This window comes from Vulpes vulpes, chromosome 10 (genome assembly GCF_048418805.1).
Source record: "Vulpes vulpes isolate BD-2025 chromosome 10, VulVul3, whole genome shotgun sequence".
NCBI lineage: Eukaryota > Metazoa > Chordata > Mammalia > Carnivora > Canidae > Vulpes > Vulpes vulpes.
In genome coordinates this window covers 79,394,847-79,466,935 of record NC_132789.1, presented here as the reverse complement: position 1 = coordinate 79,466,935, position 72,089 = coordinate 79,394,847, and the positions used below count along the sequence as shown (strand labels likewise).

General features: G+C 40.1%; 1 long non-coding RNA gene across 1 annotated transcript; it reads left to right on the top strand.

The window, feature by feature from the left end:
• The first annotated feature begins 20,075 nt into the window (after positions 1 to 20,075).
• Positions 20,076 to 28,499, top strand: LOC140594234 (uncharacterized). The gene is made up of 3 exons (XR_011994958.1): positions 20,076 to 20,198; positions 20,363 to 20,432; positions 22,410 to 28,499. It is a non-coding gene; the product is annotated as an uncharacterized lncRNA (long non-coding RNA).
• Positions 28,500 to 72,089: the final 43,590 nt, after the last annotated feature.

Genomic DNA, 72,089 nt, shown 5'->3' with positions numbered 1-72,089 from the left:
TCAAACACGTGGAGGTTAGGGACCATCCTGCTAAAAGATGAAAGGGTCAACCAGGAAATTAAGGAAGAATTAAAAAGATTCACGGAAACTAATGAGAATGAAGATACAACCATTCAAAATCTTTGGGATGCAGCAAAAGCAGTCCTGAGGGGGAAATACATCACAATACAAGCATCCATTCAAAAACTGGAAAGAACTCAAATACAAAGCTAACCTTACACCTAAAGGAGCTAGAGAAAAAACAGCAAATAGATCCTACTCCCAGCAGAAGAAGAGAGTTAATAAAGATTCGAGCAGAACTCAACAAAATCGAGACCAGAAGAACTGTGGAACAGATCAACAAAACCAGGAGTTGGTTCTTTGAAAGAATTAATACGGTAGATAAACCATTAGCCAGCCTTATTAAAAAGAAGAGAGAGAAGACTCAAATTAATAAAATCATGAATGAGAAAGGAGAGATCACTACCAACACCAAGGAAACACAAACGATTTTAAAAACATATTATGAGCAGCTATACGCCAATAAATTAGGCAATCTAGAAGAAATGGACGTATTTCTGGAAAGCCACAAACTACCAAAACTGGAACAGGAAGAAATAGAAAACCTGAACAGGCCAATAACCAGGGAGGAAATAGAAGCAGTCATCAAAAACCTCCCAAGATACAAAAGTCCAGGGCCAGATGACTTCCCAGGGGAATTCTATCAAACGTTTAAATAAGAAACCATACCTATTCTACTAAAGCTGTTTGGAAAGATAGAAAGAGATGGAGTACTTCCAAATTCATTCTATGAGGCCAGCATCACCTTAAGTCCAAAACCAGACAAAGACCCCACCAAAAAGGAGAATTATAGACCAATATCCCTGATGAACATGGATGCAAAAATTCTCAACAAGATACTAGCCAATAGGATCCAACAGTACATTAAGAAAATTATTCACCATGACCAAGTAGGATTTATTCCCGGGACACAAGGCTGGTTCAACACTCGTAAAAAAAGTATAAAGAGATCTTTGGTATAATCTGATATGTCTACAAATGAAAGGTAGTTTCATGAAGAAGGTCTTAAATATTTTTTTATTTATTATTTTGTTTCATCCATCTTAAGAGTAATCTTTACTAGCCTGAAAAAGGGAAAAGCTCTGACATGGATTTCTTTAAAGAATATGCATAATAGCGTGGTGGATGTTTACTGGTGACACAGCTGAGGCAGCTGGTTGAGAATGTAGGTGTGGAATTTCAGAGCCAAAAAAGTTTTGCCTTTGTTAGAAATATCTTTAGTATAGTATGTGGAAGGAGGACTGAGGAGTTGGGGTGATCTGGTTATGCCCCAGATATGCCACTGCCAATTGTAAGGTCTTAGACAAGTCATAGAAGGACCCTAGGCCACATTTCCCCCACTGGGGAATGAGGCAGTAGATAGGTGGTCCCTAACTCCTTCCAGGTTTAGGGGTATGTAATTATTGACTCATTCTGTTATTCATTCATTTTAGTAGCATTTTTCTTTCCATGGCCCTTTGTGGATGGAGATACTTAGTGAAATTTTAGTTCAGGTCAACAACTGATATTGATACCTCTGGGTCATGCACTGTGCTGAGCACCACAGGGTGTGTGTGTGTGTGTGTGTGTGTGTGTGTGTGTGTGTGTGTGAGAGAGAGAGAGAGAGAGAGAGAGAGAGAGAATGAGAATGGGTGGGGCAGATACTATGGTAAGTCTCCTGGTTCCTAGTCTCAAGGAGTCTGCCATTTTCACCTCTTTTGCTGGCTTACTTTTCAAATTTCCTATTAATAAGATCCTCTGAATAATAAGGTCCTTAGGTTTAGTAATTAAAAATACAAGATGCCCAGTTAAATGTAAAATTTAGGGCATCCTGGGTGGCTCAGTGATTTAGCGCCACCTTGAGCCCAGGGCCTGATCCTGGAGACCCAAGATTGAGTCCCATGTCAGGCTCCCTACATAGAGCCTGCTTCTCCCTCTGCCTGTCTCTGCCTCTCTCTCTCTCTCTCTCTCTCTCTGTGTCTCTCATGAATAAATAAATAAAATCTTTAAAGAAACATAAAATTTAGATAAGTGACAAGTAATAATTATGCAATATTTAGGACAAACTTAGGCTAAAACATTATTTGTTGCTTACTTGAGATTCCCATTTGTCTGGGCATCCCATGTATGTATTACCTGGCTGCCCTAAATGAAGTCATCCCAGAGCTCTTCCCTCAGATGTCATGGAAATTCTGCTCTTACCAGAATTTTTGAGCCTTGAGTAAACGAGTCTGAGAGAAAATTAGAGATGTATACCTTTTACCTGATAGGATTGGTTTGTTCGTGCATTTAATGAAATATCTTGAGGACCTACTATGTGCTAGGAATTAGGCAAGGTCTTGGGGATACAAGTGGAAGAAGAAACTATATCGTATGATGTTATGAAGGTTATGGTCTTCCGGGAGGGAAACAGACATTTAAAAATTCATTACATTTAATAAGTACTTAATTCCAATTGTCATAATACTCATAAAGGAAAATATAAGGTACATGAGATGTTTAACAGAGGTGCCTAACCTCATCTTGGAGGTTGGAGCAGGAATCTTCAAGGGAGTAATATTTAACCCAAGACAACTGGGTTCTGGAGAAGAGTGTTCTAGACAGAGGAGCCACTAAGGATTTTTTGTCGTACCCATTGTGGGAGGTAAGTTCAAATCCAAGGAAAATTGAAATAACAGTGGGTAGTTTGTTGTTGTTTTGTTTAGTGTAAGTGCAAGAGCAGCTATTACCTCAGAAAGAATCATGTTTCTAGAATCAAGTATCAGTGTTGCCAAAGCCGAGGTAGAAAATGCTCAGATCGGAAGGAAGGAGAGAAAATAGAGAAAATTGTTTTAGTTTCTTTGTCAGGATGCCAGTGCATCTATGCTTGTCACCAAGAACCCATGATCTATGAACTTAAACCCACCTGGGAGAAGTCTCTCATCAAGAGGGCAATTCAACACGATTTTTATCACTTTGGTATGGTGGGTGGTATAGTTGTTTGCTAGGGCTGCCATAACCAGACTAAGTGGTTTAATCAAACAACAGAAATTTATTTCAATTCTAGAGGCTGGAAGTCCAAGATAAAGATGTTGGCAGGGTTGGTTTCTCCTCAGGTCTCTCTCTTGGCTGGTAATTGGCTGTCTTTTTCTGTATTTTACATGACCCTTCCTCGAAGTGTATGCGTGTCTGTGTCTAAATTTCCTCTTCTTATAAGACACCAATCAGATTAGATTAGGGACCTCCCTAAGGACACCATTTAACTTAATCATCTCTTTAAAGACCTTATATACAAATATAGTTACATTCTGAGGTCCTGGAGGTTAGGACTTCGACATGATTTTGGAATGGGACACAATTCATTCCATAACAGGTGGCATGGAAAAGCAATCTTTGCCATGACCTGCCTCAGGGAGCTGGAGGGGGCACTCAGCTAGGCCAATGGGCTAGCTTGCTCTCTGTGCCATCAGCCCTCAAAATCCAAGCCTTTGGGCATGACCTGAAGGGCACTGAGTCCTACAGACACTCTTATCCAGGATTATTGCTTTTTGTGGGCAGTGCTTGGACAGAGAGAGATGAAAAGAGAATGGATCCTCAGGGATTACAGCCTTTGAATTAATCAGTGGCTGTCACTCATCCATTAAGCTACTCATTTCTTCTCCATGGAGAGGAAAAGGTAAGAAAGGGAGTAAGAGGCCAAGAGTGTTACTCTTGTGGGGTCCATCCATGCAGGAAAAAACCTGAGAAATGGTTGGTTAATACCAGTACCAGTATCATTGGTATTGGAACTGGTAGATAGTATCAGTATTTGTACTAGTATTAGTATCAATATTATTATCAGTCTTGGTGTCAGTATTCATTAGCATTAAAATTGGTATTAGTGTTAGTATTAATATAATGAAACATCTAGAACGATGTTTTGGCACAAATAGGGGCTCATGAAAGGTTTATTTTTTTCCACTTCATGCTTCCCTTCACTGAAATTTCTCCTTTTGTTTTAGGGAAAGATGGATTCTTTCTCTTCTTCACAATAAATATTTATTGAGAATCATTTTACTGAGTCAAATGAACTTCCAGGACAGGGTATTGATCTTGGGGTGTAGAAAAGACTTTTGGTTGAAAAGAACTTTGAACTTTGTTCCCCAAGTCATTCTTGGGGAACATGGGGGAGCCCCCATTAGAGAAGGAACAGAACTCCTCCCCAGGGTCCAGCCTTGCAGAGACACAACAGGAAGAGTGAACAAACATTTCAGGGGAGGCAGTGAGAGCAAGGGCCTTGGGGGTTTCAGGGGTGTCCCTTAATGACGACAGATGTTCCTACACAATAAACAAAGGTAGGGGGGATGTTTCATCTTAAGATGTCTTTCCTGAGGACAAGAGGACAATCTGCTCTCCTGGAGGTTTGATTCTGATGTTTTTACATCAGCAATCTTATTACTCAAAATACATTTTTTGAGTAACAGCTTGTTGGCCTACTTTGTTAAATATAGAACATCGCATGCTAGATAAACCGGACCTATGTGTGTAGGGGACGAGTTGAACTGTTAGTGCTGAAATGGAGCAGGACATAGTGGAAGCAGCATTTGTCAGTATTTTGGAGAGGGAGAGGTTTAGATCATTGTTACAGGCATGATTTCTTCCCTGCAAAGTCAGGTGTCATTCAACAAGTCTTCAGGAAGCACCTAAAATATCCCCTAAGTCATCACTACAAAAAAAAAAAAAAAAAAAAAAGGAAACCACAGAGTTATACCAATAGACTATATAATGTGGTTCTTTTATTTATATTCTGTGATCTCAAGGAGAACTAATATTCTAAAATCTAAGCATCTAGTCATAGCAACTCAGGTTCAATTATTCAGAGTAAAATAGTCCCCCCTTATCTGTGGGGGCGTATGTTCCAAGACCCCCAATGGATGATGGATGTCGGATGCCTGAAACTATGGGTTGTGCTAAACTTAACCTATCTATCTATATACATAGTATATATACATATATATTTATATATTTATTTATTTATTTAATTTTATTTATTGATGAGAGACACACAGGAAGAGGCAGAGATGGAGGCAGAGGGAGAAGCAGGCTCCCTGCAGGGAACCTGATGCAGGACTCAATTCCAGGATCCTGGGATCACATCGTGAGCCCAAGGAGGACACTCAACCACTGAGTCACCCAGGTGCCCCATATATTGTTTTTTCCTATACATACATACATACATACCTATAATAAATTTTAATTTATAAATTAAGCATAGTAAGAGATTAATAATTAATAATAAAATAAATAATAATAGTTGGTAATTAATAATGGATAATAAAATAGAACAATTATAACAAAATACTTTAATGAAAGTTACGTGAATGTGCTCTCTCTCTCTCTCAAAATATCTTATTGTACTGTATTCATCACTCCTGTGATGGTGTGAGATGACAAAATGTCTACGTAAGGAGATGGAGCGAGGTGAATGCTGCAAAAGATCTCTCTCCCCGCACTGAGGCACCAAGAAAGGGGCGTGTTTACACACAGCCACAGGGCAGCCTTCTGCAAGTCAGGATGAAAACCCTCGCCAGACTGACCCACCTTAATCTCGGGCTTCCAGCCTGTAGAACTTTGGGGAAGCAAACTTCTGTTGTTTAAGTCACTCCATCTATGGTGTTTTGTCACGACAGCCACGGATGACTATGGCACATACCACCACCTCTGCCATGCGCTATTGCTTTCACAGACCAACCTTGACTCAATGTAGGAAGCGATTACACAAGGAAGCTGAGAACACTGGAAGCTGACTTGGAGGCTGACTGCCATAGCTTATCTCCAAAATATAAAAATAACTGTTTAAAACAAATAAGATGAATGCCCCAATAAAAAATGGGCAAAAATTTTAAACATTCACAAAAGAAGATATATGGGTGTGCCAATGGGCACACGAGAACATGCTCAGTCACCAGGAAAACATGAAATTAAAAGTACAATAAGAGATGCCGTATACTCATTAGAATGTTTGGAGTAAGGAGATAGACCATACTAAGTATTGATGAAAAACCACACTGTCATGTATTGCCGGTAAGGATACATCATGCTATAGGTGTTTTTGAAGGAGTTTACCAATTTTCTAGTACAGTTAAATGTGTTCTTTCCACATAATCTGACTCTCTTTTTCTTTAATATTATCAAAGAGAAATGAAGGCCTATGTCCATACAAAGACTGTATGCAAATATTCGTAACATTACTCATAGAAGCAAAACCCTGCAAACAAGCAAATGTGTCCAGTAACTGGTAAAAGAATAAATAAACTCTGGTATATTCATACTATGAAGCACTTTCCAGTAGAAAACACTACACTGCTAATGCACCCAACTGCATGGATGAATCTCAAAACAGCATGTGAAAATAAAAATAAAAAATAAAAAAAAAGAAAGAAAAAAGAAAAAAATCAAACACGAAAGACTATCTATTGCACGACACCACTGACACACAATTCTAGAAAAGGTAAAACTATAAACTATAGTTACAGAAAGCAGATTTCTTGGGCGAAAAGCTGAAGGAGCGGATTGTCCACAAAGAATGTGAAGGATTCTTTGAGGGTGATGGAAACGTTCTTTATTGTAATTATGGTAGAGTTTACGCAAATGTGGGTAACTATCAAAATGCAACCAGCTGAATACTAAAAGTGGATGAATTTTATCCTATAGAAATTATGCCTCAACGGAGCTATTAACAAAGAGTGAAAAAGACGAAAGAGTGAAAGGTAAGAAGTATTCATTTTACACATTCACACTACTCGCATTCCACCTGCAAGAGAGGCTAGGAATCATAGCCTGAGTGTGGAGGGCATCTTAGTTTGCTAGATATGTTCAGATGGACAAAACCTACCCCCTACTCATATAGCTTTTTGTGTGCCTTTCTTTACGACTAGGGGGTGAGTCACTGCATTATGGGTATGTAAGCAGTGGTAGAGGAAGCATGGAATTCATGAAATGGACAGCGCACAGCAAAGAGAGACAGGGACTTCTCAGACCATGGCGATCAGAAATCTCAGGATGGTGATTCTGCAGGTTACAAGGGGAAGCAGTTTTGTTGAGAAGTGGATGTGGGAGAAAATCTAAGTATCTGATTGTGCAGAAAGGAATATTGGGAAGGCATCTGTAGTTTAGGTGGTGAGTTTGGGAAGCATCACAGATTCAGAAATACAGAAAATTATAAAACTGGAAAATGAGGTTGTTGACTCAAAGTAGAAGTTGGGCAGGGGGAGAAAGATAATTAAAGTTCATGCCTTAACTCAGCAAAGAAGCATCACAGATTCAGAAATACAGAAAATTGTAAAAATGGAAAATGAGGTTGTTGACTCAAAGAAGAAGTTGGGCAAGGGGAGAAAGTTAATTAAAGTTCATGCCTTAACTCAGCAAAGTATTCGCCTAGACATAATAATGTGAACATTTGATATTGGCTTAACCAAAAATTGTAGTATAACAATAATTTGGAATAACAGGAGAGGAGAGACAGGTGGTGAAAGTGAGAGATTGGGGATCCCTTGGTGGCTCAGCGGTTTGGCGCCTGCCTTAGGCCCAGGGCGTGGCCCTGGGGTCCCGGGATTGAGTCCTGCATCGGGCTCCCTTCGTGGAGCCTCCTTCTCCCTCTGCCTGTGTCTCTGCCTCCCTCCCTCCCTCCCTCCCTCTCTCTCTCTCTCTATCTCTGTGTGTGTGTGTGTGTGGTGTGTGTGTGTGTGTCTCATGAATAAATACATAAAATCTTAAAAAAAAAAACAGAAAGTGAGTGATGGTCATCTTTTGAATTAGGAAGACAATAGATGATGTCTAAAATTAGAGGCATGTCGCTTGAAAGAAATTGCCGAGAGACCAGGAAGGGGTGGCTTTTACATAGTGGGGCAGGATTCTGCTGGGGTTTTGAAGCACACCTGTTCAATTTTTCTCATTAAACGTGGGTAGGTATGTATGCTGTGCTTGGTGAAAGCAAAATTTCATCTCTTTGGGAAAGAAATTTTTTGGAGGACTCACACCAAAAATCAAAAACAGAGAAAACACTTCTTTCCATCTGCATCTGGGAGTGTGACTACCGAAAGGGTGAAACCCAGCCCTGCAGGGATGCCTGGCCACGCAAGACAAGGCGGAGCCACGGAGCCACGCCAAGGGATCATGGGGACCAGGAAAAGGCGGAGCCTCTCTAATCCGCTGGAGGGTGATTTTAGGAATGAGAGTTTCTCTTAAGATTGCCCTCTGAGACCTCTGCTTTGAAAAATGGTCCCAATTCTGTGACTCATGGCTGGCTGCTCTGTGGGTATGAGTCAGATTGGGGGGCATTTTAAGAATGGATGACATTAGTAGAATTTTATTGGCTTGCAAATCATCTTTTATTAACTCCTTGTCCTAAGGACTGCATGACATAAGCTGACGCATGGAGTCCAGAGAAGGACACCTTACTGGAGAGGCGAGGACACACATGACTTTCTAAAATGAATTATATATACTCTGACTAACAAAGCAGGAGTCTGTTTTGTCCTCTGCTAAGTCTCCTAGACCAGGTTACAATGAAGACACATAATGGATATGTGTCATTCCACCCAGTGGAACCAATAATTTGCCAACTATTGACATTTTAAGGAATTTTTGTATTTCTGAGTGAGGTAAATAAACTGCCTAGTAAATAGATCTTGCGACAGGTAGCTGAAGATGGATCATTCCATAAAATAGTTGTATTGAGTACTTTTTGAAGAAAGTTCCTTTTTGAACATTTCGACATTCTGTCAAGTTGCATTAATGATCCTCAGATGTCATCATTTTATTCTTTTTACTCTGCCTTTTACCAAACTTGAGGGTGGAAAAAAGTGCTGCGGGAAGGAAATGGGAAGGAACAGCAGATGGAATTAGCTGGAACCATGAACAGGCAACTAGGACTCAGATAAAAAAGAATTTCACTTTGTTTCTATGAGAATGAGGAGATTAGAAAAAAGGGACAAACTCTGTCCATGAGGCTACCCTCACTCCAAGGGCTGAGGGCTTTTCTAATGTGGAGCCAGTGCTAAGCCCGTTTCACATCGCCCAGAACCCAGCATTGCCACCTGCTTCAGGGGAGAGCACACTGAGTACAAACAAACTCGGATGTGAGTTATTACCTTGTGAAGGCCCCACTCACAGCTTCACGTGAGAAACTGAACACAGGTTTTCTTTTGCAAAAACATGGGTGAAGAATGCCGTTACTGTTGCTCTGAATGTGTCCCTAAGTCAAGTCTGACCGGAGTCCAATAGAAATATGCCTAAGATAAGGCCAGAAAGTTACTTTTCTTTGGTAAAAATTGTGTTAATTCCCTTCATCCTAATTTAATATCTTCCTCTGACCCTTACATGCTTCTCTAGTCAACAATGTAAAAACACACTTACTGTGGGATCTGGAAATGGTTTTCTTCGTGGGGCATAAAAACGCTTCATGGTTTATATAAATATAATAATTCTCGAGATTACCATTTCACGGTACACTGCACACCAAAGAAAGCAACCTGTGTCTTTCTCGAAAATGTGCGGGTGGGTGTGGGGAGCCCCCAGCCCCAGAATGTAATCAGATAAAGCTGGTGGCGTGGTATTAGTGTGTCAGCTTTGCCTAAGTCCCAGCATCTTCAATGGGCCAGCCCTCTCCTCATTTGTCACCCCAGCGCACCTTTTGTGCACATAATTTCCCATTGGTATTACCGAGAGCTTGGAGTCGATAGCCAACTAGCCTCTTTGCTTGTACCATTATTTCCAGCAAGCTTGCTGCATCTGCAATAAATCCTGGAGGATTTGTGGGTGGACTGAGAAGGATGAGTGACAGAAGGAGGTGATAAGGCCTGGATGCAGTGGAAACAAAAGCCTTTCCAAGCTGGCCTGATGTGACCGAGCTGCAGCCTCACAAGGTTCTGTGTGATCAAGTTTTGCCAGCTGTCTCGCAGAGTCCAAGCAAGCTAAAAATGGAACCCGTGAGCATTTCTTTCAACCTCTATTAAGCTTGCCCAACAGGACCAGGGATGAAAATCTCTCTTTTCTTAGCCGTTTCATGTTGTGGTACTGCGGTGAACGCTGGATACTCAGGAAGATGTGTCAGCTGGGCCCAGCAACTGCTTTAAGTGACAGACCCAGATGGAAAGGCAGCTATGGCTCTGTGTGGCAGTCACAGACCGTTTTCAGGTGTGGGAGCAAAAAAGGCAGGTTAATGGAAATCTCTCAGCTGGCTGGCAGAGGGGCTATGACAAGCTCTTCAAAGCAAGGTCGTTTTTAAGTAAGATCAAATTGTGGCTGCCATTTTATATAATTTTTTTTCTTGGGTTTTATTCTTCTTATTTTTATCTGGGAAATCTCAACTTAGAAGCAGTGTCTGTTTATCAGCAATGGCACATTAAGTCTTCGTATGTGTGTGCAATTCAACATGTACATGAAGGGAGGGACTGCAGCTTCTGGAAAGCATATTGCATGAGAATCTGCACCATTGCTGAGGTCTTCTTATGTGGTGCTTGGGATTTTTGGGTCCCTTGCTAGTTCTGTGTATCGGTCAGAATAGTCTGAGTTATGTCTCGATAACAAATATCCCTAAAATTGCAATGGTTTACAGTGAGTTGTTGTCCATGCCAAGGGTTTGCAATGGACTGAATAGTCCCTGCCTTCCAGTCCATATATTGACATCCTAATCCCCACAGTGATGGTATGTGGAAGTGGGCCTTGGGAGGGTAATTACATTTAGGTGAAGTTGTGAGGGTTGAACAGTCATGATGGAATTGATGACCTTAGAAGGGAGTGAAGACACCAGGGCTCACTCTCTCGGTGTCTCTCTGTCTCTCTCTCTCTCTCTGTCATGCAAGGATATCATCAGAAGGCAGCTGTCCGCAGATAGGGAAGAGCACTTTCACTAGACGCTGAATATGTCAGCACCCTGGTCTTGGACTTCCCAGCCTGCGGAACTGTGAGAAATAAATGTTCGTTGTTTCCTCCACACAGCCTATCATGTGGGGGAACTTGTTGTGACAGCTCAAGCTGGTGAAGACAGTGTCCACTGTGGTTCAGCTGTGGCCTGTGCTGGGACCGGGTGGATGGAGCAGCCTCTGTCTGGGACATTGCTCGTGTCAGAGCAGAGAATGATGAGTCATGAGATGGCACTTAAAACCTCTGCTTACAGGAGACATGCATCACTCGTACTCACATTTCCTAGCTGGGCTTGCAGGGCAAAGAGTAGCATTCCACATGAAGGGAACAGACCCACTCAGAGGCACATTAGTACAGTCATTAGCAGCCCTCAGAGTTCCTCTATGTAATGTAAGGGAAGTGGAGGTCTCTGATTCCATTCAGTGGCACTGTGAGGCCGTACTTCTGGCTACAGAAACCTGTTGGAAAGAAGCTCCAGAACCATCATAATATGGCTGATGAATGTGAAGTTCCAAGTTGGTTGACTGAAAGATATATATGTGTCACAGCCAAAGAATAGTTGTGGAAAGGAGGAAGCACCAAAAGAGAAACTGTTTTCAAACATTACACTTGTATTAGAAATAATTTTGTTCCTCTATCCATGAGGAATAAAAGTGTTTTTTTTAATCCGTTTTTGTGTGTGTGTGTGTGTGTGTGTGTGTGTGTGTGAAATAGGATGATTGTAAAAAAGATCTGAAAAGATGGAAGTGTAGCTTAATGACTTTTTATAGACAGAGCATATATATGCAATTACCACCTGGTTCTTTTTTTTTTTTTTTACTTCTTTTTTTTTTAATTTTTATTTATTTATGATAGTAACACACACAGAGAGAGAGAGGCAGAGACACAGGCAGAGGGAGAAGCAGGCTCCATGCACCGGGAGCCTGACGTGGGATTCGATCCCGGGTCTCCAGGATCGCACCCTGGGCCAAAGGCAGGAGCCAAACTGCTGCGCCACCCAGGGATCCCTACCACTTGGTTCTAATAAGAGCACATTGCCTGTATTCTGGAAGCCCCAGAGTGTCCCTTTCCAGTAATGGCTCCCTTCACTTGCTTTTTCTCAAATAAAATTGGTAAAGACTCTTTCAGAATTTCCTGAAAAAAAGCTCTCAGATAGAAAGTTCCAAGCAGAAGTTTTACTGGGGATGTTCTTGGGAGATGCACCTGTAAGAAAATCAGGAAGGTAAGGTGAGCAAAGGGAGAAGGAAGTTGGTTCACAGTCTGGTCATCAGTCCTGCAGGAGTCTCCGAGTTGTCCTAAACAGAGGCAAGTTTGTCCTAAACAGTGGGCTTTCTTATTCCCACATGAGCCAGTCATTACACATAAGTCAACCCCAAAGGAGGGAGGGTGGGTGACCTTGGGTGTACAGTCTCCTGTGACCCAATGAGAGGGACTTAGCTGTGAATCATCAAGAGAGAACATTCTTAGCTGCTCAAGTGGGTGCAGGGCTCCTGAAGAGGGGATCCCGTGGAGCAACACATCTGCAGCTCTAGCTCTTAGGGCAACCTCTTCCTTACATACTTATCAATTTTAACATTTAAGCATGCCACATGCATCTTTTAATATCTGGTTTGTTTTACCCAACATGACATGTTTAAGATTCACCATTGTTCTCTGTGAGCGTAATTTGTTCATTTCCATGAAAATACTGTATTCTGTTTTATTAAATCCCATTTTGTTCATCCATTCTGCTGCGGAGGGACACTTGGGCGGTCTTCCATCTTTGGCTATATATACACCATACCACAGGAATATCATGTATAAATGGCTCCTGGTGCATATTTTTACGTGTATGTCTAGACTGGGGAACTAGGAGTCACACCACTGGGATGGGAGCTATACAGACTTTCACCTTTCTAGGGAATGCCAAACAGCTTACTTTCCCAACAACTGCATCTGTATTTCCATGGTTCCACATCCTCCTCAGAACTTCATATTTTTATTTTTGTGGTTGATGTTGTTTGTTTTGAATGCAGCCACCTGCATGTATCAAGCCATGTGTCATCACTGTTTTATTTGCCATTTCTTTGATGACTAATCAATTTGAGCAACTTTTCACTCTCTCTTTTTTTTAATCTGTGCTGGTTTTCTTCTTTTGTGAGGAGAGTCTGGTTATGTCCATTTTTTTAGTTCTCTTTTTCTTAGCAAGTTAAATAAGATCTTTACATATTTTGGATGTATAAAATATTACAAACTAGATAAATATTGCAAATGCCTTGTCACTCTACAGTTTCCTTTCTTAATGAAGTCTCAGAAGTTCTTAATTTTAAAATAACCAAAATTTATCAATTTTTTATCCTTTCAGTTAGTGCTTTTTTCATGTCTTATGAAGTATGTTTACCTTACACTCGGAAAAATCATTTAGATGCAGATACCTTGTGAAGTATGCTGTTTCATTTAGTTCTGAGATGAGAATGTATCCTGTACTGTTCTTTCCTTTAAAAAGGCATTTTGAGTACCTGGAAAGAGAAACCATTTTCTTTGCAAAGAGATCAATTTGCCTTCATTTTAGCCTCAAGTTCTTTTAGCTCTGGCCATTGAATCCATAAGGAAATGATACTAGTTATTTAAACAGAGAAAAAGAAATCACCTTGCAAAAAACCTACAAATACCATTCCAATTCAGCTGACTTTTTAAAGTTGAAATCTCTTTTCAAGAGACATGATCATTGGGATAGTTAAAAGGAAAAAAAAATTAACTCTTAGCAGGAGGTGGCAAAGAAAATCTGTCAGATGTAGTCTGGAAAAATGAACAGATCCAATAGGGTTTAGATAAGTTCATGGACTGATGGTTTTATAATGGGATTATTTAAGGAAGCTGAGAGTTTTAAGGTCTATCTATAGCCTTTTAAAAAAGAGCTATGTCACTCAGGGCAGTGACTCCCAGCAGTGCTGTAGAGCCATCTCATTGGACATTAGTAAGATCGTTGACCCTGACATATTCCAAAGTGCTAATTCCCCTCTCCCCTATGCATTTCTCAGGCACAAGAATGTAGGCATGAATTTAAGATGGCAGAGGCTAATGCTGTGCCTTCAAGTTGGAGCTGGACCTGTGCATCTAATTGGTTTTACCAGCTGAAGGAGTGACTTCACTGTCATTGTTGTTGTAGTTTACTGGCAGAAGGTGAGCTGATCCTGAGAGGGGGCATTCCCCCAGCTATGCCCTTCCTACCAAAAACAAGTTCCTGCTCTTGCCCACCACCTCTTTGCCCTTCTCTGCCCTGAAAGATTGGGTGCCCATCTTTCCTAGAGACACATCTCAATTTTCTGTAGACAGTAGTTACTCTTACCTATGCTGTACCCCCAAGATTGAGAGTCACTGACATCAGGCAACTGTGCCCTTCCTCTTGCAACTATCTCATACACTTCAGCATGGGAGTTGCCATGCTCTTATGTTTGGAAAATGTATCATTGTGTTGCTGTGTTGCCATTGGTGATTTCTCATTTATGTGCCCTTGCCCCAGGAAGGGGTTCCATCTGAAAAGACAAACTTCCATTTCAGTTTCAAGAAAAGATGTGAGCAAATCATGGCTTCCAATCAATCCAACTGGACAGAAGTTCTTCAAAAAGTAGTTATGAGCTTTAACTGCCCACATTTCCACAAGTTTTGGTTAAGATGAATCTGCTTAGCCTCAATCACAACTAAAAGTCAACATTTCCTTAGTAGCCCTTTCAGGGGCCCAATAAATATTCTTTTCACTGTCTAGGTTCTGAACCACCATGAGAAATTAAAGAAATTGAGAACTAAAGGACCTATAATAAAAATCCTGTTATAGCATACCTTGTGATCATGCAGGATTAGAGATTGGGGTCAGTTCTCCATCCAGCTCTCTTTCTCAAGTTTCAAGGGGAGGGGGAATATGGAAAGGAAGTCAAACACAAGTAAGGTAACTTGGGGTAACCCCATCTAGAAAAATGGGGAGGTGAGGGAGGGGTCGGTCTCCATATCTCCAGGATTCTCCTGGTCCCATATACTTGAATCAGTATGAAAAAGCAGGTGTCAAATAGCTGGGAGAGTCTGGAGCTGCTGCCACCATCCAAACTGGTGACAAACTTTTGAATCAATCATTCTCAATACAGTGGTGTCAGGATAGATTTTGGTCACAAATTGGAACACCAGAACTCTCCGCCAGCTAGCTACTCAAGCTCACCAATTAATTCCTCAGTTTCCTAATTGGCTATCCTATCACTGAATTCTTTAGTTTCCACTTACTACACTAAGGCAAGGATTTTACCTTCTGTCCTTTATTACAAATGAAGGCTAAGTTGAGGAAATAGTTTAGTTTGTGATAAATAAACCTGCTTTTTGAACCCTGGGAGTCTGCAGGTTTATCCACCAGATATAAGCAATGCTACCCAAATTAGAGTTACAGATGAGTAATCTGAATAAGACTGATAGCATAGTAAGGCAAAGAACTTTCTGTGAGCAGCCCTCTCTGAGGAGGAAAAATGGAAAAGCTGAGTGAATCATATGCAGTTTATTCTTTCCAGATTTTCCAGTTAGATTCTACTGCTAAAACCTAAGGGTCTTCTTTAGACCAGACATGTGCTAAATACCCTCTAGATATTTTCAGGATGCATGATCTCAAATCCTTTGTCCCTATATGCTTAAAAATTGTGGAAAGATCAATATTTGTAGGGACATATCTAAATAATTTTTCCAGGTCACTAGTTCTTAAAAGAATTTTGTTCATTTGTTCAAAGTCTCTCTACTTAAAATCTCTCTCTTTTTAAGTGAGGCATGTAAACAGATCGAAGCAAAGACTAGTTAAAGATTGGCTGGGGGACACACAGATCCTTTTTCACTTATCTCTGATTCTTGGGAGCTTCAGAGAAGGCTCCGGTCCTCATTGGGACTGCCCCAGGCTCTACAGGAAATCATGACTCCAGAGAATTAGAAACATTTCCCTGGATTAATTCAGGACTACAGAAAGCTAGATTTTAGACCCTGGTAGAGTTATTTTTACTAAATAATATTTGGTTGTGATGTCTTCAGCATACATTAAGGGATGTTATAAAAATGCGAGCAGGCACACAAAACTAATTTTATTTATTATAAGGGTATTATTGAAGATATTGTTTACCTTGTTAAATTATGTTCTCTTTATGAGGACCCAGGGGAGAGATTTTTCTTAGTATGTTGTTTCTAAGAATAGTTGTTCTTTTTCTAAGCATCTGGCTTGTTTTAATTTATAGACTCTATGAAACCTGAAAGCAACTCTCTTACTTCATTCAGGTGGCTATAACAAAATATTGTAGAGTGGATGGCTTATAAACAACAAATATATTTCTCACAGTTTGAAAAGCTGGGATGTCTAATATCAAGGCACCAGTAGGTTTGGTATCTGGTGAGGGCCTGTCCTGGTTCACAGTGTCTGTCTTCTTGCTGTGTCTTCACAGGTGGAAGAGTAAAGAGAGCTGTCCAGGATATCTTTTAATTTTTATAAGGGCACAAATCCCACTCATGAGGTCTCTGCCCTCATGACCTAATTACTTCCCAAGGGCCATACCTCCAAATAGTATCACATTAGGGATAGGACTTCAACATATGAATATGAGGGGAGCACATTCAGTATACAGCAATAGCTGTTCATATTTCTACTTTTGCATTGACTGCTAAAAAGGTCAGACCAAAACTGGCAACCTACCTGAGCAAGTGGATGCATTTCATGTATTAACTCCAGCCTTGCCTTTATCTTACATTTCTTACTCTGTCCTTTGATCTATGTATTAATTAGGAGTCTTCCTGGCAACTGGCAGCAAATCCAACTCAACCTATTTGAACATGAAGAAGAGAGTGATTCCATGCAAGACATATTTATGTATACAAGAGATGGATTTCCAAAGGAAGTTCAGGACAATCTTACCAGAAGGAGAAAAATGGAGAGAAACTATGGCAGCAAAATGGCTGCTGTGGCTCTAAATCTCGCATCAAATCACTCCCAAGTCAAGTGAAAGAAAGGATGATTTGTCCTTCCCCCAAAACTTTGGGGGGAATGTCTATTTTTTTCTCACTGGATGAGTTGGGGTTAAGTGTCTATCCTTGAACCGATTCAGTGGAAACACTGTGTGCCTTAAGAAACCCTCAGCCAATATACCTAATGCTATCACATGGGTAGGAAATGGGTAATGTACCGTCCTCTTGGCCTATTAGCATTCCTGATTTGCCCCTTCCCCATGCCATTTTCTTTGGAATTTATCTATTTCATATCTGTTCCTTTGCAGTTTTGCCTTAAGCTAGAATGGGTTGATCAGACAACTAATCCCTGCTCAGCTGGTAATGTCCAGATAACATAATACCTTCACCTCATTTACGAGTCCCTGAAAGAGCCATAAGTGCAGGGGCCGTGGTTTATTTTTTTATTTAAGAACATAAGGTGGAAATAAGAACAAGGTTAATAAAAACACACCTAATAATTAAGTCCTTTCTTGCTACTGGTGGTGAGTAATTCTGATTTTACTTTTTTAGCAGCCCAAATGGAAGGGGAAGATGGTAAGGGCAAGGGCACAAGAGATGGTGGGTTATCTTCAGTGAAGAATAGATACATGGATTGATTATATGTCTTTCAGGCAATCTCTATAAATACTTTTACTTTGATGAGTTTTTGATAGATATTCTACAATTCCAGAGCTTGTGCTGTACTTAGTATAGAGTGGAATTTGCTAGGTGAATGAGGAACGTCATGCCGGCACATTCGGGTTTACATAGAACTAATCTTGCAGGGCCACCCATGAAGACCAATGTCTGTTAGTGGATTCACTCCTCCTTTCCAATTTACACAGGCCCCTGATGTTTCAAGCTGGAACAACTACAGCAACTTTGCCAGAACTTCTTCGATCTCTGTCTTTCCTCTTTCATAAAGAGTGATGGGTTGCCCACTCTAAGGTCTGGCAAATGAGATCCAGGCTCCCAAATTCCACTTATAGGATTCTGGTGCTTTTACACTCTTTCTTTTCCTTTCAATTTCGTACCACCATTAAGATATTATTGCCTCTGAATCCTGGCTTGGATCCCTGAATTTTTTCATTGGTTATGGCAGGGAGTAAGAAGCCAATAGTTGCTTTATTTAAAATGCAGATTCCTGGGCTCTACTCACAGGGAATTCTGAATCCGTATCCTAGGAGGTGGGAAGTCCTAGAATCTGCATTTCAATAAACAAACCAGATTCACATTTCAGCCATTGAAAGCAGCTCTCTATCAGCTTTTAGCAGCCTACAATAAAACCATAGTTTAAGTTAGCCTTTCTCAACCTTTGGCTCATTATTGTCCTCCTAAGGAGCTTGTATTTTATTAATTTTTATTTTTGTTTTTATTTTTATTTTTATTTATTTATTTTTTTTTACTCACCACCTACCTTCTCAGCCCCCACTACAAAATTTTAATACCAAGATATATAAATATGTTTAGGTACTGTGGTCCTTTGAGGAGATACAAACTGTGGTAATATTTAAGTGTTTTTGCCACCCCGCCCCCGACCATGAATAAATTTTCACCCCTTTGAGGAAACATTGGTTTTATTGGGAATACATGGTTTAAATCAAAGGCTTTGGAAGCTTGCTGTGCCCATGTCTGACTGCCCTCTGCCCACTGTGCCAGTGGGACCAGAACTTACCATACTTCTTAATCATTTCATCTCTCCTCCTCCACCTTCATACTATCCTTTCTGAGGGTCTTCTGTTGGTCAATAGCACTGTCCAGCTGGAAATGTTGGAATTATCCTAGCTTCTCCTTTTTCCCTGATCCTGTTAATTTTATCTGCTACACACTTTATAAACATTAATCTTCTTCTGTAATCCAACCACCAAATATCTCATTCTGAATGTCATCCTTTCTTCCCTGAATGGTTGCAATAGTCTTGCTAACCTCCTTCTCATCTCTGGTGCTCAAGTCCAAAGATATGACCAAAGATTTACATAAAGATCTGACTCAGTTCAGGTCTGATCCCCTTGATACCCTTGCTGTAACATTTCAGGGGCTCCCTGATGCCCTTCAGATTAAGCACAGTTGCTTTAAAAATGGTGGCTAGACGATCTAAAGTTTGGTCACTTATCCTGTTTCTTCAACTCATCCCCTAAGTTTCTGTCTTCACATTTTATGCTCTCATTTACTGAACTGTAATTCTTGCTATATTATACTCCTTTGTCTTTTCTTATATGATTCCTTCTTCCTGGGGTTCCTTTCTCATTCTTTCTAACTGGGTTATCACTCCATATCCTTTAAAACTCAGCCCAGTTGTTGGCTCCCTGAAGAGCCATTCCCAAGAGCCCAGGCTGTCCTAAAGTCTCCTCCACAGAATCCCAGCCCACTCCGAGTTTCTTTTGTGGCATTGCTTTGAAATCTCTTCTGTCTCTCATTAAATCCTAAACTTGTTGATGGCAGCAACCACCTCTTTTTATTTTTCTATCTCCAGAAGCTAGCAGAGTGCTTGGCACATGACGAATGTTCAATAAAATGTTTGTTGAAGTGAACCGAACTACCCTTCCCAAGGTTGGGGGTACTAATTAGTATTAAAATGGACCGAAAAAGCAGGTGCCCAGGAAGGAAATAGAAAGGCCTTGAGAATCCCCCAATGGGATAATTACTTCTAAATAATTCTGATTGAACCAGAGTTGTTCCTGAAAGATGCCAAAACAACTGGTCAGTTCATTGGAAAAGTCAGCCAGTTGGCATTAGAGAGACCAAAACATTCAACCAGTCATTTCACGAGACTTGTGACTTTTCAGCAGGTGTCCCTGAAGCCTGGGATGGAAGAAGTTACTGATCACTCTTTGTTTCTACTTTCTCCTCCTTCCTACCCTCCCACCCACCCCACAACCTATGCTGGTGTTTTAGCACCCGTGTGAATATATGAACATTTTCAAAACTTATATACTGGAGGAAATCCCCTAAACTGGCCAGGAAATACCCAGAACTGTCCCCCAGGAAAGCCTACATATGAAAAGGCAAGTTTAACCAAGTTGCTCCAAAGCACTAGCCCCTTTCAGGTTTTGGACACGTGGCCTCTCTGGCTGAATGGACAGAAAGTCTGAATGTGTAAGAGCAGCTAAAAACAACAACCCAAACAAGACAGCCATTCTCAATCCCCTCAGACCACCGCTCTGAGAGGCTTGCTTGCCGACGGGTTCTACATGTTAAATAACTCCCTATTCTTAGTTCACGTTGACTTGGTGGCCCGAGCCAGGTGAAAAGACAATTGACCCAAACAGCCAAATTGAGCTCAAAACTTCGCTAACGAGGTGAATATTTTCTAATCCCGGTTGGCATTGTTCGGCACCAAGTGCCACTTTCTAAAAATATGTCCTTTGCGTCAAAGGAAAATTGTTAAAAGACGGTGGGGGTGGGGCAGAAAAGGAGTCTCTTAATGAACTGTTTTATAGTTTTGTTGTGTGCTTTCTTGCAGGCGACTTTTTGGCAAATACTGCATCTTCAGCCAGGAGAAGTTGGCTGAGTACAAAAGAGCTTTTGAAGCGGTGAGTGTAAATTCAGACTCCTTTTCTTTCTTCCTTCCTTCCTTTCTTCGCCCTCTCTCTTCTCCTGTGTCTGGAGACCGCTAAGCAGAAATAATAAGCGCTGTTGCTTGCAGGACACGTCCCATGAATCACTCAAATAGCAAATGTAACTTTAGGATGGAGACATGCTTTATTCTTTTCTGCACAAGTTTCCCTATCCATTCTTTATTTACATATCGTGGTAAGGCTAAACGATGTACAGCCAGTCAGAACACACACACACACACACACACACACACACACACATGCACTCACTCACACACACAGAGGAGGCCATTAAACAAATTAAAAGGGATGGGGATGACTAATACAGTACTCTTGGAATCTCCAATTTGATTAGTCTGACTTTAATACACAAAAGCAGCGCCGGAGAAAGAGAGGAGGCGAACTGCTCTTTCATAACCTGTACAATTAAATTATGGTGATGAATTAAACTATCCTGTGCTTCTTAAAGGAGTCTTATTATCTGATTGCTTGTAAAGAAAGTCAGTTTTTCCTCAGGGTTTCGGAGTGTTTCCCCGAAGTCTCAGAGTGGCAGTTCTCTGCCTTAAAAGATGTTTCTTTTCGCCTTTTGGATCTCCTTTCCTGTTTCTGAAGATTTGTCTTCAAAAATTATTGATATAGTTTCAGCTCCCTGCGAGTCCTTACCTTTCTTTGGCTCTCTGGAAATCCAGAGTCAGAAAAGATCATATAGGGTAAGAAGACTGATTTTCCTTTTGGTAGCTGTAGTTGGGTGTGTTGGGATGAGTTTTGGTCAAAGGCCCAATATGCTTTTATATTGTGGAGAGCCACCTGCTTCTTTCTTTATGGAGGCCCATTTTACCGTAGGAACAGAGGCACCTCACCAAACATCAGTGGGCATATTGTGTCAGGAGCTGAGCTTGATTTTCTAGGAACCAGGCTGTCATATTTGTTTCCTTCTTGGGAGTCATTGTGCCGTTACAAAGCAGGGTGTGAATCTCCACCCAACAGTTCTTTATTGAAATGTGGCTTCCATTGCCTTTATTTGAAATGTATAGTTCAGGCACGGGCTAACCCAATAGGCTGTTACTTTATACAGTTTGGGGTACATTCAATGGTGAACTAAAACAGAACAAGCAAGGGGCAAGGGGAGAGAGAATTCTTGTACTGCTAGCTTCTATCATAGCTTCTGCTGGACCTCCGGTGCTTAGACCTGTTTCCACCTCAAGTGTAAGTGATAAACTAGAATTACCCACAGTGGCATCATTTTCCAGTGTGAATGGTAGCAATTTCTTACTAGCACCTGAGTCCTGAGAGAGTTACATGTAGTATTCCACTGTGGTTACCCGATTAGGCTTTGTTTTGTGGTACAAAAACATGGGTGAAAAGCACAGATTCTGGAGCCTGAAAGCCTTAACTTCAAATCCTGGTTCTGCCACTACTCACTTTGGGATCTTAGGTATGCTGTACACATGCCTTAGTTTCCTCATTGCAAAATGTGTATGATGATGATACTACAAAAACTTGTGGGTGAGAGTTAAAGGACACGTGTAAAGCCGGCAGACAGGGCCAGACAACATGAATTGGGACCTTATTAATTATGGAGCAGTTACCATATGCCAGGCACTCTGCTAACCCCTTGCAGGCCTTCTTATCTCATTTACACAACAAACCTAAAATGTAGTTGTTAACTTCTCTATTGGAGACATGGGAAACTGAGGTTTATTGAAACTAAGCAACTCGCCTGACATCACAGAATAGAAATTGGTGAATCACAGGGTTACATCTATGAATGTGGGTAGTCTGACTCCAAAGTGTGTGTGCTCAGCCACTTCCCATACAATGTGTAATCAAAAATATTTACCTGGTTCCCAAAAAATTATTATCCAATAGGGAAGAAAAAAGTGAAAACATTTGGAAATGCAGATGGAATGCTTCCCTTTACTTGGATTCATCATCTCTTCCTTTGCTCCCCAGAACTGTGAATATCTACATTAGGCACAGTAAGAGTGGGTGTTCGGGAATTCCTGCAGTAAAACGATCAGGTAAGACATGATGCGAGAATGTGGAGCATGAGACCAGAGTGGTGAGGGAGACGTGACAGTGATCAGGAAGCAGAAAAAAGATGAGGAGCAAGTGTGAACCACCTCTCTTGCCTTCTTTTGGCACAGAAGAGAATCACAGGAAATGGGCTTTAAAGAGGGAAGGAGCACTTTAATGGAAGCAATTGACCTGAGAAAAGAATTAAGGGATGCAAATATTAACGAAAGTTGCAAAGACTTCTGTGTTGTTTTCCCTTAAAGTCTCAGATGCTGGGGAGGAGGTAAGATTCATCTTCTCATGGCTTGACGTACTCAGATCAGCATGAGAACATGGTAATGTCAGAACCTTCTGAGAAAATGGTTAATGTCAGGACTCAGAAGGTTCTCAGGCAGAGGCTGTAAGTTTCCTGAGTGACTACCAGAAATCATGATCCAATTAGTCCAGAGTGAGAAGCAGATTTCCTTTAACACTGGAAGGTATCTGTGGAGTGTATTTAGAGAAGGACTCTCCTATGCAATATCTCCAGAGGGCGAATGAGGAAGTCTGGATTTCGGCTTCACTGACTCCCCACTGTGAAATCAGGGTTGGCAGAGGACTGTGTGGATCTGCTACTTGACACTGCAGTGAAATTTCTCACTCTTAGCTGCTCTGTACCTCTGTCTCCCACCTTATAAAATGAGGGTGTTAAACTCATAATCCCTGATCAATTGTATTTCATGATCTTAAATATTGAGCAGCTAAAAGGCAATAAAAATGCAAAACTACAAATGTGTGGATTTAATAAAATGCTCTTTCAGTCCTGGAACCTTGAGAATATCACTAAAATCTTTGGTAACCTTAGGTGCTGTCTGTAATTCGAGGAACCTGGACTGGACTATCTCTAACAGCCATTGTGGTGCTAATTTTCCCAAAAGACCATTTTGTTCCTGGAGAGAAGAGGTCACACACTTCAAAGCCTTGTTTGGGGGAAGCTCTGTCCCTGGACATCAATTATTGGGCAATCCAAACAAAACACCCATGGAAATTATGTGATGGGAACTTTAATTATTAACATAGGGTGTGAGTTCAAGAGATACATTTGATGAAAGTCAGATTCTAGGCACAAAGGAGGCTGATGTTAGCTTTAGAATTGGGTTATTACGCCATGTTCTTTTTTTGGATAAAATTCCAGGAAAAAAAGAAAACACTAAAACCATTGGAAAGATTTTGTAAGGCTATCCTTGAAACAGGCCAATAAAATCTGAGTATGGTTTATTAGGAAATAAAGTGGGGTTGGCAGAGGACTGTGTGGATCTGCTACATGACACTGCAGTGAAATTTCTCACTCTCAACTTACAATTGGCTTGAGGACTGGGCACCTTTAGACAAATCCTTTGCTTCTCTGAGCCTCCGTTTACTTATCCATAAATAAAGGGGAAATATTATCTCTCACTTATAATGTGAAGAATGAATGAGACATGTGGGCAGGCAGAAAAGTAAGCAGACAAAAGGGAACTGAGGGTTCTGTAAAATATGATTGTTATCGTTATCATTGTCCTTACAACTCTGGGTTGCTTATCTCGCTCATTCTGTCAGATTCTTCACACCATCTTGTCACTTAATTACTTCACCACTTACTCATGAGCTTCATTACCTTAACTTCATTACTTTTATCTACCCAGCTCTCCAAACTGCCCTACTTCCCTTCATTCATAGTACTTTCTTTTGTTTTTCCTGCGATCACAGACTGAGATCCTTGAAGGCAGGAGATCAATTTTATGTATGAATTTTAATAGCACCTCTCCCTGCCTAAAATTTGGGAAATGAATGAATGATACCCATTCCTAGAAATAGACTGGACCTGATCTTCACCTCTGGACTCTCCATTCTGTCCTATCTTATGCCCTACCTGATAATTGGTTCTGGTGGCCCAAACTGGCCCTTTCCTTATGTCATGGCCCTGTTGTATTCAACACAGAGACACTGGCTTTTCACATTTCTTCCCCCAGTATTTCCTATCACTTTGGCCTTTCTGTGTCCCTCTCACTGGGTTCTCTTGGTCATCGCTGGCCCATCAGCTCCCCTGTAGTTAGGTACACCCTCTAGTCCCTAGATACCAACTACAGAGAAGAAGAAAGGAAGGTCTGCCTCTTCTTCCCAACCTTAGGCATTGTGGACCCCAAGGATTAATCTTTGACCTTGTGTTCTTCTCTCCTTTTGTATTCTCGGTCTGAAATCTTAGCAAAACCCAGGCTTCAATACCACTCTCAAATAACTTCTGAACTCCCCTCTCTGTCATTTATTCTATCTCCCAAATCCTCAGCTTTTCTTTTTTAAAAGATTTTGTATTTATTTATTCATGAGATACACAGAGAGAGGCAGAGACACAGGCAGAGGGAGAAGCAGGCTCCCTGGGGGAGCCCAATGTGGTGGGGCTTGATCTCAGGACTCGAGGATCATGACCTGCACCAAAGGCAGACACTTGACTATTGAGCCACCCAGGTGCCCCCAAATCCTCAACTTTTAAAAGTACTCTTCTCCAGTGTCGGAGACTCAAAATCTCTTTGACTGCTCCTTCACCTTTGACCTCTTAGATCCTCTCAGAAGGGATTATAAAGTATACCTTCATGACATTCCCCACTCTGGTTCACCCTTTCTTTATACTTATACCTATCCATCTGCTCTTCTATTGGCGTTTCCAGTTTTTCATTCAACAAATATGGTGAACGAGGCAGACAATTTCTCTGTCCTCGTAGAACTCATTCTCTAGGAAAGGAAGATGGACAAAAGACAAATTAATAAACATATACTTAGGTGTATCCATAATGCCAAGTAGTTATGAGTTATATGAAATAAGACAGCAGGATAAGTGGATAGATGGTATAGGAGGGCTGCTATTTTAGTGGCCCTTCTGAGTAGGTGATATTTAAGCAGAAATCTCATTGAAGTGAGAGTGAGCAGGTGGTTATATGAGGTAATAGTCATCTTGAAGAAAAATGAGCCATCACAGAAGCCCCAGGAGAGAAGGCACTTGGTATATTCTAGGAAAAATACAGAGATCTGTGTGGCAGGAATTATGGCATAGAGAGGAAAAATAGCATGGCAGGAAGAGTACTGAGTAAAAAGATCAGATGTGTGACCTGATGTGCAACCTCAAAAGAGTCATTTCACCTGTCTGCACTGAAAGAGTTAAACTGGATGATCTCTAAAATATGGTTAGGCTCTGAAATATCTGATCATCTCAATGAGACTGTCAATGATCTGAAGGCAGAGAGCCAATTCATATTTAGTGTAATTCATATTACATATGCATATACATGTACATATACATATCAATTCATAGCCAATTCATATTAGTGTAAGAAGTGTGATAAAAAAAAAAAAAGAAAGAGGTGGATATGAGGACAGAGAGATAGCAGCAGACAGTTCATGCAGGACCTTGTTGAGGACTATGAGAAGTCTCAAATTCTACTAAGATAGGCAATCAGTGGAGGATTTTGAGCAAGGCAATGGCATGACTTGACTTCCTTTAAAAAAAAATTATCACTCTGACTACTATGGAGAGAACAGACATATGTATAAGGGGAGAGGAGAACTGGAGAGGTGAGTGGGGAGGTGGGAGGCTGATGGGAGCTTGCACTAAGGCACGAGGGAAGGAAAGTAGTCAAACTTTGAAAGAAGAGCCAATTTGTTGGTAAAGACTGTGAAAAAGAAGAGTCAAGACTGACCCTGAGCCACTGAGGAATACCAAGTTTTAGAGGAATACCAAAGTGTCAGTTTTTCATCTGGCTACATGTAAGTCTAGACATCGAAGTGAAAATGCTGAGTATGTAGGTAGGGCATTGAAAGCCAGGAAATAAGGACATAAAGTCCTTATATAAGTATAAGTCCTTATATAAGTATAAAGAGAGAAGAAAAAAGATTCAAAACTGGGGCACTCCAAAACTGAAGGGTCAAGACGATGCAGGGTCCCCAGCAGGGGTACTCAAAGGCAGAGCCTGTGAGTTGGAAGAAAACCAGAGTGTTTGCCACCCAAGCTTGGATTACTGCACTGGTGTCTTGTGTTTCAGCCTCTTGACTTTCCTATTTTTTCTGATGTGTTGCTATTGGTTTCATCCCTCTACCAAATTGAAAATATTTTTTCAATTACTTATGTTTGAAGACCTCCATTGTGGAGAATAAAAGCATAAAGTATCCACAATAGTAATCATTTCCTGGTTCTCCCCATTGTCTCTTCCCCACTCCCCAGTAAAGACATATACACACATGTGAACATAGACACAGTTTAAAACATAGAAATTATTTAGAATTCAATTGTAAGAGAGAGCTCTTTGTAAACATTTACACATTCTCACACACACATATGCACATACCCCTCAGGGAGAGTTTGTTAAATACTTCTTTCTGTTTCTAGCTTATTTTTCTTCATACCTCCATCTATAATATGTTTCATTAAATTTTACTGTTGGTTTGTCCTGTGACTCTGGAAGTTATTTGAGAATAAGTTTAATTTGTATTTTTGTACTGTTCAGTGTTGGAGCCCAGAAATGATGTTCACTAAATGATGACTGAGATGATGTTTTAAAATCTCATCCAGTGAATGGAAGAAATGCAACAGGAGAGTTTGATCAGCGGGTCAAGGATAGCATATTTCTTCCAAGAGAATCCATTGGATTAACTCAAGAAACCAGCCAATGGCTAGCGAGATGCAAGAGGCAAAAATTTATCAGGGCTTCAGTGGGTTCAAGATAGGATATGGCTTCCAGAGGTGACTAGTGTACACATCGGGGACTTGAGATTTGTGGTCTGAGCCCACATAGAGGAGACTAGCAGAAGAAGTCTCAATTTGGGGAAACACAAAATTTTCCAGTGATTCTCCAGGTGCCTCGTGGTCCAGGCTTAGGGAAGTAAGGCTAAATATATGCATGATTTACTGTTGGAGATCGCGCTTTTAATTTCTTGCCAGATGTAATTCTCTTTGGAAAGGGGCCTTAGTGATGCTTACTTGAGCCTGAATGAAGGTCCTTGGTATCTGGAGTTGGGCCAAGTTGGAGCAGGTCAAGATATACACCTGGAAAGATCTGCATGTGAAAAAGACCATGATTACACAATCAATGAAGCTATCAGGGTCAGAGAGACCTGCCAAACCAAAGATGTAATGTGATATAGGGGCCATATATACTGAGGAGTATAGCAATTCACTTCAAAAGCATGAATATTTGGAAAGCAGCAAAAAAGAAAAATATTGTAGGACTATAAACACCAAAATGGCTTTTAGGTAGATGTTTTTAGAGTCAGGAAAGACAAAGAGTAATAATGATAATAACAAAAACCAATCTCCTGAAGCCATTAATAGGTACCAAGCTCTGTCCTAAGATTTTCATCTGCAGAGCAATTTAAATTTTTTTTTATTTTTTTTTTATGATAGTCACAGAGAGAGAGAGAGGCAGAGACACAGGCGGAGGGAGAAGCAGGCTCCATGCACCCGGAGCCTGATATGGGATTCGATCCCGGGGCTCCAGGATCGCGCCCTGGGCCAAAGGCAGGCGCCAAACCGCTGCGCCACCCAGGGATCCCCTGCAGAGCAATTTAAACAAGAGAGTCAATGTATGAAACTTTGCCCCCAGAAATTAATTAGCATGTTGCAAAGGAAAAATTTGACCATCATAGATATAAAACCAAATTAAATGAAGAGAGAGAGTGTGAAGAGAGAGAGAGTGGAGACAGTACAAGAAAAAGGAAAAGGATAAATATGAAATGAAACATCGCTATGCATCTCAGGTAAGAATTTAAAAATAAGAAAAGAGCTTATTGCCTTTGAATGGAAGGATTTATTCAGTAATATTGATAGTTGAAAGAGCATGACCTTAGGGAACAAATAGACTTCACTTCAGATCTTGAGTTCATTTATTATGAGATCATAATTAAATTATTTTAAATTGCTGGAATATTTATATTCTCATCTATAAAATGGGAATGATATTACCTACTTCATTGGGTTGTAGTGACAGTCAAGTGGAATGAGATAAAATGCCAAAATGTTTACTAGAGTATCTGATTCTAATTTAATTTTATTAAATTATATATGTTATATATGCTCTATTTGTTATATTTTATATATTATAACAATAATAGCTTTTCTTTCTTTCTTTCTTTCTTTCTTTCTTTCTTTCTTTCTTTCTTTCTTTCTTTCTTTCTTTCAGAGAGAGACTGAGAGCAGGGGTGAGGAGGTGCAGAGGGAGAGGGAGAGAGAGAATCTTGAGCAGGCTCCATGCCCCAGTGCAGAGCCTGGCCCAGGGCTCAACCTCACAACCCTGAGATCGTGATGTGAGCTGAAATCAGCTGTCAGATGCTTAACGGACTGAGTCACCCAGGTGCCCCAACATCCAGCCTTTACTAAGCATTTATCTTAAGGAATATCACTAAGTTGTTCCTACACAGTATCTCATTAGATATTCAGAATAACCACCTCTGACACCCATCCTATGTTCTCACCACTGCATGGGTGAGGAAACTGAGGCACAGAGCCATTCACATTTCTTGCACAAGGACTGAGACTCCATTTGCTGTGAAGCAAGGGTTCAAAGCTAAGAAGGCAGACTGCAGGGCCCATGCTTCTGGCCACAATGCCATGTGGTTTCTTTAGATTATGAGCTCCTAAGCACGGTGATCTTGTTTGGCCTCATCGTGCCCTGTAATACCAGGCCCATTGGAGGTTGAAAGACTAACCTGTGTGGTTTTCTCATGGTTTTTGTTAAAGAGAAACAAAAGGGAAATCATCCCTAGTTGGCTACGTTACCTGAGTTTGAAGGCCTACCTACTATTGTTGCCGTACATCTTAGACCTGTTATTATCTTTGATGTATACCTGCAACCCTCTCCCTCACCAAAGAGGCAGATTTCAGCACGAAGGAAATGCACTGGATTGCATGCCTGTTGTGGTAAACCTTCCTGGCTTTGTCTGACAATACCTGTCCTGAGTGCCATGAGTCCCATTATCCCAGATCCCCTTAACTGTGCATATTTCATCCTAATAGCCTAATATTCCACACTTGAGAATATATTAATCGGCACATGTAACCTGCCAATTTATCTCTTGTTTCTTTTCTTATTTATTTGTTTGTTTGTTTGTTTATTTATTTATTTATTTATTTATTTATTTAATCTATCTTATTTCTTCTACTAAGCCAGTAATTCAATTCAACAGGACATAATGGAATCCTATTCCTGTGCAGGATGCTGTCTGGAGTACATAAATGGTTCCCTCTCCACTGAGGGGTCACTTGATGGGATGAGCACTAGGTGTTATGCTATATGTTGGCAAATTGAAATCCAATAAAAAGAAATTAAAAAAAATAAATGGTTCCCTCTCTCCAAGAGCTTAGAATCTGGATGGGGAAGAGGCTTACAAAACTAACACAAACAACAGTGCCAGGATGGAAATGCTCGTGTGACTGTGAGTGTGGAAAATAATGTGATATGTAAATTTCTTGAGGACAATGTCTGGTATACTGGCAGACCTCTGGGCCTACCCAGGAATCATGTAGGCAGTCAGTCCTTCTGTGGAAGGCAAAGAAATGCACTCTTTCATTTTTCACGCATTCATTCATTTGTGTCTTATCTAACATCTGTTTGGTCAGAGCCTACCACGTTTTAGGCACTGTGCCAGGTTCAAGTAACTCAAATATGATCTGGTAACACCTTGTTTTCAAGGAGTTGCTGTCCAGACAAGGAAAGACTACATATAGATAATTTCCATGAAATGGGAGATTCCAGAGGTAGATATACATAGCTGTACTATCAGAGAGCAAAACGTGACTATTAATGTCCCTGAGACTTGAGGCTGATGGCAGGAGATCATATGGAGATAGGAATAGTATTGTCACAGACTCTCATTGGGGAGTCTTAATCTGCTTATGGTAAGCACTCAATGTAAGTGCTCCTATCTGGGCTGCTTTTGAGACAAAAAAAATGATACATTAGATTTCTTTTGTCTTTCTTTATAGAGCTTAGCATGGAGCATATAGCAGAGGACATATCACCATTACTTTTCCTCATGGCCACCTGTCACTGGGAAAGTTGTTTAGACTTCGGGGACCAGTAAATCCAATTGGATTCCCTAATTCTGTGACTTATCAGCAATGGGATCAGAGACAAGTCATCTTCTCTGAGTTTCTTCCCCTATCTATAAATGGGAATGAAATAATCACATCTGCAGGAAGTGCTTTTTGAGGATTATCACTTTGAATCCTTCATTATCACTATCCCAATTCTACAGAGAAAACTGAGGTTCAGGATGTGTATGTCACTTGCCCCAAACCCACAGTTAATTCTTAGAAGCTGGTTGTCACCCCCAGCTTCTCCATTATACTCCACAGCTGATTTTTCACGTCTATGATATGAAAAATAATTTGGTAAACCATCGAGCCAGGGCCAGAAATATAACGGGTCCTCTCTGGTATCACTGTTGAAATAATTGGTGGTAGAGGGTCAAATGTAGATTTGCCAAGCTGTGGACACCACAAAGGACACACGTCTAGATCATATTTCTCTGGTTCTTTCTTTCTGAGCCTACTGCCTTCTATCCCTCCACTCAGAAGAAATGGCAGTACTAGAGCCATGATTCAGCAGCCCCTATTTTTTTCAGGGGTTACAAAACCAACACAAAATGAAGGTATTTTTGCTCCTTGAAGTCTGACTCCCAACCTGGAAACAGTGGCCTGCCTGATTCCTTTTCCTGATCGCACATCACACCTCAATCTGTCATTGATTGGATCTAGATGAAGCACTCTTTCTACGGAGCAGGATCAATTTAGCCCATTTGTCTGATTTAGGTGCTGCTGAGATCAGTTCCTCGAAGCCCAGGGTTGGCAAAGGGCAAACTCCTTTATGTGAATTTGTATTTAATGAAACTTCTCCCTGTTGCATCAGTACAATTCTCCCCTAGTTGCCAGACACTAGTGTGAGCAAAAAGTAACCTCCGAAGTTGAACGACTGATGTTAAGTGTTGCCATCATGCAAACAGAGTGGCCCCCAGAGAAGAGAAGAATTTTTTCCTCCTTCAATAGAAATGGTTTTCAAATATAATTTACTGTTTCTACCTGGTGAAAGGGCATCTCTCCCCATGAATCCATGGGATGCTGAGATGAGTGCCATTTCTTTCCAGAAGGCCATGTTTCCAAATTAACTTGTTCAGATGCTAAGCAGAGAAGCAGCCATTCTGCTAAGAACAATTACCTTCCCTGGGTTGCCTACATGCTGGTTCGTTCAGCTCTCTTTATGTTCCAAACCTTGGCTGGCTCTGGAATGGTGGTTCAATACTGTGGGGACTCTGAGTTTTTATTTCAGCCAAATCAGTGAAAGAAAAAAATGAGAGCCCGGCAAGAATCTTGTAATGTGCCAGGTTTGTGCAACCTGTCTTTGGGGTGACTCAGGCAGACATTGTGTGCACACATGTGCAGACACTGCATGTATTGAGTGCACGTGTATGTGCATGCGTGATCACACTCACGTGCACACACACCAACACACTTCCTGTTCAACGTCACTGTAGCCTCAGATGTATGATTGATGGTGCCTTTGAAAGGCCATTTCAGCTGTGGTTACAGCTTCCCTCTGGCCAGCCTTGCAAAGCAGGCCCTGCAGGGGGTTTGGACTTGGATGCTCTGTCCATTGCATTGTCTGGTGAGGCAGCAGCATGCCCTGGTGGAGCCTGCCCTCAAGGTAGAGGCTGATCAGGATGATGGGTGGTGATGTGGCCTCTGTGCGCCTGCTCCATACTGTTGCTGTCACCGCTCTGGGCCCTAAAGGTGCCGCCTCTTTACCGAGTACTGCTGATGCCAATTCACTCTCGGGGGAAACAGGACAAAGGCGCATGCTGGATCTTCACATTTTAGAATGAAGATAATCAATCTTACTCCATGTATAGAACGAAGCCAATGTCAGAGAAGAGCAATAAACCCTACCAGCTGCTCAGGGGCATTGGAAGGCAAAGGAGAGGGGGGTTGGAGGGCTGGAGGCTTTTTTTTTCTTCCCCAAACCTGTGGGAACAGATTCTATAGGAGATTACTACACAAAGAAAGAGTGAGAGGCAAAAACATATTGGTGTAGAAGGGAGCTGAATGATCTATTTTGTAAGGAAGACAACTTTCTTTTGAAAAAAAAAAAAAGAAATCAAAAACAGTCAAAATCAAGCTATTTGTCCTTAATAAGTACATAAAGCTTTTCACAAACAAACAGGTAGGTCATCTGTGTCGTTGGGGCTCCTGTCACTGTCCCTGACTCTGTAAGACCTCAGTTTGAGATCCTTTATACAAAAAGACAACTTAACTGTGGCCAGTACTAACTACAGAGCATTTTTAAAAATGTTTTCTGAGAATTTGGGAAAATTGAATGGTGGACATTTCCACTAAGTTTCTTGTTTTGTTTTGTGTTTATTTGGACATCGGTCTGCATTTCCAATGTATTTTCCTAAGAATACAACTTCCACGATATTAATGAGAAGGTCTGTAGTAAATAAATGGCAGAGATACCGTGTGAGATGAAGTCATATAGGTTTCCTTCCTGAATGATCTTTTTGAGCCTTTCATATGTTGATGAGTCTGAGGATTTCTCAAGACAGAGAAATGGTAGCACTGTTCTTAAAAGGTATTTGACCAGAGCAGCCTTTACTTGATGAGGACTTCATAGAACCAAAGCCAGGAAGAACCCACATGGGAACATGAAAAAGTGAAAGCTGTTCCCCCCACTATCCCAAAGTACTTTGAAAGGATGCATCCTCATGTCCACCTCTACAATGTTGAGCTCTTCAGAGGTCATAAGATCTCTGCTTTAGTTTGGGATTTGGGATAAGAAGTGGAGACACGGGGAACTTTGGGAAGAACGCTGTGAGTTAGAAGCCCTGCAATGACGAGGACAGGAAGCCTTCTCCCGCTTGAGAGGGGGTGGTGTTCATTATACATTTTGGTCTGAGATCCAGTGGAGTGAGACAAATAAAAATTGAGCCCGCAGGTATAGGGGACATTATGCTCAGCATTTCCCTGGGTCATTCAGTCTCCCAAATAGTTCAGTGAGGGTTGTTGTTACCACGCTACTTCTGAGGAAAGTGAAGTTAAACAAATTGCCCCACGGTGTAATTGTTTAACGGGCGGTAGAGCCAGTATTTAAACCCAGACACAGTGTCCGGAACAAAATGAGGCAATCTGACTTTTAGCCACTGGGTTATGTTGACATATCTGTATATCTTACCTCGTCCAAGTCACAGTTTACTTGAGTCCCAGAACTTTATTATCTAGTGGAGATGGAAACCCTCTGGGATATTAGGCTTGGTAGAAGACAAAATGCCTTTGGGAATATAAGACCTGGGACTCAGCAGGATCAGGGGTGTCCATCTGTCTATGGCTACCCAGCAAGGGACCTTATGAGCAAATGTGAAGAGTTGTGTTTGCTATAGGCCTGAGAGCTTTACTTTGAGGGATCCAGCCCATACCCTGCAAAGGGTGACCTCAAGTCCCACTACTGATTATTTTTGGCTTCATCTGGAGACAACATGTATTTAAGAACTATAATTCTATGCCACAGGGTAACCCCCTATAAGCTTTTTTCACTAACCTCTGGGATACCTGGACACCTTTATGGGGAAAAGAGGGATGAGGATGGACCAGTACTGGGCAACTATGTTCAAAGAAATTCTACCCACTGTTATAGGGATTATTAGACTCTCCTTTGTTGTAGAACTTTGATATCAAGCCAGATTCTGGGAAGGACCAAAGATTGCATTTTTATTTAATGCTATCTAGATACTTTTTCTCACTGAATTAACTTTAATAAGGAAATTATAGTGCTCATTATCAGTCACCTTTGGCCAACTCTCAGCATCTGATAACAAATCAAACACCATGAGGTGAACACCTCATTGGCTAGTGCCCTGTTGCTTCACCTCTGGTGACCTCATCCCAAAGAAGCACTTTTAGGAGGGTATTATGCTGAGTGAAGTAAGTCAATCAGAGAAGGACAAACAGTGTATGTTCTCATTCATTTGGGGAATATAAATAATAGTGAAAGGGAATATAAGGGAAGGGAGAAGAAATGTGTGGGAAATATCAGAAAGGGAGACAGAACATAGACTCCTAACTCTGGGAAACGAACTAGGGGTGGTGGAAGTGGAGGAGGGCGGGGGGTGGGGGTGAATGGGTGATGGGCACTGAGGGGGGCACTTGACGGGATGAACACTGGGTGTTATTCTGTATGTTGGGAAATTGAACACCAATAAAAAATTAATTTATTAAAAAAATAAAAAATAAAATGATAATATAAAAAAACAAAACACAAAACAAAACAAAACAAAACAAACAAACAAACAAACAAAAGAAGCACTTCTAGACTAGCCAACCTGGTTTGTTATGGAGGATAGGTGGTCTCAGAGTCATTCAGCCAATTAGTCAGTTGATCAACAGTACTTCTTAAGCTAAGTCAAGCAAACAAGGCATTCTAAGCATGCACAAACTAAAACATGGAGTCCTTGCCTCCAAAGAGTTGGGGAGATCTTGTTGGGGAGATGAACCCGGCGGACATGTATATGTGCGCACATGTACAAGCACGCATACATACCTACACACCTACGCTACAACTGGAGGGCACTGTGAACATAGCGTATGAAGAAATGAGACAGTGAAAGGGAAAGTGTGACCATGACAATGGAGGGGAGTTTAAATGGATGACAAATAGTATTTGTTGCAGAAGGCAAATGCCTTGGTCAGTAAAAGGTTGGGGGTGTCTCAGCTGGATTGATCTGAGCAAAACCAGTAGTTCTGGGAGTAACCCACAGATGCAGCCAGCTCTGAGGTGCTAATGAGGCTATTGGATCTCAAACCCATTAGTAACAATATTGGAAGCTCCCTGAGGACGGGAAAAAGGTCTGACTCACTACTGTATCCTCAGCATCTAATACATAACACATATGGTACAAGGCAGGCTCTCAATGAAATTTTGATTAAGAACACAGTGAATCCCCATGTCATACCCAGCATTAGGCCAGGGGCTCCCACATGCACCTTGGAGCTCAAGCAAAAGTAGTGTGACTTGGATGGATCAGAGGTAAGGGGAGATGAGTCTGTCCATAAAGCAATCATCTCTCCTTAATCTGGGTCTTTAGGTGCATTTTATTCTTTTTTTTTAAGGCAGATCCTCAACCATTGAGCCACCCAGGTGCCCCTGTACATTTTTTTTCTTAAAATCCAGATATGAATAACTTTACTACATCATCTCTCCTGCAAAGAGACAGATAAAACATCTGAAATTGTCATGTGTGACAGCATGGGTGGACCTAGAGGGTATAGCACTAAGTGAAGTAAGCCAGATAGAGAAAGACAAACACCATACGATTTCACCTATACGTTGATTCTAAAAAAATAATAATAATAATAATAAAGTAAAACAGAAATAGAAAATAGACTGGTGGTTGCAACAGGAGAAGTGGCTGAAAGGATGGGTGAAATAAGTGGAGGGTATTAAAAAAAGACAAAGAGCTGAAATGGAAACACTGATACATAACACAGAGCTTATTGAGATCTCTAAGCAGCCTCTAAATAAGACTACCCCTGATTTAGGAAGATTAAGGTGAAAAGTGCATAGACTAAGGATCCACTGGGGAAGTCAAATGAGGGCACACGAACTCTCTGTCTCTAGGACTGCAGTGCTGAGTGTCAGCTGCTACTATGTCTCCAGGGCTTATTTCAACAAATTGGCATTGCCCTGAAATGTAGACACATGCATGACGTTGTAAGGTGCGAAAGGAACAGGTTTAGGAATGAAACACACATGAGTTTAAAAAAAATCTGCATGACTCGGCTGAATTATTTTATGTCTCTGAGCCTCAGTTACCCCATTGACAAAATGAGATACTCATCTCACCAGATGTTGCATAATTAGAGACACACGTGCTTACGACATGTATCGGACATTCAAGAACATGTCCTATTATGGTTGACATCTTTGCCACCGGAATGAAGAGACTTTTCCTTATGTCTTAATCACCTTTTTGGAATATAATAGAGTGGAAATTTAAAAAAAAACACATAATTAAGCAACTATTCATTAGTACAAATGATACATCGATGGGTAAGGAAAATGTTATAGCATAAGGAAAACACAATTTTATAGAATTAAAATCTGTAAATGTCCATACCATTTGCGTATAGTAATTTTTACGTAAATCATTTATTGACAACGATTTGAATAAATTACATTTTTACTTTACTTTTTATTGAAGTGTAATGTCTGTGTAGAGAAGGACACATAGAGGCACACGGCTCAGTGGACTTTCACAATCAGTACCCACGCTGAGAAGAACACTACAGTACCCTAGAAGCCCTGCCCCCTTCATGGCCTCTTCTTAATCTCTACCACCCCCAAAAAGTGACTACCATTCTGACTTGTGCACATTGTAGATTAGTTTGGCCTATTTTTGTACTTACATAAATAGATTCACATACTAGGTACGATTTTGTGGCTGAGCCAAACAAGTCGCATTTTTAAATGTCAAGAGGAACTGTGCAGCTTTGGGATTGAAACACTGGAAATGATCTGGAAGTGATGATTTTTCAGCTCTGACATGCCCCAAATGCAATGGGCACTAGTCTGTGAACAAATCATAGGAATTATGATTATAATGATGATTAATACAATTAGTGCTATTATAACACTTATACATAATAATATGAAATATTATTTTATTCATAGGTATTCAGAACTCATTAGCAAATTTCTATATTATATTAATGAAAAAGTAAATGCCAGATGTAGGAGACTGCAAAGGGCGACTTTCTTCAAAGGAAGCGTACGTATAATTATGACCCACTAGCAGATAGTCTTAATAATATCTTTAGAAATAATATACATGAGCCCTGTGAGCATTCTCCTGGCTCTCTGATAGGGGATGGGCTAGCAGCTCCAGTGTGCCCGGGTCCTTCCATGGCCATACAACCTACCTGTCCTTGCTCACAAAATTGGCTCGCTGTTTCTGTTTAACTGTGAGTAATTTGAACAGCTTTTTGTTATCAGTGCCTTTGTGGTTTACCAGGAAGAGACAGCTAAGAGCCAGAATCAACCTTTGTGACCAGGTTTTACTGTGGTGTTCCTGCAGCTTGAGGCCCCCTGCCTGTTGGATATGCTTCCCACCTATCTTCAGTCCCCACTCAAATGTGGTTTGGTCACAGGTCTGGAGGAAGACAAAACTAAGACCCCCCCCAAAATAATTCAGGATGATCTTGTCCAAGCATGATTTCAAAGAGCTTGAACTAGGGTAGTGCAGTGACCACAAAGAGAAACCGATACGTTCAGATTAATCCTGGTAAAATGTTTACTGTAAGATATAAAGGGTGCATGTGATTTAGGGATGAGAGAGAGAGAGAAGGATGGAGGTTTTCAGTTTTGAGCACCAACTCACTGATGGGACACAGGGCCAGGCATTTGGTCAGAGAGGTAAGCGGCCACTGGCAGGTTCATGCTAGACTTGTGAAATCGAAAGTACAGCATGGATGGACCTAGAGGGTATGATGCTAAGTGAACTAAGTCAGACAGAGAAAGACAAATACCATAAGATTTCATCCATTGGTGGAATTTAAGAAACAAAACAAATGAACAAAGAAAAAAAGAAACAAATAAACAAAAAAACCCAGACTCAAATAGAGAGCCAATTGGAGGTTGGTTGCCAGAGGGGAGGTGGGAGGGGAGGGATGAAATGGGTCAAAGGGATGGAGAGTACAGTGTCGTGCTGAGCCCTGAGTAATATATAGAAATATCCAATCGTTCTATTATACACCTGAAACTGATGTAATACTGTACGTTAATTAGACTTAAATTTTAAAAAATTAAAAAATTAAAATAAAAAAAATGAAGCACAGCTGAAAGCCAATAGACCAGTGCAAATATATAATCATAAATTCAACTCATTTTTAAATGGAAAGTTATTTCTAGCTAAGCAAATAGCATGACAAACATCATTTTCTGGCTTTGTGTTGTCTGAGTATATGATTGTCTGCTGGGAAAAAAAAACTCAATTTTCCTCTTTTTTCCCTTATGAAAGTAATTTGTCCTCAGTAAAGAAAATCTGGAAGATATAAATAAACTGAAGAGGAAGAAAGCAAGCATTCATCATCCTATCGCCAAATAAATTATTATTATTTTAGTCTATTTCTTCCTATTCAACACATTAACTTAAGGCTTTTCCATGTTATTGCAACACCCTACATAATATTGAATGATTGCCTAATGTCTAATTGAATCGATGACAGTGTCAGGATCTACTTATAATTACTTTTTGTCACATATCTGAATGTCTTCTCTCTTTCACCATTATAAATACCGCTTTAATATTCAACGTTAGTCATAGGCTTTCTCTGTAACTCATATTATTTCCTTGGTTTACATTGACAGAAGAAGAATTATGAGATGAAAGAATAAAAAAAAACTTTTTAGATTCTGGTTATGTATCACCAAAATGCTTTCCAAGGGTGGTTAAATCAATTTGTTTCCCCACCCAAAAATATATCAGCATTCCTTCACAGCACAGGCATGGGCATTTGATTCCCAATTTGACAGGTAAAAATAATATTTCTCCATGTAATATGCATTTTTCAACTACTAATTAGGCTGACACATGTTTTTATATGTTTTGCACTTCTGCAAATAATTTTTGATAGAATTTAAAGCTAGGACAGGTCCCATCACCCAGTGTTAATGAACTGCCTCCTCTTGCCAGGAACATCCCTCTAGGCTGATCGTGATGCTGATAGATGACTGACCAATCTGCAAAACATGGGGATTTGGTTTGCTTGTTTTAAATTTCACGTTTTATGGAGGTGAAATATTCCTACAGGAAAAAAAGTGCACATTTAATTATACAGCTTGATGAATTTTCACCGACTGAATCCAACCTGCACCTCAATTAGGGAATAGAGTATTGCCAGCACTCCAGAAGCCCATCGTCCAACTTCAGAGCCCACTTCAGCCACTTCCCTACAAAACGGTCGCCACCATATTGATATCTGCCAATAGCAATTAGTTTTGTCTATTTTGTACTTTTTATACAAATGAGATTGCATCCCAGCACTTCATGGATCTGGCTTCACTTGTCAACATTACTCTTCTGAGACTCATCCCCATTCTTGTACATCCTTATAAAGTGTTCATACCTACTGTAGTATTCCATTATGTGATTTCACCACAATTTACTTACTAGTATTGAAGGGGATTTTGGTAATTTCCTGGTTTTTACTATTAGGAATGGTGAGGCTATCAAATATTGTAGTATATGTTTTTGGTGAACATAGATTTTAATATCTATTAGGCATGCACTTAGAAGTAGAAATGCTGGACCACAGAAAATGCATATGTTAGGATATTAGAGATACTCGGTTTTCCCACAATGGTTGTACCAATTTATACTTCTGCTGTTTGTACATGAGAGTTTTCATGCTCCATGTTTTTGTCAATACTTGGTCTTTTTGTCTTTTTCATTTTAATCCTTCTAGTATGGGTGTGACATTTTAATTTCCCTGATGACAAATGAATTTGAGTGCTTTTCTATAAGCTCATTGGCCATTGGAATATCTACTTTCATGAGGCATTCCCTTAAAGTTTTTGATCATTTTTCTGTTGGGAAGTCTGCCTTTTTCTTCTTCTTCAATTGTTGATGTTCTTTATATATTTAGGATATGAATTCTTTGCTGAAAAATGCTTTGAAAATACCTTATCCCACCTCATAGATTTACTTTTAACTCTTTTATTTGTATCTTTTGAGGAACACATAATTTTAATTATGTATAATTCGATTTAACAGTTGGTTTTCTTTTATAGTTTTGCCTTTTATGTGTGTTTTTTTTTTTAAAAAAGACTTTGCTGCCTCCAAATCAGGAAGATGCTCTCCTGCAATTTCTCTCTAAATGATATATGTTTTATTTTTCATAATTAAATTTTGTAATCCACCAGAATTTAATTTTGTATGCAACATATGTTAGGAATTAAGATATTTTTCTATAATGATATTCAATTGATACAGTACTATTTATTGAAAAAATAATCCTCTCTCTCCCTAACTGATGTGCCACAATAACCTTAGCTCTTTTAGACCTTTGCATACTAGCATAAAACCAGGCACATAGATGAATGGAACAGAATCGAAAGCCCAGAAATAAGCCCACATGTATGTAGTGAACTAGTCTTCAGCAAGGCCTCCATGAACATACAATAGGGAAAGAATAGTCTCTTCAATAAGTGGTGTTGGGAAAACTGTTGTCAGTTTTAATTTTTCTAAAATTAGACCCTATCTTACATAGTTCATAATAATGAACTCAAAATGGATTAAAGACTTAATTGTATAACACCTAAAATCCCTAGAAGAAAATGTAGGGAAAAAGCTCCTTGACTTTAGTCTTGGCAATGATTCTTTGGATGTGACACCAAAATCACTGGCAATATAAGAAAATTAAATAATTGGGATTAGAACATGTTAATTTTATCCAAAAAAAAAATTTAAAACTGCTCCTCTAGGTGACATTAGTCTGCTATAACAAATTACTATAGGCTGGGTGGCATAAAGCACAGAAATTTATTTCTCATAGTTCTGGAGGCTGGGAAGTCCATAATAAAGGGGCTGGCAAATCTGGTGTCTAATGAAGGCCCACTTCTAGGTCTGCAGGCAGGTTATTCTTGTTACTTTCTCATATGGCAGAGAGAAAGAGAGAGGGAGAGGGAGGGAGGGAGGGAGGAGCAGAGGCAGATAGGGAAAGAGAGCTTTTATATCTTTCTTCTTATAAGGCCACTAACCTCATCCATGAGGGCTCCACTTACATGACCTAATTACCTCCCAAGGCCTCATGTTTTAATATCATTACAGTGGGGGTTAGGATTTCAACATATAAATTTTAGGGGGACACATTCAGTCTGGAATTTATATTGGAACTGCAGTAGGTAAATAGATTAATTTGTGGGGGCTTGATCACTTCATAATTCATGAACATGGTATATATCTCTATTTAAATCTTTAATTTCTCTTAGTAATGTTCTTTTAGTTTTTAGTATAAAAGTCTTGTATATATTTAATTATATTTCTCAAATGTGTTTAATTATTTTGGTGCTATCATAAGTGGTATTTTTAAAATGTTATTTTCCACTTTTGCTGCTTACTGGGGACAAATACAATCACTGTGTTTTACAAAAATAAAATTATTGTCGTATATTGACTTCCTTGTGCTGACCAACCTTGGTACATTTATTGTCAATTTTAAAAGTTTATAGATTCTTTGGATATTTTAGGTCCACAACCATGTAAACAACATCAATTCTATCCATTTTAATCCTCAATGCCTTTTCTTTCTTTTCATGTGTGTTGTATTTGTTAGGATAGCCAGTACCATCTTGAACAGAAATAATGGAAGCGAGCATTTCAGATCTCAAAGGAGAGTTTCCAATATTTGTCATTTAGTTTGACATTTCTTGTGGATTTTTAAAATACAGATTTGAGTTGCTTTTCTATTGCTGCCTAACAAGTTGCTACAAATTCAGCAACTTAAAATGACACAAATTTATTATCTCACAATTTTGCAGGCCAGAAGTCTGGGCAGAGTTCAACAGGATTCTCTGTTTAGAGTCTCATAAGGCTGAAATCATGGTGTCAGTTGCAACTGGGTTTTTGTCTGGAGATTAGGGTCCTCTTCTAAGACCAATCATCGATTCAGTGCAGTTCCTTGTGATTACAAGACTGAGGTTCCTATTTTGTTTTCTGTTGTTTTCCCTGCCTTGGGTTTCTTTAAGCTCCTAGTGGCCATACTTAAGTCCTTGCCATTTGTCCTCTTTCCTCTTCAAATATAGGAATGGGAAATCCTCTTTACAGCAAATCTGTCTGACTTTAGAGAGGTCTCAGGTCCTTTTAATGGCTCGCCTGAGGGGCACCTGGGTAGCTCAGAGGTTGAGCATCTGCCTTTCGCTAAGGTCGTGATCCTGGGGTCCTGGGATCGAGTCCTGAATTGGGCTCCCTACAGGGAGACTGCTTCTCCTTCTGCCTGTGTCTCTGCTTCTTTCTGTATGTCTCTCATGAATAAATAAATAAAATCTTTAAAAAAGTTATTTAATGGCTCACCTGATTAGGTCAGGCCACTTGGATAATCTGCCCTTTAATTAACTTGACATCACTAATTAGTAATTTAATTGTGAAGTGATATCCTATCATATTTACAGGTTCTGCCCACACTAAGGAGAGGGAGCTGTACAAAGAATTATTTATAATTAATAATTAATACATCTATAGTTTGCCAAGAGTCATTATCATAAATGTGGATTAAATCTTATCAAATGTTTGCATCTCTTGAGTAGTAATTTTTTCTTTTTTTATATGTGAATGATATGACTGATTTTTTTAAAATTTCATTTGAATATGATGCTACTCTTCTTAAAGAATGTGCTAATGTTAAGTTTAAATCATATGAAGTGGCTTCCATTTGACCATGTTTCACTTACAAGTGGTAACTTAATATGGTTAAATCTAAGATTTGTATAGATTTTATATGTATTTTTATGAGAAATTGATCTGTAATTTTTCTTTCTTGAAAATATTTTTGAAAAGAAAAAAAGAAAATATTTTTGTTGGGAAAAAAAAGAAAATATTTTTGTTGGGTTATAGAATTGAGGTTATCCTAGCCTCCTAGGAAGGAGAAAGTATTAGGAAGTATTCTATCTTTCTATTCTCTGAAAGAATTTGTGCAAAATTGGTATTATTTCATTCCTAAATGTTCAAATTAATTCACTGGTGAAGCCATTTGAGTATCTGCCAGTATTAAGCACTTTGGAAGATACTCTCCCTTCAGAAGATTTATAGGTTATGAAAGCTAGACTGTAATCTATGATGGTTTTCTGGAGCAAAGTGGTGTTGATGGAATAAAAGAATGAGTCTGTCCAGTAGAGAAAAACTCTGATAAAAGCAGTTACTATTCCAACAATATTCAGCTATTTCAGTATTTTGTTTTAGAAATAGGTGCTCTGTTATTGGTGATCCCTCAGGGAATCTACTGTGAACAGATAAAAACTATGAATCACTTTGACTCAATCCCATATCCCAATTCTTTTGATTCATAGCAGGCATCTGTTGGGCCAGCTTTCCAAAGAGGTGTGAGCTTGGGCATGTGATTCTGTCTTGCTGTGCCTCAGTTTTGTCACCTGCAAAAAGGAAATAATAAAACAGTGTATGTCATAGAATTATGAGGATTTACTTAGATTACGGATTAACCTAAATTAGCACAAAGGCTGGCCCACAATAGGCTTTCATAAAAAGCTAACTTCAAAGATATTTATCTAGTCATTGTTTTAGAAGCACTTTGGTTTTTTTGGAACATGTATTCTTAGCTAAGTAACACATATGTGGATGATATTCTGGGGGTATTTTAGCAACAAGGACACTTTCTTGCACTTAATTTACAGGGGTTTTTTTTTGGTTGTTGTTGTTGTTGTTTTTGCCAATTTGACCATGAGATTCTTGAAGAAAGGGACAACACTTCCTTCCTTCATCTTTATATTCCCAGTGCCTAATATATTCCCAGTGCTCAATAATCTCTACTAAGTGACCAAGTTAAAAAAAAAAAGACCAAAGTATCAGTGAGAGAGATTCATTAAATTATGTCATTATCTTAAGTTTTAGGAGTATATACATTCCTAAAAACTTTGGTTTGACAAATTCATCCCCCAAGTCTTACTTTTATAAATTCCTAAAATTTGGGATAACTTGGCATTTTTAGTGTTGGTGCACAAATAAGCCATTTCATTAAAAAAGCAACTTTATAAAAGTAATGAGCAATATTTCATTGATATATTTATGAAAGAATAGACATTTCCAGATTAATTACAACCTTACATATCCTCTTCACTAAAGAAACTTAGAACACAAGGCATAAATTAAAAATGAAATCTCAATTTCATGACTAGATTTGTTCTTAAATATTATCAGAAGGCAGAGAAATATATTTCTGTTTACTAGAAAATATGCATTGTTTATCTGAAATTCACACTTAACTGGGTGTCCTGCATTTTCGTTTGCTAAACTGGCAACACTAAATATGTCATTTTTAATGATGGAAGCAAATCTTTTTTTAAATAATAAATTTATTTTTATTGGTGTTCAATTTATCAACATACAGAATAACACCCAGTGCTCATCCTGTCAAGTGCCCCCCTCAGTGTCTGTCACCCATTCACCCCCCCCCCCCCCCCTCCCCTTCCATCACCCCTAGTTCGTTTCCCAGAGTTAGGAGTCTTTATGTTCTGTCTCCCTTTCTGATTATTTCCCACACATTTCTTCTCCCTTCCCTTATATTCCCTTTCATTATTATTTATATTCCCCAAATGAATGAGAACATACAATGTTTGTCCTTCTCCGATTGACTTACTTCACTCAGCAGATGGAACCAAATCTTGAGCCAGTCTACGTCATACAGTGTCCTGTGGGGACACAGCTTAAGAACTGCTATATTTTGGTCCTGAAATCAGAATGAAAACTTCAGCTGTTCTACTGACAGAAAACTGACTATAAGCAAGAGTTTCATTTTAAAAATCAATGAAAAGAGAATACAATTTAAGCTCAACTTTTGAAAACAGTTTTGCTTCAGTTGCACCTCAAAATGGATTTTTGAAGACAAGTATATGTTTAGGTAGCTAGTAGTTAAGTATCAGGCCTCCCTGACTACAAAGGAAATTTGCCTTTCAGAAAAAATGAGAACAGAGAATTGTACACTAACTATGTTCAGTGCCCTATTTATGGTCTTAATATAAATCTGAATAAGGAAATGCCATGTTATACAAATTCCTTCTTGAGTGATGAAGGGAACTGTACATAGCTTGCTGCATAAGCATCTCAGGAAGCTTCTTCTGACGTTTCCCTAGCCCTGGTTTTTAATGTGCAAGCTAGAGCATGATTTTTTAAAAGATTTTTTTATTTATCCATGAAAGACACAGAGACATAGGCAGAGGGAGAAACAGGCTCCCTGCAGGGAGCCCGATGTGGGACTCAATCCCAGGACCCCAGGGTCATGACCTGAGCCGAAGGCAGATGCTCAACTACTGAACCCCTCAAGGTGCCTCTAGAGCATGATTTTTAGGATACTTAACCAATCTATGTTTAGTTTCCCACACGGGAAGTGGAACTACAATCTACGTCCATTTACATTACAGAGATAATTAAGGAAATACTGATCTTGTAGGAAAAGGATACCAATTTATTTCTCAGTTATTCCAAGACACCTCACTTTATTAAAATGGACACTATTATTTATATCTGCTAGCTAATCCCAGGAGCTGGGAGGAGTCTCGTATAGCACCTGCTCAGTCCCTGGTCCCAGGGCTGGGAGAATAAGGAAGATATGGCAAACAAGGCCTTCCTGAACTAAATCTAACCATCGAAAGGAAAGGATCTCTCTTTATTCATACTCGTCCAAAATGCTCTAGTATTTCAAACAAGGATGGTAAATGAAGAACTAATTTGGGGACCAAAAAGCACTGAACTGTAAATAAAGTGGGATTTGCAGAGGATTTCCAGCTAGGTGTTCCTGTTAGTACAGTAAGGGCCAAACAAGACCATAGAAAATCAAGGTTGCAAACTAGACTTTTAAAAACAGAATTTGAACCATGGGAGTGCCTTGTATTAAAGCAAAATGTGCTTTGGTCTGAAACCGGTCACACTGAAGTCATAATCAAGGACTTGACTCTTGATACAGGCATATCGTGCTAGCTACAACAACAACCCTTATTAATTAGCAAAGCCCTTGAAGTGCAAGAACCTAAAATAACCTGACATAATTGCATTTCTGGCAGACTCATACATAAACCTGATCATGTCTCTGGTATATGGTAGTGAGGATTTGCTTCCACAAACCTACCTTGTTTGCTTTTTTTGAATGAAGCAAATTTATTTTTCCATCTGTCTGCATCACTGTCACCCATCAATAATACACAGAGAGGTACGATTTTATACCACACATGCGAGTCCTTTTAAAATTAAATGGCCCTCTTTTGTAGGCCATTTAATAAAAACTAATAAAAAGAGGAGGGGATGCTCCTAATATTTATGTCTCCCATTGTTCCCCAGGGGCTTTGTCCTGTGGTCGCTACTTATGGAAAGTTAAACCACAAAGTTGGTCAGGCTATTTTGGTTTCTGGTCCATGCGCCCTGGGTAAACAGACTTTCTCTGCAATCTCGTCTGCCGTTTTGCTGGGCATTTTGTTCTCTCTTGCAACGGCTGAACAAGGTTTTTCAAAGCAAGACAGAAATGGGGGCCAGGGACCTAAACAAGATGACATGTACTGTACCAACACTCCAAGTGAGCACCGGCCTCACACAATCGCGGCTTTACAGAGTACACTGTGTATAGCAGTCAGTGTTGTGCAGTGCAGAAAAGGGAGGGAACCAGAGGCGAAGCCCGGTGGGTTGCATTCAATTCTGAGACACAAAGACAACTGGCTGGAAAAAAAAAGAGGGAGAGAGAGAGAGAGAGAGAGAGAGAGAGAGAGAGAGAGAGAAAGTTTCATTGGAAAGAACAAAAAAACAAAACAAAACAAAACCAAAAAAGAAATCCCACCAAAAAAAAATTTAAAATTAACCTCTGCATTGCCCCTGGGTCCTAGACATGGATTTCTATGTAGAAAATGCTTCATTCACAGCAAAGACTCAAACTTTAATTTGGCATAATGCTGGTTCTTCATTTTACACAGTGTCTTTCATCATAATGACCTGAAGGTTCTTATTAAGCATCTCAATTAGAAAATAATTGTCTAGAAAAATGAAAGCTAGAAGCCAGATAAAGGGGAAAGAAGTAGGCTACGTTGTTTTCAACCTTTGGGACCTCATTTTGACCTCAGCACATGGATGGTTTTCCTGGTTTTCCTGCCTCTTTTACAGGCCTCCCTTATTTGCAGAAACCACGATTAAGGCTTAATTTAAATAAAAAATATATGAACTCATCCTGGGCTGCACTCGATGAGCACATCTTCATCTTAGCACCCTCTGAAATATGATCTATGAGCCAACACTGTCCTTCCGGAAATAAGGGAACAAGGACATTTTGCTTGCTACTTTATCTGTTGATCTCGCATCTGGTCATCCATGGACCGCACTTCTGGTTACTTTACTGGGCCTTCTGGTTATTTGGCAAAATGCAGTTTTCTACTTTTCTGCCCATGAGCACAGGAAGTGCTGCTTCTCCCAGTGTCCTACGGTTTATGCAAACCACACTAGTAGATGATTTTTTTAAAAATGCCTCAGCCTCATGATGTGAACGTTATGAAAGTAGAAAGGACGTTATGATCTGTCTTATAAACATGTAAGGATGCTTTCAAGATGTTTTCAACTTGTGCAAAGAGGCGGGTTTTTCCCTGAAAGAGCACAGTTTACACAAAGCACATTCTGAAACAGTATGTGTGACATCGATTTTGCCTCTGCATGCTCATTTCTGTTCGCTTATGTATTCTTAACCTTAAAAAGCCTTATTAAAGATCTTTACTATATATCAATTATGCTCGTAGTACATAAAGACCAAAAAATCAAAACAAAAAACACAAAGAAAAACGTAAAAATCACCCATAGCCCCATCCCCTGCAGTTATCATTATTATCTTTTTGGGGTGGCTTTCCAAACTTTTTTCCTCTTTCTACATTTTTACGTACTGTATTTCTATTATTTTAAATAAAGAGTTCACTGTACCTCACATACTCCTTTGTAACTTTTTTTACTTCACCAGCATATCATAAATATGTCAAAATCTTGGTAAAAAATTCCACATCTTTTATTTACTTATTTTTTCCACATCTTTTAATGACATTATTTCATTCTATGATTATACCACAGTTTAATCAAAGAATCTATCTTTCATGGGATATTTCTGAGGTTTCTAATTTTTCACAATTGTACATAATGTTGCAATAAACATCTTTGTGCTTACATTAATTTTTCCTTTTGGATAAAGTCCTAGAAATGGAATTATTTGATCAAGGGGATGTGGACATTTTTTTAAAGGTTTAATTTTTTTTATTTTGATGGAGGAGGAGCAGAGCCAGAGAATCGCAGGCAGACTCCCTGCTGAGTGCAGAGCAAGGGGGGCTCCATCCACGACCCCTGAGGTCATGACCTGAGTCAAAATCAAGAGTTGGTGGCTGAGCTGACCGAGCCACCAGGTGCCCCAGGTTGGGGACATTTTTAAGGTTCGTGGTACATAATGCCAAACTGTTGTTCAAATGGGGTGCACAAATTAGTCTCTCACCAGCAATATATGAGTGTCTATTCACTCTAGCCTCGTCACTGCTGGCTATGACTCCATTTTTATGTTGGTCAGTTTCATACACACAAAAAATAATAAATTTAGCTCATCCTTGTCAAAGCAACAGAGGTGAGCCTGGACTCTGTCATCTTTGTTAACGACCATGATTCCTCTTACCTTTTCTCAGAAGACCTCTTTGAGATTGATGAAGATCCATATCTTTCTGATTTGGAACTAGAAAACTCAGAACTCCAAGAATTACCTATTTTGAGTAAGGACAGGAATTTTTTTTAAATGCATGAAAGATAATAACCATGATTAAAAGTAACAGTTTGATCAAAAAAAAAATAAAAGTAACAGTTTGAGCATCTGCCTTCAGCTCAGGACATGATCCCAGGTCCAGAGATTGAGTCCTGCATTGGGTTCCCGCAAGAAGGCCTGCTTCTCCTTCTGCCTGTGTCTCTGCCTCTCTCCGTGTGTGTCTCATGAATAAATAAATTATATCTTTAAAATAAATAAATAAATAAATAAATAAATAAATAAATAAATAAATAAAATAAAAATAAGTTTAATTGTAACTTTTTTGGAATGTTTAGAAAAGTACAGCATAAAAGCATCTTTTCTGGCTGCCCAACATTCAATATGAGGTCCCATAACATTCTGATTGCTTTTCTGGATAGTCCTTCATCGCCTGTAGCCCTGGGAGGAGGCAGTGCCCACTCGTGGCCATGGAGGTGAGGAGAATGCAGACCCAACAGCTCCACAAGATGGTCAGGGTGGGTCACATGACTGGCCTCTGCCAATAGAAGATGTTCTCCAAGGATTCAGCCTCTTGACAGGAGGCCACGATGTGAAGATGCCAACAGGGCTCTTAGGCAGTGGGGTGCACCTCTTACAGCTTGGCCCCTCATAGTCCCCATGGTTCTTGCTCACTGTAGGGCTGGTCTTCCAAACAGTCTCCATATAACTCCCAAATAATCCCTCTGCTTGAGTTGTCTGAGTCAGTGTCTGTTGGCTGTACCAAGAACACCGACTACATACAGATGGATAATATGATAGATATTTTAAAGACGTGAATGTGAGAAGTGTTTCCTCCACCCCTCAGAATTATGTCACCCTCTGTGATAATGAGGAATGTGTGTTGAAGCTCACCCTCAGATGTAATAGATCTGTGTGGAAGACTCATTTAATCGCCTTGCAGTGATGAAAGCTGACACCAGCATCCACTTTGCCTAGCATGTTGCAAAAATCACAAAATTGTACTCTCTGCCTCTTTGGTATCTCATTTTTCATAAGGGACTTACCTAATTACTTCAAATATGGCTTAAAAATGGAAAAATACCATGGGACTTTCCTCAGCTTTGCTAAGGTGACTGCAAATAGCCCCAGTCTCTGGAGTGATAAATGGTTTGTGTTTAGGGCTAAAATTGCCTAGAGTGCACTTTTTTAGCTTTTTCTGCCCCTCTTTTTTCTCTGACTTTTTTACTTGGAAGAGAACAAAGCCAAAGAAATGCCAAAAAGCATTTTAGCCCAAGCTCCCAAAGCACGTGTCCAAGAATCTTTAACCAGGAATCCCCCAATAAATGTATTTTATTGGAGTTTATATTTTTCTTTCTACTCCAAAGATAATAATAACAGTGATAAACATGGCAGTGATTGATTTACCAAGCCCTTATTAACACTTGAATGTGAAGCACTGTGGTAAATGCTGTATTTCAATTAGAAACTTTGATCCCATAGTAACCTTGTGATGATGATAATGATGATAATGGTTAGGATTGTATTGGTCTTCTTACGGTTATTACCCCCATCGTACAGATGGAAAAGCCAAGACCAGAACAGAAAAACCAAGCACACTCTGTGCATGTAGGAAATGGCAGAGAGGCATTTTGTCCTCAGACTCTTATTTATCTGTTTGTTTGTTTGTTTGTTTATTTATTTATTTATTTATTTATTTATTTATTTATTTATTTATTTATTTTTAGAGAGAGTGTGCAAGAGCAGAGGGGAGCAGCAGAGGAGAGAGAGAGGGGGAAATAGTAATGGAAAGAAGCTCAAGCAGATTCCACGCTGAGCACAACCCCAATGAGGGGCTTGATCTCACCACCCTGAGACCATGACCTCAACCAAAACCAAGAGTCCAGAGCCAAACCGACTGAGCTACCTAGGCCCGGTCATCAGACTCTCAATTGGTGTTTGGTTTGTCTGTGCTTCAGAGGCGACAATCATAAAAATTTTCCCCAATGTTTCTGTTATCTCATCTGATAAATTCTTCAAAGGCCTTTTCTCCCCATGAGAGAAAGACTGTAGACACCACTTGGAATTCCATTTGGAATCGCAAGCCTTAGGAGATGCTTGTTGCACAATAGGAGGTGAATGGTCACTCTTCTCAAATAAACCAGGTAGTCTACCATACTGAGTACACAGAGACAGGCAACAGGGCGTGGGTTTCTGCCACTCATTGGAGAGGAGTTTGCCCAGGTTCTTGGTGTTAAAGACTGTACCCTACTGGCTTCTCAGGCCTGGGATAAGACCCCAGCGAGGTGAATGAAGCAAGAGAGGCCAGAAATGGCATTGGAGTTTGTAACAAACAGTCAGGAAGCCTGGCCTTCTCCAGATCCTCTGCCTTATTTTGCTCTTAGAAATCGCATCTTCTTCTACCCAGTGATTTTCCAATACTGAATTCCAACCCTGCCATTTGGTGGGCATGAGCTATCAAGGTCTCCTTTCATGGGTCAGGGCACTGAACATGCCACTGCTGGCTTAGAATAGAGGACACCCCACAATGTCTACTATCTGCTCAAATACATTTACATTTCTCCCACCTCTCTTTTTTTAATCCCCTGGGGTGAAAACTTGCGGACAATAAACTTGTTGCCTGTCACATTCCAGTGTAAAATGTGCTGCTTGCAAACAGATATTCTTGCACCAACCAAAGCCTCTCATCTTTTTGAGTTTTAAGATTCTAAGCTGAGAGGTTACCCCACAACATGATTCTGTATGTTAAATGGAACTGCATTATGTTTTCATTTGAAATTTCAATGTCGAGTGCTTAAAAATTTGACTTAAACACACTAAGTGGAGTGGGTCAAAATATATATATTTATATTTTTGCTATTAGTTCTTATGGAAAAAAGGTGGTTTGCTACCCTGTTGAGTTAGACATAAAATGCCCTGAACATGGAAATTAAGCCCTTTCTGAGACACACGCAGACAAATAAATGCACATGAGGTTTTGCTATCCTTTGCATTCCCTTTTCCTCTTTGATTTCTCCCATCACTGAATCAAACCCTCCATTTCAAAGTTTAGTTCAAAGAGATAAACAAAATGAAATCTTTGGAAATAAAAGTTCTCTCTTTGTCCCTCTGTCTTTGATACACAAGAGTCTTAAATTTGGGGCCAGTCCCTCAATAAAAAATACATCTAACAAGTTTAGTTACTTAGAGCCATTGAAGGTTTACACGAAGAACATATCAGATACAATTATCTTCATTGGAGCGAAATTTGCCAAGAGCATTCCAAATTCCAAAAGCACTCTGAGATATCTGATGTTTTAGATTGGTTTGGGGATTTGTTTGTTGTGTTTTTTTGTTGTTGCGTTGTTTTGTTTCTATGTGACTATCAGGAGAAGGAACTGGTGAGGAGGAAATAAGAATTTGTTCCTTTCAAGAGAGAGTCCATTTGTGAGAAAATCTACTCCATCTTATACCAAATTATGACTTTCTCCAATCTCATCAATTTTCATTTACTGGGGGATCCCTGGGTGGCTCAGCAGTTTAGCGCCTGCCTTTGGCCTGGGGCGCGATCCTGGAGTCCCGGGATGGAGTCCCACGTCGGGCTGCCGGCATGGAGCCTGCTTCTCCCTCCTCCTGTGTCTCTGCCTCTCTCTCTCTCTGTGTGTGTCTATCATGAATAAATAAGTAAATCTTTAAAAAAAATTTCATTTACTGAAAACAACAACAAAATAACAACACTGGAATAAGCCCAGTTGTAGAGCTGGTCACCCCAACTCCGCAGTCACATACTTTACTCCATTTCTTTCATCTCTACTTCAAGCAACATTTTTGGAAACAATGCCCTTCCAAGAAAAATGGAAATTAAAGAGATGAGTAACAGAACATTTTTAAATATCTAGGATTTTAGGTTCAGTGTTCATTCCATTTTAATTTTTGGAATCACAAGTTCATTTATTTTGTCTCAAACATTTTGTTGTGGCCATTTTCGCAATCAGACAAGGATTGATTGCACAGTGCATATCCATATAGCCCACCACCTAGATGGCATGATTAGCATTTCTCTGTAACTGCTTTATGACAAAGTGATCCATTCGTCCATCCTTCCATCAATCCATTGTATTTTGGGATGCACTTCAAGTAAGATGGGGATATTGGTAGGGTCCCCCACCCCTGCCCCAGAAACACTTCAACCTGCACATCATTAACTAGAGTTCAATTTTTGTAGCCAGCTAGTTGGTTTTTAACATACCTTATTTTTTGTCCTATATTTTGGGGGCTTTCTACTGACATTATGCCCTTTCCAGATCTTCTTTTGTCCCTTTTGCTATTTTTCTTTCTCTGATTGTCCTCATCTATGGTTTTCCTTACTCTTTGTGACTTTATTTCATCCCTTTCCTTTAGAAACAGTACTTCTCAGGTGGAATGCTACAGGTCAGGGCAGGGGAACTGACCTGTGCCTCATGAAGATTCCAGAGTTTCTAGGCAGCTTCCCCCAGAGTGACTTAAGAGTAGTCCTGATCAAAGGTGAGGCTCTGGATTTGTTGAAATAGTCAGAGTGGGTCCTGTCTCCTTTCTTACCCCATAAAAACTAAAATGGTTTGCTTGGAAGGTGGTGAAGGCCAAGTGCCTTTCCCAGGCCTGTAGGCTTTTGAAATTCAAGTGTAAGCTTATATTTAGTGTTTGAATTCAACAGCAAGATCACAGTGGTTTCTCTCATATGTCACCCGTGCATGCGCGTCTGTGTGCCAGCGCATACATTGTGCATTGCTTGTGTGTGCGTGTCTCCCTGTTGCATTTGGGGCCCCTGTGACCTACAATTCAACATGGGGTTTGTCACCAAGACTCTTTAGACTGTCAGTTTTATTGGTGCCATTTTTTTAAAGTTTGTTTTGTTCCCTATGCTAATAAAGCTTGTCTCTGCTTCAATCAAAGCATATTATCTCTCCCGTTTTTTCCTGTAAGTAAGGCAGCAATCTGTTCTGTTTAAATGCCTCATCATCTTCGCTCTCCCCATCCCTGTTTCCCTAGATTTTTGAGATTGTTGACTATTATGTAACAGATGGCCCGACAGACCTCCGACTCTTTGCGATGTTGGCCAGCTTGGCTCAGAAAAATCGCAGCACTGGAGTAAATTTTCCCAGGCATGGGGCGCTCATGAATTTTAACTCCTCTGCAACAAAGGAATTCAAAGGGGGTAAGAGCCAATCTATCAGGAGCCGAGGCAATTAAAAGATGTAGGTTGGCATTCTGCTGCACAAGGATTCCCTTCTAGAGTTCTGAATATTTAGACTAGATTAGGTCAGGCTGGCTTCCATTCATCGCTGCCCTGCCACAAGGCATCAAAACAATGAAATGATTCAAAAACAGAAGCCAGTAGGTTTTTAGCTTTTAATGATAGAATGTTTGCATTGTTGTATAAGAATACCAGCGGGAAGGGGACGCAGGGGCCACAGACAAGAGCCCACCTGATCTTCCCAAGGACAACTCCATCGACAACTGGAAGAGCCCACCATTTCTGGCTTAGATTCGCCTCCCACAGCCCTGGTTTTTAGTATGTTGACCTCACAGAGGTTGGGCTTAGAGCTCGGGTTGCTGGTACTTTGGCAAGTATTTCAGGATATGAAGGGAGACATGCAGAGCAATGAGATAGATAAGGAGATGGACGGGTAGTTTTTGTCTGTGTTTTAACTCTAAAACTATAGAAACAGACAAAGAAGAAAATAGTTGTTTTTCACAGTCCCATCATTGTAAAACATCTTGGGCATGTTTGCTTCCTGACCTTTTTTTACTCTATATTTGCATTGTTTTCTTTAATTTCACATAATATAGGTCTCTTAAAAAAATAGACTATTGTAGATAAAACTTTACAGATTCAGCACCTGGCCTCTGCAGCATGGCCCTCTCTCTCTGCACCTCAAAATCAGCCCAGATTAATTTCTGAGCTTTCCGTATCGTATCTCACTTTTCTTTTTTCTTTTCTTTTCTTTTCTTTCTTTTCTTTTCTTTTCTGTTCTTTTCTTCTTCCTTCCTTTCTCTCATTTTCCTTCTTTCTTGACAAACATGTACATCATAATTTTTTTGGTCACTGCAAATCTCTTTTTTTGCTCTTGCTTTGGAGCTTAGCTATATGTATATTAATATTTTTAAATACTGTCCTCTATTTTTTTAAAAAGATTTTATTTATTTATTCAGGAGAAACACAGAGACAGAGGTAGAGACATAGGCAGAGGGAGAAGCAGGCTCCCTACAGGAAGCCTGATGTAGAACTTGGTCTCAGGACCCCAGGATCACACCCTGAGCCAAAGGCAGATGCTCAACCACCCAAGTGTCCCTGTCCTCTAATATTTCTATGAGTGTAGAAGCAGAACAAGAATGATCTCTGTGTGTTTAAACCACCATCTAGAACATCAGGAATAAGAACTCTAAAGTTATTTTTTTAATATTTCATTTGTTTCAGAGAGATGTAGAGAGAGAGAGTGGGGGATGGGGGAATGGGTAGAGGGAGAGGGAGAATCTCAAGCAAACTCTGGGCACACTGAGCATAGTCTGACATGGGGCTCAATCTTATGACTCTGAGATCATGACCTGAGCCAAAATCAAGAGTTGGATAGTTAACCAAATGAGCCACCCAGGCTTCCCTCTGGTTATTTTTTAACCTATAATAATGGTGACTTCAAAAGTTATACTTGCAATGCATTGATTAATACTGTTTGAACATATGAAAGAAATTTATATATCATCCACATGCCTGAAAAACAGTGATAAACATTATCATTATCATTATTATTATTAATCTGATTCAATAATGTACTTTATTGATGAAGAAACAGGACCAGAAAAGTGAAGTAAAGACTTAAGGTTATGTAATGGATTAAGGACAGAGCCAGTGATAGGGTCCTTGTTTCCACTTTGATGTTCTTTCTTTGCACTTTCTAGTGAAGTATGATGTTCAATTAAGTACCTACTGAGTGCTGGATCCTCTGGGGCATTAAGGAAAGTACAAGACTAGGGCATTGTCCTTGGAGACCTGAAAATCTATCTGGGGAGGCCAGATGAACTCACATGGCATCATTTAGGAACAACACAAATACATAATTGTGCTAAACTGTGCAGTATTGATGGTAGGGGGAATAAGAATTCTACAAAGGTGGAGTATTAAGCCCATAAGGAGTTGAAGTTTGAGCTAAATCTTCAAGGATAGTATTGACAAAAGTATGGCAGGGGATGGGTTGATGCAAGAGAAAGGCAAGAGGTGAGTAAAGGCAAAGTGGAGAGTGACATGACTCATCAGGGTCAGTAGAGGGAGAAAGTCTGGTTGGCACAACAAATCTGCTGTGGCATCAGTAAAAAGTGAAATTGAGGTGATAGGGAGAAAGATCACTTTCTCAGAAGGTGTAGGAAATTTTATTCTCTGACTTGTTTTCTTCTAGGGAATATATAGTTTCCTGGGAAAGAATGCTGAGTGAGCATCTCAGAAAAGCGTTTTATCCAGTACTATTCACCCCTATTTGGGCTCAACTCTTGGAAGCCTGAGACAGGAAATAAACGTGTCAAATTCAAATTTGACTCCTTTTCAATAGACAGTCTAAATCGTGACTTTCTCAGTATGCAAACTCCTTACCACCATCACCACCACCACACCAACACCACCACGATTCTTTTTTCACCACAACCAGTAAGAATGTCACCCATCACCACCACCACCACCATCACCCCCTCACCACTGCCACCATCACCCGCCAATACCCCACCCCCAACATCAACACCAAAACCAGTATTACCACCACCACCAACAGCCCCCATCAAAACTCTCCTTCAAGTGACTACAACTGTCCAATTATCTGAGATAAATCTTCAGAGGTGAATCTTTCTGGGTTGGATTTCTCCAATTTCTTCTGAGAAAACAAGATAAGAATGAGCTAAAATAGTACAAATAATTCAAAAGATCTTGAAAATTCGAAGTAATATGAGGCCCGAACTAAACCATAGAGGATTTGATCAAAATTATCAGGAAAAAGTTCTGACAAGCTATACTATGTGAAAGTATATGAAAATGGATACTTCCCCGATTATGACTTTTGAACTGGAATGCAGTTTGGGGCTGAATAAGAAAGTGTTTTAAAGCAACTTGGATTAGAGGAAATAGTGAAGATATAACTTTTGATAAGTTAAAAGTCAGGACTGATCATATGTGTGCAATGGATTTAGTTATGTATTCCAAAGAATTAAAAATTCTTCCCTTTCTATGTGAATTCTCAAGGACCCCAAGTCATTCACAAGTTTAGTGATTTCTAATTCAGGGAGTTTATCGTCGTTTTGTAATAGGTGGAATGTGATGACTAGGTTCCACTTTTATCAGCTTTGTTATGCGGTAGGGGTCCCCATAAATCCCCTAACACGCTCACCAACATCCCCTTTTGGTACCCACCTAGGCAGCTTATAAGTATCACGAAGGCCAATAGAAATGATTAGATTCTGACTTGGCTTCAAAATCAACGAAGAGTTGTCAGTGCCAGGAAGGCAATGGCAATGTGACAGCCCAGTTAAAGAAGCGCAAGAGTGTCCATGTGGGTGTCTGAGGACAGACACTAGGACCAGACACCTACTCCCAGAGACTGATCATGCTTAGATCATTAGTCTCAGTGCCCTCATCCTTACTCAAGGTTGTTTTATCTCCAGAGCTCCCCAACCTTGGCCTGGTATGCCATTGAGTTTGCACTGAGCTTGACCTTTGCCTCTGCCCAGCCCACTTCCTTTTCCACTTTCCTTGAGTGCTGATCTGCAACCTTTTCCCTAAGAAATGACCTACCCACTAAGGCCCACCTCTGAGTCTGCTCCCTGGAAGACCCAGCCTGGGAGAGTCACCTTGGTCCTCTTTCTCAGCCTCACTGCCTTCTTCCAACCCATTGGGCTCTTGTGAGGATCAAATGAGGTGTTTTAATAAAATCTCTTTGTAAACACAAGTGGTAAATTGTGTTTTATTTTTTTAATTTTTAAAAAATATTTTATTAATTTATTCATGAAAGACACAGAGAGAAAGAGAAAGAAGCAGAGACACAGGCAGAGGAAGAAGCAGGCTCCATGTAGGGGGCCCGATGTGGGACTTGATCTAGGGACTCTAGGATCATGCCCCGGGCCAAAGGCAGATGCTAAACCGCTGAGCCACCCAGGGATTCCCTATGTTTTCTTTTAATTAGAATGATGGATAGAGACAAATCCTCAGTAGAGCCACACAATGTGGAATTCGGGGATACCTACTGAAGGCAGACACACTTGGCTCAAAATTGCTGCTTTACCACCTGTAGCTACACAACCTTGGGGAAGTGCCTTGACCTCATTCCATCTCAGCTCTCCAGTCTGCAAACCGAAGACCATAATAATTACCAAAGGGTTTTGTTAATCAGATGAGATATAACATGGAAAGGGCTAGGTGCCAAGGTTGACTTTGAAAAGTGTAACTGTGTTGTCTGTATCTGGGGGAAGAAGTGTAAAAATGGAAAGTATTTCCCTGTTTTCCAGGAATGAATAATACAAATCCCTGTGGAATAGGCACTTCTCCCAAGGGAAAGAGATGGGGACAAAACTCGGGAATCTGGCTAGTTAGCATCCTCAGCATTTGTCTAGGGTGTTTGTGTGGGCACTGAGATGACAGGTGGGCAAGATGGGACAAGTCCACACATAACACAGAAGACAGAAGCTAAGCCGAGGCAGCAATAAGTGGTAGCTGATGTCCATTGGATTTGGGCCAAGAAGACATTTGGGGCAAAGTGGTTTGGAAAGGGTCAGAGGATTCAGGATTAAGAAAAAAAACTCATTCAGCTTTCTGGAATATGGTGGCCAATGAAGACTGGGCTGGAATGCCCTCCAGTGTTATTTAGGAAGGAGTGAATAGAGAGGAAACACACCATAATAGATAAGAAAGGAGATTTTAAAAGGAGGCAGGGGAACTTGGACTCAGAGACATCATCAAAAGGCAGCAAAACTAATAATCACTTAGGACGGGTCTGATATGTAGTACTTGATAAAGAAATACTTTAGTTGATTGATTTATTGATTGGGAAAAAGTGGGAGAGGCAAATGAAATAAACCAATGAAACTGTTCAAAGAAACCTCACCCCATTCAGTTGATTTCTCCTATCAACCTTATCATCTTTCATCCCATCTGACTCAGCTCTGGTCAAGGTCCAGCGTCAACATGCCCTGATGCCACTCCATTCCATGAATCGTAACATACTGGAATCATGTGCAAAGTTGGAGAAATCAATACTTTTCCTTCCCATATCCATTCATGGTCTCGTTACCTGCCTCAAGGATTTTGCTGGGCCCTAAATCCATGTTTCCTCTCTCCCCATGTTCCTGCCCTCCACTCCATGACTTTGATATTGGTCTTTAAGTATAGCTTCCAAGAATACAGCACACAGTCCTTGTGCCTATCAAGGGTCTCAGAGGGGTTGCAGCTGATTGTTAGAACACTGTGTGGGAAAGCCACCCCACTGTCCAGTGGGACCTCCCCACCTCTCCCTGCATATCACCCCCCAGACTCTGCCATTAGCCAGCCAGTGGGATATTCCAGGAGGAAGCTGACATTTCTTCCTTCAAGACTGTGTGCACTATGTGCTACCTTCTAGCAAACTAGTAATTCATTTATAGAAATAGTTTCAAGATATATTTTAAATCTCAATAGTCCATTAGATGCATTAATAACCAGTCATCTACAAAGACTTCATTGGATGATCAAGGATGATAAAGAAACAGTGGGGACAATGATAATGGCATTCAGAGTTTGCTGAGCATGTATCGCAGCTTGTCCATAGCGCTGGACATACACTATCACGTTCACACGTCACAGCGGTGTGTGAGGCACTGTTGTTCCCATTTTACAGATGAAGGATCTGGGCAATGAAATATTAACATGTCTATGTGAGGTGACACAGTTAGTGAATGTTTGCAAAAGGTTTAGAACAGTGCTTGGCAAATGGAAAGCATTGTGTGTTTGCTAAAACCAAACCAACCAAACAACCCCAAACAATAAGCAAAAAAACCAAACCAAACCAAAACAAAACAAAACCCCAAATCACCCAAAAATAGTTGAGTTGCAGAATCAAAATTTGAGCCCACCCCTGTAAGCCCCAGGCCGGTGCTCCTTCTGCCTCCCACACTGCTCCCACTCTGTGCCATGCAGCAGGCTTCATTGGCTGCCATGTGCCAGATGCTGGGGAGAGACTGACAAGACAAAGTATGAAGGTTTATACAGTGAGCAACCTTTTCTGCTTTATCCGTCCCTCCCTCCCTCTCTCCCTCCCTTCCTTTCTCTCCTCCCTCTCCGTCCTCTCTCTCTTGCTTTCTCAAGAAGGTACCAAGCGCTTCTCACATGTCATGTTTGGGGACAGACACCTAGGAAACACAATCCGCCTCTGAGCATTGTTCATGGTTCCAGATCTCTAAGGGTCCGCAATTTAGTTGGGTCACTGAGACAAACAGACAGGAAACTGCCGGAATTAAACCAACGGGGCTGTAACTATCCTACGTGATGTGACACCACCAGAAGTATTGCTGTAGTTCAGGGGAGGGGAGGAAGGAGAGCAAAGGATACGAGGCTAGCAGAAAGTGACATTGCAAGGGCATCTCCCTCTTCCCCAAATTAGGTAATATTTTATGATTTTTTTTGACTTTAAAAATAGTTGAGCGTCTTGGCCAAACACATTTAAACCACGGAAGAATATAATGAAGAAAACACCAAAAACCAGAGCCCAAACAAATAATATTCCCAAAAGTCCTGTACACAAAATACATACGGATACATCAGAGCCTCTTTGGCACTGTTGGCATGTGGCTCGGATGATGCTTTACCAGGGTGAGGGCTGACTGTATCCTAGGGTACTTCGCCACCATCCTGATCCAACCCGGTAGTGTGCTTCAAAGAAGTGTGCTAGTGTAACCCAACCCGGGTTAGTGTGCTTCCCCCTTCTAGTTGTGGGAGGCACAGAGTATCTTCAGTGACTAAATGGTTCCTGGCAAAGAGGCAAGACTTCTCCTATGAGATCTCTATCTTCCTCTCTCTCTCTCTCTACACACACACACACACACACACACACGTGCACACACACATTTTAATTCCCAAGATTTCTGTATGTAAACAATATACTTCTGCACATCAAAAATATCAAAAATTAGATTATGTTATGCACATTGTTTTGTGATTATTTTTTGTGTAGGTAAGAATATCGACATTACAATATCCTAGATATTTTGCAATAGTATTGTACTTTATGCCTAGTATTGCAGAATCCTGCATTTTGTCCCTATATGATATTTGCCTACCTTTTACCCTACATTTGTCCATTAAGGTGTTTGTTTTCCCAGCATGAGAAACACTGCAGTGAATAGTGCTATGTGTAAAAATTAGTAAGGAAGTTTTTTTTTTTTTTTCTGATAAACTCCTAGAAGTGGAGTTTCTAGGCTGATGACCTTTGTAGATTTTGTTAATTTTTCTCCAGAAAGTAATCAAGTCATTAAGTAATGCTCCTCTCTAGGTTCGCCTGGGTGGCTCAGTGGTTGAGCATCTGCCTTTGGCTCAACCTGGGTGATCCCAGGGTCCTGGGATCCAGTCCCGCATCGAGCTCCCTGCAGAGGCCTGCTTCTCCCTCTGCCTGTGTCTCTGCCTCTCTTTGTGTATCTTATGAATAAATAAATAATTTTTTTTTAAAAAAGTAATGCTCCTGTCAGCATTTTATGAGAGTGCTTATTTCTCACATCATCATCCACAGTTGGTATTAGCAATATTTTAAATTTCTGCCAATGTGACAGGTAAAATGAAGAGCATCCTATGGCTAATTTGAATTTTTTGATTATTAGTGAGATGGAACATCTGTTTGCATATTTTAGCTATTTGCATTTCTTGTTTTTGGAACTGTATTCTCTGTCCTATGTTTATTTTTATCTGGGTGTTTTATTTTTGAAGACTTCATTTTTATAAGAATTCTTTATATGGTATATATAATAGCCCTTAATATTCTTATATGTAAGAAATAATTTCCAAGTTTGTTGTCTCTTAACTTTAGTTATGATTTTTGTAATTGTAGAAGCCTTTTAAAAAATTCTTAAAATCACTGAAAAAAATTCTTTAACATTATTCATAAAATTCATAAGTAATCTCTTGGGGGAATTTTATTGGACTTATAGTCTTCTTTAGGTTAAAAAAATGATAAAATACTGATGACTTTATGTGTTTCAAGCTAACACTTTGAATTTAATATTAATTTTGGAAAAATTGATATTTTTATTATATTTAGACAAGGACAATTGTATGCCCTCCCATGTATTCATGTCTCCTTTTATGTCCTGCAGTAATTTTAACACTACATTTATACAAAGAATTCTTGTCATTTTACTTTTAGCTACTTCATATTTTGTAGTTCTTGTGAATAGAATCTTCTTTCAGAAAAAAAAATTAACTGTATGTGGGAAACTAATAGGGGATGGTATTTGTGAATGCCCTTCGTGGCCCTTTCTCTGTTTATTTTTTCAGACAGTGTCATGAAGCTTCCTATCATGTCTACAAGTAGTGATAAGTCTATATCTCCCTTTCTAATATTTAACTTCTCTTCCATTCTTGAACCATGACACCGATTGTGGCTTCCAGAACAATGTGGATCATTGCCCTCATAATGGGCATCTTATTCCTCATATTAACAGACTGAAACTAACATGTGTCCACTAGGTATGATTCTGGTGACTTATCATATAGATGACTCTACTCCTTCCTCTTTACAATGGAGTGTTTCTCAATTGTTTTAGAATCGAGAGTGAGTATAGAGCTTTTTCAGGTGTCTCTAGAGGGAACATGGAAGAGGCCAGAGCTGCGGTCCTGCCCAGTAGCGGTCTGTATTGGCATCATTTCCTTTCTGCTTTCAATACATCAAGCATTTCTACAAAGTTTGTCCTAACAGCACCTGCTTTTTTTTTTTTTTAAATCCCGTTTCCTGGGGCAGATAGGAACAGGCAAGCATCTTCCCGATGCTGTTAGCCAACTGAAAAACAGCTCCTGACATCCTGTAGTCACTGTCTCTGCCTCCATCATGCATAAAGTCGGAGGGTGGCCCAGAGTTACAAGCAGCATCCGCGTGTGCTCATGGCGCACACTGTGTGCTCTCCATTCCCTGTTCATTCTCAGGATGCAGCACTGGAAGTTGATAGTGCCTCAGTTGGATGTAGTCTCTCCTACACCATTTCTAGGAGAAATCTGATGATGTTTCTGCCACAGAAATGACATTTTTCTTTAGTTGTAGGTGATGTTGCAAGTCTCTACCACCTTTATTTCCATATCGTGATGGTGGTTTTAATGGGAATTGGGAAAGATAGAAATAATCGCTTGTGAACACATTGCCATTCGAACCAGAGGTCCTCATCAATGCTCCATTGATGATAATGGTCAATTGGCCAATCACTCACTTCCAGAACAAACATTATACTTCTGGATACACAATGCAGAACCAAGTGAAAGAGATAGTCCACTTTCTTTGCCATTTGTTAGCCTTCTACCAAGTAGTGGGTCCATCTCTTTCCTTTTTCTCCTTAACCTCTTACATAGTTTTCTTTTTATTTTTTAATCTATAATTTCTTTCTAGTGTTCTTGATGTTGGGGGATCTCTGCACTTATAGATAGGGGAGTGGTCTGTTGTGTGGTCTTCAAGTAAACACCTAAAGGGGTGGGACACCTGGGATGGTCTGAGCTCCTGGCAAGTCCCCTGCACAAACTTGCTGGTGACATGTATATATTCCTCTCATCTTCCTGGGTTGAGGTCGTAGGTGATTTTAGTGTCAGCCTCTTAGGATTTTTCAGGGTACCCTATGGGTCTTGAATTATTTTCTAAATTGGAATTTCTGGCTTTGGGGTCATAGCTATTTTTTCTCGGAGTGAATAAATTCAGTCTATAACCTTTCCTTCTAATTTTTTAAGGACTAAAAGACAGAATATGAAAGAATGGCAGAGTTCAAATCACCATGAAATTTGTATGAACAAAGCCTTTAGGAGAGGTGAGGATTATTTTCATGAGCCTTATAGATAAAACCTCATTGCTCTGATCTGAAATATCTACATCTGTGTCAATATCCCAAATATTTGAAGATAATGCTATATAATAATGACTTAGGATGTATATGTACAAAGGCCAATAAAAAAACAACAGTGTATTCTTATGCTAGATACAACCATAAATAACTATTCTTATGTTGGATACAACCCTTTGAGTCTGAGGTAACTGCCACTGTTTACCTCTTGATTTTCCAAATACTGTAATGCCAAAAACAGTTTTCAAGAGATCTGAAAGCAGGGCCAGTTTATGGCTATGAATGTATAGTGGTAACATTACTCCGGCACGTACAGGGACTTTGGAGGCTGCCTAGGCTCAGAGACTGTGTGATACCAAGGACTCCATTTTATTCTTCCCAACCTCCTTTAGATGTTGGGGACTTACCCATCCATATCCAGACAGCTTGCTAACACCACAAACCGACCTTCTATCAATAACTTACAGCCTCAGCATGGAAACCCAGTAAAAGTTACTTTTTCTCCCCTCCTTTACACCCTATAACAAGGCCCTAAGGAGAGCAAAACCAGCTTATCACCTAGAAGAGTATTTTTTGGAGTCTTACAGAATCATGTACAAACTATCTAGCATCTTGGAGTCATCATGAATGGGAACCCTATGGCCAAAGGAGCAGATACAGCTCTCTTATGAGCAGATCCACCATCAAGAGAGGCTTCACCTGAAGAAGCTTTGATGCCCTAGCCAAGGTGCTCTAGCTATGGTTCTGTGGACTATGGTGCACATAGTAAATATGCAAATATGTAGATAATGAGGGACACCAAATGTGTCCCAGATGGATACAGGAGATGGAATAAACTTTTAAAGACCAAAAAGTTACACCAGGGAGAAGAAACACTGTCTTAATCCAAACCTTATCCTTGTAAAAAAGCCATGGTTAAGTTAAAGAAAATACAAGGCATTCAAACTAGCAGAGATTTTGAAAATCCATTAATTTGCTTTGCTTCCATTCTTAATGCATAGTCTTCCTCTCATGACTGAAAGAATGAGTGTTTCAACCACTGGCTCAGTATCCTTTGGCAAGGATTCTCTGAACCTTGACTTCTTAAAGGAAAGTAGAGACAGGTTGTCACTTACCTTGAAGTGTTGCATGAAAGTTTTTTTATACAGCACAATAGAAATGTAATGAGGGCTACAAATGAGAGTCGTAGTATAGTTTTACCTCATTTAATTTTTGATTTTTTTTTGAGAGAGAGAGTGTGCAAAAGTGCAAGTGGGTGGGGGCAGAGGGAGAGGGAGAGAGAGAATCTTAAGCAAGCTCCACACCCAGCATGAAGCCCAAAACAGGGCTCAATCTTATAACCCTGAGATCTTGACCTGAGCGGAAACCAAGAGTTTGACGCTAAGCCCACTGAACTACCTAGGAACACTTTATATTCTTTTCTTTAACTGAAGTATAGTTGACATACAATATTGTATTCATTTCAGTGATTTGATAGTTATATATACTGCAAAATGCTCACTGTAGTTACTATCTGTCGCCAAACAAAATTACCACATTATTGACTATATCTTCTAGGCTATCCTTTCCATCCCAATGACTTATTTATTTTATATTTGGAAGTTTATACCTCTTAATCCTCTTTACCTAGTTCTGCCCATTTGGAACCTATTTCTGGTTCCCCTCTGGAACCACCAGTCTGTTCCCTGTAGTTATGAGTCTGTCCCATTAGTATAATTTTAAGTTTTCTAATAGTCATATATTTTAAAAAGAAGGAAGTGAAATTAATTTTAATGTTTTAATATATGTATTTAAAGTTTATCCAATATTATTTCAGCATGTAATCAGTATAAAATCTATTAAAGTGATATTTACCTTCCTGCTGTCCCATACTAAATTTTTGAAATCCATAGGTAGTTTACACTTTGAGCACATCTTGAGTCAGTGAGGCATTTTTCAAGTGCTCAACTGCCACATATTACTAATGGTGACCATATCATGAAATGGTTCTAAAGCATTAAACATAGGCTTCCTATTATTATTATTTTGGTTTTGGTTAGGTACTAATTCTTCCTTACCGAGTTCCTTAATGAGTCCTTTGGGTTGCATGGTGAAAATCTAATTCCCCAGGTTCATATATCTTTCTGATTCCTTCAAAACAGGTGTCTTCTCTAATCCAGGGCTGAGACAACCCTGCTCAGTGTCATCCCAGGATATCCTGGAAATTGACTTCCTGCCACCTGCTAAAGCTGGCAGTCTGCTTTCTGACCCAGTCAGTGGGAGCATCTAAGCAACACTGCAGCCTTCTGCACTCCCTGCTTGCAATTACTTGACTGCAAACATTTGCCAACTGGCTGGACTTTTCCTCGGGTATCCTCCTCAGTCGAGGATGGTTATGGCTCTCTAGCAACACAGGGCAGGTGCTAGCCCATCCAGACTATGGAAAAGTCTCTGAAAATTCCCCAATTTGAAGCCACTAGCTTCCTCCTAACATGCATCAGTCTCTATAGAAGGCCCATGAACATTTCCAATGAAATACACACAGAATTTCACCACTTCCCACCAGTTCACTGCTAACTGCTTGATTCCAGCCCCCATATTCCATCACCTGGGCTATCACAGTAGCTTCTTCATTGATCTTCCTGCATCCACCCTTGCCTCTCTGCAGCATATTCCCCACACAGCAACCAGACAGAGCCTGTTAACATGCAAGGCAGATTATACTGCTCCTCTAGTCGCACCCTCCAATGGCTTCTCATCTCATCACAGTAAAAAGCCAAAGTCCTCATACTGGCCTACGAGGCCCTTTGCAATAACTCTCTTGGCACTCATCCCCCCCACCCCGCCCTGCTTTCCCACTCTAATCTAGACTTTGCAGTTCCCTTTCCGTAGCAGGCAGGCTCCTTACGTAGACCCTTGTGTTTCCCCTGCCTAGAGCATGTATCCCCCAAGAGAGCCACATGGCTTGCTCCGCTATGTCCTTCAGGTCAGTAGTCAAATCTTACCTTATCAATGAGGGCATGCTTCATAGTCTTGTTCAAAATTGCAACCCTCTGCCAATACTCAACCAGTTTAGTTCTTCTCATAGAACGTATCACTGTCTAACATAACATACATGTTGCTTACATATTTATATATACTTTTTCTTGCCTATTAGGACTTTTCCTATATTCCCAGAGATCATATATGTCTGGTTTACCCTTGAATTTCCAGAAGTTGCCTAGTGCTGGGCACATAGTAGGTTCTTGATAGATATTTGTTGAATGGATAAATGGATAAAAATAATGGCTGAGACCTTGTGCCAAATTACCCTCCCAAGTCACAGAAGAAAACAAAAATTCCTTAATGCACGCAGAAAGCCCAGCAACCTGTGCATTAGGAATGCTGGTTCTACTCCGTCAAGAACTCTGAAATGCATTTCCTGTAAATCCCTGCACGAACCCATACTGGCTCCTTCCTAACGCAGAGGGGAGTAGTGGGTGGTGTAGTGCTCACAAATGCAGACAGTCAGAGGGAAAACAGGAAGAATGGGAGAACCAAATCCTTTGTTGCCCCCTTGGTTTACCTCCTTGAGAGTTCAAAGCATTTCAAGCTGTGGCCATAATTCTTCCTCCAACTGGATCCATACTTTGCTCCTTTCGCAGAATTTCACAGGAAAAAATTATGCCCTAGCCACCTTGAACAGGCATGTATGCATACAGATGAAGTAAAAGGTTAAAGCAAATTTTCAGATAACAAAAAGACCAGAATCCATCAACTAGATGGTTTGTTCAGCCTGAATAATTACTAAAATTTCCTTACTTCTCTGCTTTCTTTGAAATGACAGGACACCTTTAATCCCCAGTTCACACATTTGTTCAAAAATATCATCTGTTAGGCAAGGTAATTTCCATCTGAATTTCCCTATAGAGACATTAAAGTACTTGCATTATTCCTTTCCTGCGGGGTTAAAATACCAATGACAGTAGTCACCTAGATATTAGAGCCACAAAATCTAGCAGAGGCTAATCTTTGTATTCAGTATAAGTGAAATCTAGAACCCTTGGGTATAGCAATTCTTGGACACCAGGGTCATTTGGATCAGACCCTTTTTAAAAAAAAAAGATTTTATTTGTTTATTTGATAGAGAGTGAGCACAAGCAGGAGGCAGAGTAGAAGAGGGAGAAGGACAAGCAGACCCCCTACTGAGGAGGGCTGGATCCCAGGAACCTGGGGTTATGACCTGAGCCCATGGCAGACACCCAACCAACTGAGCCTCCTAGGCAACCCTGAATCAGACTTTATATGTGAGAAATATCTGAGGATTGAAGTTCTGTGGGATCCATGGGACGATGGTGGACGATGACAGTGTGGTCGCTGGAGCCCACGTGCCAGCGTTGGCCCACTGAGTCAGATCCCAGAGCCTGCCTTCCCTCCTCCCACATGCTGGCCTGGTCTGTCTGTCCCTCCCAGACACCTGCTACAGAAGTTCTGCAAACTAAGGACATTCTATATTTGATGCAGCTCCACATTCTTAGATTTCACGGAAACTCCAGTGGTACAATATTCCTCTGCCCACGGGCCTCCCCAGTACACAATGCAGCATTCCCAAGCCACATGGGAAGGTTTTCCTGATGCCTGCAGACCACAGCCCCACCCACTCTGTCCTTCTTGTTGATTAAACTGTCTTCCCTTTTTGGTAAAGAACCTTCTTCAGCCATTCCTGAAATGAAAATTTAGCTTTTATTTGTGTAATGAAGTTCAAGGAGAGGTTATTCTCACTTATTTGAAGATTCATTGATTGTGATCTCTGCCTCCAGATAGTAGAAGACAGCATATTCCACTTGTATTATTTTGATGAACTTTCACTCTGTTTTTAAACGTCCACTCTATTACAGAGAGAGCATCTTGGAAATTATTTATTTTATTTTATTTATTTATTCATAAAACACACACACACACAGAGAGAGAGAGAGAGAGAGAGGCAGAGACATAGGCAGAGGGAGAAGCAGGTTCCTCACAGGGACACCCATGTGGAACTCGATCCCAGGACCTGGAATCACGACCTGAGCTGAAGGCAGACTTCCAACCGCTGAGCCACCCAGGTGTCCCACTGGAAATTATTTAAAAACAGGATTTAAATCAGTCTGAGACTCTACCCCCTTGAACTGACTCAAGTCTTTTGCCAAGTTGGGTGTCCCCAGAAGGTCATAATTTTGACCAGTCTACAAAATATTTAATCCACTAACTTCTGGAGGGTTTATGTTAGCTGAGTCTTTTGATAGAAAACATTTGTGCAAATGAAGAAAGCTTCACCCATTTTCTCTGTCAATCATGAATATCTACTATCACCTTACTTAAATCTAGGCTTCTGCTAAGAAGCAACTGAATGATAATAATAATAATTATTATAACAACAATTATAGCAATAATATTGTTAATAATATAGTAATTAATTATAATATAATTATAATAAGAACATAATTATTATAGTGATGACATTTATGTTACTAATAGAATTATTAGAGTAGGACTCATTATAATTATTATAGTAGCATGATAATATAGGAATAATCACTATTTACCTTATTTAATTTTTACAAATGACCCATGATATTGATACTTTTTTTTTTTTTGATATTGATACTTTTATTACCCACATTTTATTGATGAAAAAACTGAGGCATGGAAAGATGAAATTGTGGTCTGAAGTCAAAAACTATATTAAGGTGTTGGGATCCCACTCCTGCCTCTGCTGATTCAAATATTCTTAACCTCCAGAATGTGCTGGATCACTTTCCACACTGTTAAAACATTGCTCATCACAGCCTTCTGGAAATGATGGACTTTTTACCCATGTATATGTTTTTTCTGCTTTCTCATCCCACAAATTCACTCTTCAATACCTGACTCAAGTGTCCCCTCCTCCATGAGGCCTTCCCAAGAGCTCACATGCAGATTTAATCCCTTCTTCTCAGTGTTCTCATTACTGCACTTACCTGACTATCCCAGAAATGTGCTTCTGGTCTTGAATGCAACTTTCTCGCAAGGAGCTTGTCTTATATCTGTGTCTCTACTCTGTATAGTGCTCAATGCATAGCAGGTGCTACACAAAGAATTATTTTATAAATTAAATACGTGTTCTCCAGGTACACAGGAAATGGTTCTTCTGTATCTTTCCCTGTCATTCCTTTTCCCTACTCTGCTCATGCTGAAGGGACTTCTCACTCAATAATTGAGTGAGATGGCCCATCGCCTATTTTCCCCGAAGCAGAAATAAATCAGGGTTGTACCACATTAAGGATCTTCAGCTAACAATAAGGCCAAAAGCCAGGTTGGGATTGAGCTATAAAAATCTATGGCCTCCTTCTTCATATCATGAAGGGTCGGGCTTGGCCAGGGGGCAGGGAGGACATGTTGGAGGTGTTGACTCCATGTTTTTGCACATACATGTGTATAGTATCACTCTCTTCAGCTCAATTCATTTATCTTTCCAACTAATATTTATTAAATGGTTTCTGTATCCCGTGTGTCGGGCCATGTGCTGAGAATACAATTTTTACAAATAGTAGAAAGATCGGATATAGCCCCTACCGTCGTGGAGCATATCGCTGACTTGGGGGAAGACAGGCATTGAACAATCACTTCATACTCTGAAAAGTTATCTGGATCTGTCAGATCCGACAAGTCTTCATTAATTGTCTGCTGGTTATCACCACTTTCCTTTGCTGCTGCAGTGTTTGTCATGAGATCTTCCCTGAGGCTTAGGGCAGATTCCCTCCCCCTGCCCCCACCACTACATTTAGTGACTGTGCTGCACCTCAGTGGGATACAAATGGGAGGGAAAACTACATTCGTAGTTGATAAGCAATATTTATGGAATGATTATTACGTAGCAGGCCTTATACTTCTCGCGTATTATATCATTTGATTATCATAAAACTGTCAAGGTTCACGTTATTAACAATTCTGGGGTTTTGTTCCAAGTTTTTATTTATTTATTAAGTAATCTTTACCCCCAACATGAGGCTCAACCTCATGACCTTGAGATCAAGAGTCACATGTACTTCTGACTGAGCCAGCCAGGCGCCACAGCGATTTTGTTTTAATAACAGTAATTACTAATGACATTTAGAGAGGTTATGTAACTTGCCCAGGATTAAACAATTAGTAAATTAAGGGGATGGAATTAAGATCTGGTTGGTAGATCCCATATGTTCTAACTATATAACTATACTGCTTCCCTCCGTTCTAGCGGCAACAAAGAAATCCAGCAAGTTACATCCATGCCAGTTTTTCTTAATTATCCAAAACAGAATGCTTTGGAGAATGAAAGAACTATTAATAATTAACCCCCCTTCAGAAGAGCAGATGTAAGCCAGGACTTTTTTAGACAAATTGGGCCATGGGGCCATCCATTTTGTATTTACTTTTATAGGCAATCTCAGGCTGAATTTTCAGGAATGTGTAAATTTAAATCACAGAAATGTAAAGTATTAAATACTTTGCTTTCCATAAATTCATAAATCTAAGTAAGGCATAGCTTATGATTGTATAAAAGCTAGTGTTTTCATAGTTCCAGGTACATAATGAAAACTAATGCTTAAAGAGAGGAGTAAATGAAACATATACAAAAGGTCCGTGTATAATCAATCTTGGGCCAACTCTCATTTCCACTGGCACTCAACCTTTGGGTTAGCAGGGGGGCCTGATGATGAACTACAGGGCTTTATTTTCCCTTTACGACCTCACCTCCCGCTAAATAGTTGGATTCACTCATTCCTCAAAATATTTATTAAATGCCCAAGTGTTTTTGTGTGTGCACATGACAGACACTAGAGATAAAGAAGCTGAATAAGTCATGGTGCCCACCTTCCATATTTGCAGTCAAGGAAGGGAGGCAAACACACAAGTGATAAACTCAGGGGCACAGTTTCTACCCTGGTGTGTATGAGCTCTATCTAAGCCTCCCAAGTTATGAAAATACTAGCCTTCTACTATCACGAGCTTATGCTCCAAAGTTAAAATTTTAAGGACACCAAAGTATCTAATACTTCACTTTCCTCTGTGACTTATAATTT